The following is a 72,089-nucleotide window of genomic DNA, read 5'->3' as shown; positions in this document are numbered from 1 at the left end:
AAAGAGAACCATGCTCTTCTTCATCAATAACAAACACGTATTGAATATTTACAACCCTTAAATCTGCCTTCCCATCCTCAAGAGGCTTGGAGTCTAATCCATTTCCTACATCCTCTCACAAAGAGGTATAATTATATTAGCAGTCTTTCAGCTTTCTTCATCTCTACTTTTTGTTGTATATATAAATATGAATGTTCTCTTGCATTTCTCTAGATCCAATATACTTTTGCTAACAATCCTAATATTTTGGGATTAGTGAACCAAATTTACAAGGTTAACTGAGATTCTTTGCACATTTACATGCTAAAAGGAAGCAGAATCAGTTTTACTTCAAGATTCTCATTAATTTATTACTTGTTCTTACTTAAAATGAGACAATAACTTGAAGAACTACCCTTTCTCATAGCATGGTCACAGCAGTGTGGCTCTATAGATTTTCATCTCCACAGTAGCAGTGCAGCTAGTAATAACACAAGGTGCCACAAGGACACCAATGCCATGTTTGTCACAGGGCCAAAGCTGGTCATGAAATCCATTACCTTGTCTCATGGCTGTCTTCACTAGTAATGACTGATGGAGGTCATTCTCATCAACCATCTCATAATGCCAGAAATTCAAGAGCCTCCTTCAGCAAGACACTAGGAATAAGAGCAGCCTCATAGTTGGTTTCGTTATTTGATGTTGTGTGAGAAACTCATGCCTGGAGCACTACTTGACAGCCACAGCCATTTGTGAGCAAATTCCTCCCCTTCAACTTCTCTGAACTGTTCAGCTTATAGAGCCTCATTAGTCCCTCTCCACCAAAACAGCTCCTTCTCTCTGCTGAAACTCAAAGAATAATGAGTGCCCACAGTTTGCTACACTGGAAGTTTCAACTCAGGCACCAAGATATCATAGGTATCAGATACCAAAATATGCTGTCAAACAGAAATGTTGATTTTCAAAGTAGACAACATAAATTAATCTAATGAGAGAGATTCAATGAAAACTTAAAAGGATCAAGAAGAGTATTAGAGGCTATATAGATAGAGGATTGGTAAAGAAATTTTTTTGGAGAGAACTGTTCCCTTACTGCAATGCTCATGCTCAATTTATCCTTCCAACAGCGACAACAGGCAAACTAGCTCCACTCTTCATCTCAAACCAAGAGAGAGGCTGCACTTTATTCATATTAGCCAAAAACTGGAAAAGTCTAGGTACCCACAAATAGAAGAATGGATAAATAAACTGTGCCACAGTCATAAAAAAGAATAATACTCATCAATAAAAAGGAAGTACTGATACATATAACAACATAAATGAGTCTCAGGAACACGCTAAGTAAAAGAATCCATACACAGGTGAATACAAACTGGGTGATTTCATTTCTCACAGGTCTCAGAACACTAAATCTGATATGGTGGGAAAACAAAACAACGGTTGCTTCTGGTGGGTGAGGGGTGTGGAGATTAATGTTGAAAAGGTACGAAGGACTTCCTGGGATAATGTCTATTTCTTGATAGGACTTTGGATTACACAGGTGTATACATTTCTCAAAACTCAATAAAAGTTTACTTGATGCTTACATTTCATTGTACGTAAATTTTACATGTAAAAACAGACATATATTGAACTCTAGTTAATGATATGCATGGTGAGGGTCACACAGAAGTATACAGATGTGTGTGTGCAGTTTATTTTGAAATGTATCAAAAATAAGATGAAGTAAGAGATGAGTAAGTGGATATATACATAATAAAATGAGCAAAGTAAAATGTAATCGTAGTTGGTAAGTATATAGATGTTCACTGGACATATTTTCAACTTCACTGAATATTGGAAAATTGTCATGATAAACTAGTGAGAAAAATAAAATAGCGGCTTCAACAGGACTCCTTGTCGGACTGGATGTCAGTCTCCTGGAATTAGACAAGCACGATAGATTAGTGTCTGTCTCTGGTCTGCAAAATCAAAGAGCAAGAGAGACAGGCTGGCCAGATGCTTTGGCGGTAGATAAAGGGTTGCTGTCCTGTTTAGTTTGCTCTCCTGTCCTCTCATCCAAGTTGCAAGGACAAAGGATGTACACATGAGTGTTCCCTATGGACCAGATGTGGGTTCTACAGGAAAGAAATCAGTTTGGAGCCACTGTGACTCCTGCCCAAGAGGCTCATATGGAGGGCAAAAGCTAGAGGAACAGAAGGCATCATTTACAATGGGAGGTTTAGAGTCACAGGGGCCCAACAAGAGAGCCTCTGAAAAACTAACACAAGTGTTCATGACAGAAAGTATGCACCTACTCAGCCCAGAGAACACGGTCATCTTATCCTAGTACTGGTCAAGGTAGAACATCTGCCACTTTTTCACTGATTTCTGATCCACTGATTTCTAATCCAACAGTCAGTAACAGTATCTCACTCAGGGAAGGTGGTGAGCAAGCAATAAGCCATCCACCTTTTTCTTGTACATACCCAGCCTTACCCTGACATACCCAAGGAAGCTGGCATGGATGGAAGGGAGGAAGGGGAGATAAGACCTACCTCAGAATAAAGTCAGAAGAATTATGTTATATGTTGGACTGGACATTTTAACTTCTTAATCAAAATGCTGTCTTTCAACTTAAAGAGGCTGTAGAACTATCAGTTGTCCAGGAGGGACCAGGAAAACTATGGATCATGATGGTGGGAGGGAAAGAGTCCCACACTAAATAAATTTTAAATGTACAAGAAGTGTACTGGATACCTTTCATGTCCCACCCAGATCCCCTTCAGCAGGTCACTGCACACACTCTGCTGTGAGTGTCGGCTCTTCATGGCTCACAACAATCTCCTGCTCTGGAGAACCACCTTCAGGAGAACAGAAGCCATCTCACCCAGATTACATCACGGTGCACCACCACCCTCAAATAGACAGTGGCCAATGACAGATTCAGGAGGACAAAAGGTGGGATGTCAAAAGGGGCTTAATTCCGTGGTACAATCAGTGCACCACAGATTCCCATGGACAAGGCTACAGGCAAACTTCAGTCAAAACCATATCCTTACTGAGTTTTATTCCCCTGCCCTACCTGGCTTCCTTCACTCCCCTTCTAGCAATACCATCTCAGTGTGTCACTTGCAGAGGAATCTATAAGGCAGGCTCTGCTTTTAGAGACCCCTAACTAAGAGAGTGGGGGACAAAAATAATAAAATTGTACCCATTCTAAAATACCTTGATATGAATGCAAAGACAAACTCTTGTCTCTTGGCTGATCTTGTAGTGTCTCATTGCCCTGCCTGTTATTGCTTCCCCAGCTCTCCCCAATTCATCAGATGACTGCATACCAGCTTTTCCCAGGGTCCAGGAAAGAACCAGTCTTTCTGCATTGTCTCCACACACCCAAGTGCCCTCAGACTATTTGCGTTTAAAAACAAAATCAATTTTTCATTTTTCTCTTCATCTTTCTCTTTGTTTTTTTTTTTTTTTTTTTAGGGGAAAAATCTCTATATCCTTCATGTACAGGAATCTTAGGTAAATGCAAAGGGTTAAATGTGGGTTTCAGACCTCTTTGATGTAATAATATGATCTCCTGCTGGTGGACAGACTCTGGTCAAGGCAGGTAGTGTAGTGGAGCCAGGACAGACAGATGGGTCAGGTGCTGCTTCCAAAACATTTCTCAGATGAGCCTGGGAAAAAAAAGCATTCATTACATTAAATAAAAACAAGAAACCATATTGAGGGGAATACAGCCACTTAGGAATCAAGCCATTTGAAACTGTGACAGTTGATGAGTACATTGACCAACAAAGCAGAAGGCCAGTTCCATGGAAGTTACAAAACAGAGCTAAAGTATTGTTTAATTACAGTTGACTTGGATGAGTTTTTTTTTTTTTAACTACACTTTGAACATTTGAGGTTAAAAGCCAAATGTTATAAAAGCAGCTGTGGTAAATGTCACAGTCCTTTACCTCAGGAATCTATTTATGTCCCCTGGAATGGGGTTGAAATCCTGGAAACCACAGTCACATCTTTCTGGTGATAAATTTGCCTTGGAAATTGTCAGGTTGGACTTAATACATAAAGGGAACATAAGGTTGGGAGGAAACAGAAGGTGCAGCTGGCAGGGGTGGGAGGTCATGAGATAATATAGTTATGACACAGGGTTAGAAGAATGCAAAAGGAGAGCTGGGAGATCAATACTCAGCACTCAAGAGAGGAAATGTACTCAGGATCCATCTTTGTTCGCACTGCAAACCTTAATATGTTACACATCATCAAGACACGAAACTAAATCCTAAACCCAACCGAGAAATGTCACTTATTTATAGTAATTTCTAGGATAATCTTTGACATACTCCCAGTTAGAAATTCAAGGATCAAATTTCCGTATATGGTTTCCATAATTGCTGCCAGTACCTCCCAAAGTTTCTGAGCCCCAGTTTCCACAAGTATCTGAAAGAAATTTTATTCTTCAGTTTACCATGTTGTTTGGGGGGATTTTTTTTTCAAAGTATGGTCCTCATACTTCAGTATCTGAATTCCACTGGTGAGCATATTAAAAATGCATCTTCCTGGCTCAACCAAGATCTAATGCCTCAGAGTTCTGCACCTGGAGCCTGGGAAATGCATTCATAAAAAGATCTCCAGGGGCATCTGAGGGACACTGAGTTCATGAACTATTGAGATGAAGAAGTCAAGACTGGAGGCTTCCCCTATATTTGACCCCAAAGTCAAGAAAGCAAGAGAAGGGACTCTAATCTCCCTAGCCTATCTTCTGTCTTTAGCTCCCAGTGATGCTGTCTTATAAGATATCCAGTGTTTCTGGAACAGCCCACCAAGTGTTGATCTCTTTCTCTCTAGATGCCAACTCATAATAATGACACTTATGTTCTCTGGAGGCAGCTAGAGTTTTGTACATTTTCTAAGAAGGAAAACTTCTCTTTGGGACATTATTAAAAATCTCCCAATTAGAATTTCACTTAGAAATATTATTTCATGGTAACCCACTTCTGGAAACTCTTTTACCTCTCTTCCATTGCTCTCTGAGTCAAGGCCTGGACAAACTAAGTCCTAATTGCATAATTCTATAGTGAGAATTTATTAAGCACCTACCATGTGCCAAAAATGGTATTAAGTGCTATCAAGACAAAAATGGGACAAATAACCCTCACTGTCTGGGACTTAGGGTCTAACAGGAAGAAAAGGCAAGTAAACTGGTCATTACAGCACAGTGTGATCACCATTGACAGATTGTTAAGGGATCCCAGAAAAATGGTATCTAAATCAACCCAGAAGTTTTAAGGAAAGTTTCTTGGAAAAGGCCCTGTCTGAATAATGTAGAAGCATGAAAGAGAATTTACCTCTTAGGCATGTAGGAGGGCAGACAGCCAGAGGACTTATCAACATATTTACCCCATATGAACAGGGACATTTATGCAAATAAGACGTCAGGAGCAACCCACAGTTCTCCAGGTAGCATACCAAAAACAAAACAAAACAAAACAAAACAACCAACTCAAAAAAGCTCCAGTGTTCCAGTTACTGTGCTGTATAACAGATCACCCCCAAAACATACTGGCTTAAAATAATGATAATGATTTTATTGTTTCATGATATCTGTGGGTCAAGAAAGGCTTGTCTTCGCTCCCCAATGTCTGTCTGGGGTCTCAGTCAGAAGACTGGAAGGCTGTGGCTGGAATCACGTGAAGGGTCATTCATTCACATGTAGCCGTTGCTGCTCGGTGTCAGCTGGGGACATTGCTTCCACTCCATGCAGACCTCACTATGTGGTCACTCTGTATGGGATGGTTTGGGCTTCCTCACAGCATGGCAGCTGGGTTCCAAGGGCAAGCATCCCACCAGGAAAGAACCAAGCAGATGCTATATTCTTTGTATCACCTAGCTTTGACAGTCACAGAGCATCACTTCTGGCATACATGATTTGTCAGAGCAGTCGTAAGCTCCCTGCCCAGATACAAGGGAAACACAGTTTCCCTTTTTGGCATGAGGAATGTTAGTCATATTATAATAATAATATGTGGCATGGGATATATGTATATATGTATATATATGTACATATATACTTGTATATCCATCTTTGAAAAATATGTCATATCTAGATTACTAATATAAAGAGAATTTTGGAATATCCAGCTCAAATGTGCCATTCAACATATAAAAATAATGGAATGGAAAATATTAGCAAACATATCTAGGTGTCAAAGTATATTATGTATGAAACTCATGGCTAAGTCAACTGTCTTGTCTCCAGATCTTGAAACACACGTGCTGTATCTATATATACAAATGCTATCTTTCATGACCCCATCAAATAATATCTTTCAGAGATTTGAGTTTTTAAAAACTCTAAAGAATAATGTGCCCAGCATGTTCTAAAATGTGTTGCAATAAAACAAAGCAACGATAACCCAGGGTCCAATTTTATAGGTCTATGACCAGGAAAATATTGTCCTCTCAAGGCCTAGATGCTCAGCCTTCCCATCTCTTCTCTGATGAACGTGTTGACAAATTGCCCCCTTCTGCAATCCACAGACTCATTAATTGAACTGATCTGAACTTTATCACAAAAGGTTCTTGGATAGTTTTACAATAGGAGACCAAAAGCCATAATCACACAAGTAGCCACAGTTCACATTGTGCTCTGCACCGGACATGATGATTCATACGTAGCCCGCCTGTACTCTTTTACACCCAAACAGAAACTTGCAAGAAAAGAACATCACAGGTTTGGCTGTCAGTGCACTGTTCCCCTCCATTCACCCTGAAAGTTTAAATTTAATGCCTGCCTGACAGCCTTTTGTCTGCCATGCCATTTTTACACTGACACACACTTTATACCTGATTTGGTGAGGGAGGGAAGACAGACACCACTGAAATAATGGGGAGGTCCCATGGCTTACCCTTTAAGGTTGCCAGGTTCCTATTGCACCTGAGTAATCACTGATGTGACCTGTGAAGTGTGACCCAGCACTGAATGGTCATGGACTGCATGTTAAACTTTAGCACTAATCCTAAAGTGTGGGTTAGGGGATTTAAAGCCAGAAGTTTCTAATCTAAAGGGCATGAAAGCATCATATTGATCTACCAGACAATGTTAAGAAACAATTATATGGCCCACAGACGTTTGTAACCAGTGAAGGATTAAGAAGGGAAAGAACTTCTCCAAAGTCCAACCTCTTTAAATCTTTGAAATTTCCCAGGGTAGCTGAGACAATAACCCTCACTCTCAATAGTTAAAATAGTTATAACAAAACACAAGTGTTGTTTAGACATAAAGCTAATATATTTTGGCAGTTCTATGGTTGGTGTTTTTTTAAGAAGTATAACCACTTGGAGCATTAACACATTAGAAACTGGACCCCAAAGAGACAGATTTAGGCATAGAGAAAGATTTTAAGGTAAATTGTGGCTTTTACAGAGGCCAAATACCAAAAACATCTACTCCTTTTATCTCTAGTGAATATTTTAGGCACTTTTAAACATTAAAGAGATTATGAATAAACAGCTACAGATTGGCCCAAGGAAAGACGCACAGTATTATCATTTATAAAACTCTTTGACCTTGGGCGCCTGGGTGGCTCAGTTGGTTAAGCGACTGCCTTCGGCTCAGGTCATGATCCTGGAGTCCCTGGATCGAGTCCCGCATCGGGCTCCCTGCTCGGCAGGGAGCCTGCTTCTCCCTCTGACCCTCCCCCCTCTCATGTGCTCTCTCTCATTCTCTCTCAAATAAATAAATAAAATCTTTAAAAAAAAAAAACAAAAAAACTCTTTGACCTTTACATGTACTAATTTGAAGCTAGCTCCAGAAGTCATCTCGCTGATGGTTAAAATGATTGCTATGGGACAGAATGAACATTCTTCACGTGCAAGGAGTTTACCAGCCCATGGGGTAGTGAATAGGTGTCTCCTACAGTTCCACTGCCAAAACCCAGCCTACTCAGTGAGATTCAGTAATGAAAACAGTGCTAGTCTATATCTAGTCCCAGCTTGAATGATCCAGCTAAATGCTCAAATATTTAAAGTTGTAGTCTCCCTTGTTGGTCTCCAAGATGGTACCTGGGTATATAAGAAGTATGGCTTATATGGCCTTGTGGCAGTATAAGGGGAGGAAAATGAAGTCCTCAAATTTCCAGTGTCTCTGAAGACTCTATGCTATAAAGAGACATCTAATATTTATACAATAGAATCTCCATTAATCTGCGTATTAGCATAGAAAGATATCTGGAATTACATTCACCTAATATTAATTATTGCTCTTTAAGGATAGTGAAATTTGGAATGGATATTTTTGCTCTTGTCTTACTTTTCAACATTCCTTGTTCTTTTCCTAATTAATATTTATCATTTACAAAATAAAAAGACAAAATATGAAGAAGGGCACATTCATAAAGATAATCAAAATAGTGATTAAGGAAAGGTTGAAGGCAATTAATAATGAGGGAATAAATAGTTAAATCAATTATGGTAATATCCAATCAATGGATATTATGCAGCCATTAAAAATTATCATTATTAATTTCTTTTTTTAAGGATGTTTTATTTATTTATTTGAGAGAGAGAGTGAGAGAGAGCATGAGCAGTATGGAGCAGCAGAGGGAGAGGGAAAAGCAGACTCCCCACTGAGCAGGGAGCCTGATGCAAGACTTGATCCCAGGACCCTGGGATCATGACCTGAACCAAAGGCAGTGTCTTAACTGACTGAGCCACCCAGGGGCCCCAAAAATGATCATTATGAATTTCTATGTAACAGCATGGAAGATGTTTATATTACAATGTTAAGCAAAACAATGTGAGTAGAAATTATGGGTAAAGTTTATTTATAGAAGCATGAAAGAATAAATATTGTTTTTATGCCCCATTGTTTAATATCTTTTTTTAAAGATTTTATTTATTTATTTGAGAGAGAGAGACAGAGGCAGAGGGAGAAGCAGGCTCCCTGCTGAGCCTGATGTGGAGCTCGATCCCAGGACCCTGAGATCATGACCTGAGCGGAAGGCAGATGCTTAACCGATTGAGCCACCCAGGTGCCCCACCCATTGTTTAATATCTTAATTATTACTTTTCCTCCCCCAAAGTTTTAATTAAATAGGAACATCTTAAAGATTTCAAAGTCATGAATCCCAAAAGGTGTAAAATCGAGTGTCCTGTGAGGTAAGAATGAATTATTCGAAAACATATTATCTCTCACCAGAGCAGTTCAAATTACATGATGGCTACAGTCACCCCTTTAACAAATACAGATGTAGTTAAGTTGATTCATTTCTAGAAGCTACAAGGAATGTGGGAGCTAATTTGCAAATGAGGAAGAAAAAAGAAAAATGGGAGAAAGTCAGGAGAACTGCAAACACTTTCTTTTGTACAGTGGGTAAAATCTTCCAGGATAGCAGTATAGATAAGTCTTGGTTCCTCTGTGGACTTGCATTCATCTGGAACTTGTATTCACTGAAATAAATGATTATAACAGTAATATGAAATTAAGTGCCAAGTGGAAGAAACTTATGCAAAATTCCCAGGTGCCTTAGGCGGAGGAAATAGAGAAGGGTTTTATCCTGCAGATTTAGTGTGTGCCAGCTGAGTTTATACGGTTGGGGATAGAAAGAAGGCAACATCCTAGGTGTGAGGACCCTCCTATTCACAGGATGAATAGAAGAGTAAGGAATATGGCCTGGGGCAGAAAGAGAAAAAAAATTGGACAAATGAGTAAAAAGTAAAAGAAAAGACATGAGAGATGACATGAGTGATGACAGTGTGAGGCTAGAAAAGCTTAGGACAAGAGGAAGGCATCATCTAGGTTCAGTCAGGGTGAGAGGTAAACTGAAGACAAAATTAAAAGAAAAACAACTTCATTACCTGCTTCTATAAATTTGGTTTAGAGCTATTAAATGTAACTTCTGTCATCCTCATTTAGAGTTATTACATCAATTTTCTATTTCTATCAAGGTTCATAGAGGGGACCACTTACAGGTGTTGTAAACCCCAATACCTATAACAGTCCCAACCGGCCCCTCTCCTCACAGGCATCTAGTAACTTGCCTGTACAAGTGATGTTGTTGTAACCATGGCCAGGATCTGGTCATCTTCCTGGTACTCTTGCCCTGCAGGCAAACAGTCTGAAGGAGTGATGGCTTTTTCTTTATTCATTATAATTCATTCGACAAACATACATTGAAGTCTTACCATGTCTAGGCACTATTCTAGTACAGTAGGTACCGTGAAGAACAAGACAAACAGGTTCCTATTCTCATGGTGCTCATATGCTAGCAGGAAAGAGAAACAATGAACAAGCAAACAAATAAATTTGACAAGGGCTATTTTCATAATGCTCAAAAAAAGGAACCTTGGAAGAGTTCACCTTAAAGCTCATTTGTGAAGGATATACTCGACCATAGTTATCACACTATTTTGAATGGCTATATCTTGAGGGGGTTCATGTATGCGAGTCTGAGTACATGCATGTGTGTGTATTCAGTTATTATAATAGATTCATTACTTTGCTATGAGTTGTGACACCATCATACCATCTCATACAAAACCTACTCCAGCTTTTCTGATTAGCAATATATCAGGCATGGGAGAGACACAGTGTGAGATGCCGGGGAAGCAGGATAGATCTCTGTCCTCCATACACTTAGGGTCTAACGGTGGAAACAGGCAAATATATATGTAATGAAAGTAGAAGAAAAAAATGTAAATCCTAAAAGAGAGATGAAGTTCAACTGTTATAAAAGCATCCAGGCCCACAGTGGTCAAATGACTTGACCAAAGTCACACAGCTTCTCAGGGAGAGAGCTAGATGCCCAGCTACTACTTTTCCCACAGAACCTCAGAAAGTGTCAAACTGACAGAGAATCAGCATCTTTCAACAACCCCAAATAGGATTATTCCCTCCTACAGGGTTTCCTCCCTGACTATAGATCCAAGTTTAACAGAGTCAGTAGCTAGAACTGCAAATTGAAAGTTAATAGGACTGGATTCTGCTGGGAAATATGGTAAATCCTTCGCTTCTGTCTCTATTTCTCCTCTGTACAATGAGGCCAACAAGATAGAAGTCAATCCTCCATCCTGTGGGGAGGAAAGAGGAAGAAAGCTAACAGTTTCTGACCTCTTCTTTTACACAAGGCCCTGCGTTAGACCCCATATTACATGTGTCATTGAATCCTCACGACATCCTGGTGAGGCAGAAATTACCCCCATTTTGTAGATAACTACATGAGTTAAAAGAGGTTAAGAACCTTGCCCAAGGTCACACAGCTGTGCTAGAGCCAGGATTCAAAAGCAATCTGTCTGCTCCTAACCTCTGTGCCAAGCAGCCACCCACTAGAATAATTTGAGCTCCTTATTAAAAAGATACTATATGGGTCCAAAACATTATCAGCCATGTGAAAAGCCCTGCTATAATTGTGAATAAAAAGCCTTCATTGGAATTTTAATTTTAGGACTTAAACACTAAGATAATATGTTTTATAAATATACAATTTAAAATAATTTCTCAAGTAAATTGTATTTTTAAGAGGTTTCCTGTAATTATATCCACAAAAAGAATACAGACAGAATTATATACCCTCTAAGGTGAAGGAAGAGCATAAAGAGAAAATTGCTCTACATGAAGGAGAAGCCAGTGTGTTAAATAGTCATACACACCAATGATACTGTGCACAAGCCAAGATACTTCTCTCGCTCCTCTCCACCTCCTGCCACCCTCCTGCTGTCCTATATCAGTGCTAATCCACCTAGCTCTTCTCACTTCCTTTTACAACCTAGCTATCCCTATTTTTTTTTTCTTCTACACTCCTGCTTAAGGGCCTAGAGTATCAGAGGATAAAGAACCCTTGAAGGCTGATGTGACCTGAATAAACATGAGCAATTACAAGCTGTGTAACTATGAGTGGATGATTTCAACCCTCTGAGACTCAGTTTCCTCGGTTGTAGGCAGAGAAGAGGATCTCTACCTCTCTGTTGTCAGATGATGGAGACAGGGAGTGGGATACTTCTGTGGCATCTATAGCTCAGGGGATGTTTCCCCCTTTCCAAACCAAAATTCTGAAGGAAGAACCAAGAATCCTGGGTATGTCATACCCACTTTCTGTTGCCCATCCTGCTCATTCTCAGCCTTCTGTAGAGGGGAAAGAAGGTGGCAAGTTTTTGTAGGAGGAACACTTGTTTGAGGCCCTTAAAATTGGCAAAGGCAAGTCTGGAAAACTGTCTACCTGAGCAAACTTCAGCTTGTTTAATATGGTTAGTGGGCTTTGGGCACAGAAGCCAACTAGTCCTAGCTCCAACACTTGGTAGCTGTGTGACCTTGGACTGAGTGGCTTACTCTGCTTGGATGTCAATCTGTAACTTGGACATAAAACCACTACTGACCTAGCCTCCCTCCTAGGGAAGGTGTGATCTCTGGTGGCATCAGGGATATGAAGGCATAGCCGATGCATCAGCTATAATTTTAAAATGATTGGAACTGCTTGGAAAAAAAATCAGGAGAGTAGAACATGGATCTGTTTCCCCTCCTGGAAAGCAAATTACTTGTGCCCCTGAAGGCAAAAAGTAAGTCAGAATTCAATTTCTTAATAAAACAGATGACTTCTAACCCTTTTGTCACATATCTGTTAGTATTGGTTCTCCAAAGACAGTCTGAAATTCACTTCATAATCCATACTCTCTATTTTTCTTTTATATGACTCTGATCAATGCAGCTAATGTAATTTCAAAATCCATACAACAAATAAAAATTACACTCCAATCATATCTTACCATATACAAGACCCTTAAAGTCAGAGAGTATCTTATTCATCTTTTCATCCCCAGTATTTAGCACCGTACAAAAACAGAAGCTCAATAAATAACTGCTGATGAGTGACTAAATGAAAATCCATATATATATATACGCATGCATGCATATGTGTGTGTGTGTGTGTGTGTGGTGTGTGTGTGTAGTGGATGTATGATATGCTGCCAAATGTATATCCTGAGCAATTTTTCAGAATAATTAGACATTTGAAGTCTATCCAAGACCGAACGTTCATTTCTCATAGAACTTGTGTGAGCATTTGTTACAAACATAAAAAATATTTTATCAGAATCGAGAATTTTATTAGGTACATTTGATACACTTATAGAGAAGGAAACAGTCATATTGCTTACTCCAGCATGCTTCAGCTTTTCATGCCTGAGTTTCCCTCCCTGCAAATAGTGTCAAAATATACAGACCTTGGCAGAGGAGCTAATACCACTACAGCCACTCTCTGTGGGGTATTATAATAATACCAACTATCCAGCAGGTCAGCTTAGAACTCAAGTCCCTAACAAGTACAAGCACTTCACGCTTGAAACTTTAATACTCTTATGAAGATGAAATGAATAATGTCAATGCCAGGCCAGAAAGGCCATAGTATACAGCTTTTATAATGCTCAAACCCAGCCTCTGTTTCATGGAATGCTGCCTCAGAGTCTGTATATGAATAGAGATGTAGCCCTCACTGTGCCCATCTGGAGTACAAAAGCCCTTTGTCTATGTAGTGGAGGATGCTAGTTATATAGATCTGGCTACCTCTGCATTGGAAAATCACCGTAGCAAGTTTCTTTTGTTGGGTTTTTTTTCCAGTAGCACACCTGGCTACTACATCCCTGGATTTAAAGGAGGTGTCCAGCTTCATCAAGAGTTTTGCATACTTAAATGAGACCTACATTGCTCAGTAGGAGTGGGGGCTATTTGGTGACACCCACCAGTTCAGCCCACTTGCAGTCTGGCAACCTGCATGGCTCGAGTACTTTGGACCTTACAAGGTCAGGACCATGAGCTAGAAAACAAATCCCAGCTGCTTAAATTTTTAACTTCACTTTTTTACTTTTATTTTTAACCTACCAATGCGTGGATAAAATTGTGTTATACTCAATTCCATCTCCTAGTTTCTGTTTCCTTCTCCTATTTCTCTACCAAAAAAAGTAAATTGAATAGCTCATTATGTCACAGAAGGAAGATACCAGTTCCTAACTCTCACTTATGAACCGTAATATGTGAGTCGGATGCCCTATTTTTAAGGGAATGTGGGCAGGGAAGAATCAAGAGAATGCATATCCTATAGTCCCAGAGGAGGTAGCCTTCTGGTTATGTAAATATAACAGGATCCCAAATCCTTTTGTGCAACACTCATGTTTGCAAAGAGAATCTAGCTACTTTATGTGTTTTTATAATTAATTTAATCTTCCTAAGGTCATTGCTTTATGGTAATGATAGAGGTGTAAGGATGGGGTTTGGGAGGAAAGGTCCTTTATCCCAACAGAAACAATTAATTAGAAACACTTCATGTAAATTTGTAATTGAGTTTTTCTTCATAAGAACTTCTACCAGCAATTATTTTTCTATTAAGATATTAAGATTCTACCTCTGCAAATCTAACCTCCTTTTACTTACTCTTTTAAAACCTTCATTTATTTCATTTCATGAAAATTGCTTCTTGCCGTTGGATATAGACCATGACAGTATTATATTGATTGTAATTGCAATGCTTTCTCTTCTCCTTACTGCAGACAGGCTACTACTAAAACCAACAAAACATAGCTTATTCATCTTAGTAGATTTGAGGTAGGCAAATAAAAGACACACGAACATCTTAAAACAACCAACTTCGCTTACTACAATAATAATTTAATTTTTTCAAATGATTAAAGATTTAGAAGTAGATGGGGCACCTGGGTGGCTCAGTTGGTTAAGCGTCTGCCTTCTGCTCAGGTGGTGATCCCAGGGTCCTGGGATCGAGCCCCACATTGGGCTCCCTGCTCTGGGGAAAGCCTGCTTCTCCCTCTCCCACTCCCCCTGCTTGTGTTCCCTCTCTCTGTAAAATAAATAAATAAAATCTTTAAAAAAAAAAAAAAGATTTAGAAGTAGATGCTCTTTTTCAGGCTGCCCTATCAGTGTAGAGATGGGTAATATTAGCCCTCTCCTAACTGCTGATGCTCCCACACTGACCTAAGCTAAATACTCCCTCACTTTTAGTCTCAGTCTCTTCCTCAGAATTACTCTTTCCAACTCTTATTCCCTCACAGTCCTGCTTGCTCTCAGATAAGCTGATCAGCTAATCCATATCATGTTAATATACTATTCCAACAACAACAAAAATAGGTGACTTGTAACAGCCTTACTTGGGCTTCTACTCTGGCTGAGATGGAGTATCAGGAACTGGATTTATTCTCCTGCCTGAAATAATTAAAAAAAAAAAAACATAAAATACATGGAACTAGTTTTCAAGACAGTGGTCATCAGGCAACAAAATACAATTACCCCTAAAAGATGGAAAAGAAGTGAAGTGTGTCCTATAACAGCCCCAGCTTGCTGCCTGCAGTAATTTTCTAGGCCATGGTACAGGGATGGAGACTCCAGGTAGAACACACCAGTTTCCCTGGGTCTAGGGAGACCGAGGTAGCTAGAGTTATAGGACAGACATCAGAGAAGAAAAAATGACACATAGAGAGGACTGTGGAGCTCTGCAAATGGTTCCTCCTCATCTTTAGCTGAATACTAAATCAGCATATGCATGTGAGAAAACTATCCCAAGTTAGGGAAAGAATAACCCAAAGGGATTAAAAGTAAATGTGCCTAGTACTCAGTGCCAGGAACAGTGCCTGATCCCTTCATCCAGCTCCTTTAGCCAGACTAGAAAACCTCATAACTGACTGGGCATTTTGTAGAGTATTCAGAAGGGTTTTGCCTTACTAATGGGGGAAATTAATCCCATGCTAAATACAGTCTGTTCCCACCTAACAAACCTTAAAAGCAAGACCCAATAAGATCAAACTGTTTAAAAGTAACTTAACCATGTTCCAAAACAAAACTCAAGAATATTTATAGGAATAGAAAAATATCTGGCACTCGACAAGGTAAAATTCAGTGTCTAGTATACGATCAAACCTTACCAGACGTGCAAAAATCAGATAAATGTGACACCTAGTGAAAAGGAATGTCAGTCAATCCAAAATGACTCAGAAATGACACAGATGATAGAATTAGTAGGCAAGGACACTAAAACAGTTATTATAACGGTATGCCACATATTCAGGGAGCTAGATTATGTGGTAGAAGAATTTGCAGAAGAGATTCCAAAGACAAAAAAAATTATTCAAATCAAAATTCTAGAGATGAAACTGTGAGCGATGAAAGATAAGGTGGATGGGATCAATAGAAGATTGCACATTACAGAAGAAAAAATTAGTAAACTTGGAGACAGAGGAATAGAAACTATCCAAAATAATAATAATAAAAATGAATGAAAAAAGAGAAAGAACAGAGCATCATTGAGCTGTGGGAAACTTTCAAAAGGCCTAATATATCTAAGTGGAGTTTCAGAAGGAGTGGAAGGGGTGGAGACAGAAAAAATATTTGGCCCAAAATTTTCCAAATTCAATGAAAATGATAAACCCACAAATTCAAGCTCAAAAATTTCCAAGCACAAGTAATATGAAGAAACCTACACCAAAGCACATTGTAATCAAATGGCTGGAAAATTGTTTTAGAAATTTGCCTCCCCGCTAAGGAAATTGCTTTCTTATAGCCCATTTCACTGCACCTGGAGGTAGAAAGGTGTCCTTCTTATTCCTCATCATCACTCCTGGACCATTCTTTCTCATACTTCCCTTAAAATATTCTCACCTTTGAATTTTATGTTATCACAGTAAATTACCCTCTACCCTTCATTATTTGTCATCTACTGCAGTAGGTTACTCCCTGTCCTTAATATTTTTAGCTCTTGGTTCACTGTCCCTCTCCCCAAGATTGCTATTGTACCATTTCTTGGCAATGTCAATACATAAATAAATGATCTTTCTAACACTTTGCTCAGTTCCTTGACCACCTCTCTATTATAAATTATGTCCCTCACTGCTCCAGTGGTCTTGCCTAGAACTTATCATTACAATAAATCACTCCTTTCATATCTCTATTTTATGCATTCTATTCCTGGCCTTGCTTCATATTTCACCAAGAATAGATCTTCTACAGATTTCCCACAAATACATCTAACTACCTACCAGCATCAGAACCATCTACTCTTCATTCACTAAAATAAGTGAGCCATTCATACATACATATCCAAGTCCATCTCTCTCTTCATGGACTTAATCGATTTGTTCTCCCCTCTCTTTTCTATACCATTGATGGTTCCCTCTCTAGTGGATCATTCCCTTCAACTTGTAAACATGCTGTTATTGCACCTACTTGAATAAACAAACAATAACAACTCACCCCCCACCAAACACACACCTCATTTAAAAAAAAGCCATTTTCCATAATTGAAGTAACTTCTTATTCTGTTAATTGGTCATTAAAGGGAAAGAATTAAGCTTTTAGGAAAAAGTATAATTCATTCTCAGTTGATGAAAAAAGCTCGTCTTTAAAAAAAAAAATTCCAGCTAAAAATGTAGGGGAAAATGATAAATTTGAAAATCATCATCTAAAGTTCTCCAGTTAAAAAATTGATTTAGGTACTAAATGAAATATAGAAACAGAATTTCCACACAGTACCAAAATATCACTGCACAGATTGTTTGCTAATTGCAAAAGGGAAACCATGCCTTTATAAGTATAAATATCTATTGGATACAACCCTAACCAAATAATACAGAAAAATAGAAATTTCGAATCACTAGACAACCCCATATTAGTGTCTCCTAATGAAATGCAAAATGAAGTGCACAACATCACCCATGAAATATTACTGACAAAAGTATTTAACCTAATCTAATCAAGCCTTTGAACTTGTATGCAGGAAATTTTATGTACTTCATGGATGTTATGTACTCCATACTGCATTTCATTAAAAGGGATAGACAGATACACACATATACATATAGATTTTATTTATTTATTTGAGAGAGAGTGAGAATGAGCATGAGCAAGAGGTCAGGGGGTGGGGTGGAGGAGAGGCAGAGGGAGAAGCAGATTCCCCACTGAGCAAGGAGCCCAATGCAGGGCTCAATCCCAGGAACCTGAGATCATGACCTGAGCTGAAGGCAGACATTTAACTGACTGAGCCACCGAGGCACACTACATATATATATTCTTAGAAAAAAACCAAAAAACAAAAACTACTTTTTCTGAACCCCACCTTCCAGTTTGTTCACTGATTTTTTTGTAGCAAAACTTGAAATATCATATATAATTTCTGGTGTCAATTCCTCCCCTCTAATTCTCCCTTGAACTACTTATAGTCAGACTTTCACACCCCAACATGCCCCCAGTTTCACACCCAAACTATTCTTAACATAGTCACCAATGTCCTCCACATTGCTAAAACCAATGATCAATTCTCAGTCCACACCACACTTGATATAGTACTGATGTCTGACCACATCTCCCTGCCACCAATGATCACAGGTCTTTATGTCTATGGCTTCCTTCTAGCCTATCCACAAACACCAGCTTTTCTTCACCATATTCTAACAGAACACTTCTTCCTTGAAATGCACCATGGGTCGGTAGAGAATTTTAATGTTAAAAGACCCTCAATCACACATTCATTCTACAAACATTAGCTGGTCACTTTAGCTCAAATCCTTAGTGGGTACAGATGGATGAGACAAGGTCCTTCCCATCAAGTTAAGTGGGGAGAAACAAACACAGAAGATAATTACAACACAAAGTGGTGGATATGGAGAGATTTCAAGGTATCATAAGAACACAGAGGAGTACTTCAATTTGGCTAAGGAGGATCAGGTACGACTTTCCAAAAGCGATTATGTCTGAGGAGTTTAAATTTTTTCACCATTAAAATGAGTGACCTTAGATGTGCTGCAGAAAATCCCTGACATCAATTTGCCCATCTGTAAATCTGGGATGTTAAAACTTACCTCACATGTTTGTTTTGAGTGTCAATAAAAATGAAAAATGCTTGTTAAAGTGTCGTGGGAGTGTTACCTTAGTTTTATTAGTTATATGATCCTTCTCTGGCCTCTTGCCCACAGCCATCCACACAGAAGCAAGTACTTTGGAAAGTATAGTATCTGTTCAGACAGCTTCAAGCATCTGAAGAAATGAACTTATTAGCTCAGTACCTAAAATTCAATATCTTGAAAAACTTAAGTGCTTCTTATTTTTGTTCTAGCCTTATGCATCTTTCTGATATTTTGTTGAGGGCAATGTTATCACGTTCATCTACACAACCCTAGTCAATATGCATTGATTTGTGTTCTAATATTCATGAAACAATGGCTCGGTTTAAAAGCAATCTTCTGTTTTTGGGGTCTATTGTATGCCACAAATGAACAGCTAATAGACCTATAGTTACTGACGGCTATATCAGAGAGACCGCTAATGCACCAGCCCGACAGACTGTAAGGAAACTTGGAAAAATATATAATTCACATAAAATTCTCTTAGCAATTAATTTTCTCCCTAACATGTTTCTGGAACCCAGTGTGTAGACTGATAAACTGGGTAATATTGGGAGAGGGAAAGGAACTCATTGATAAGATTCCTGTGCTTTATCATCAAACACAGCACTGACCTCTGGTTTCCCCCCATAAAGTGCCAGATATCTTCTATTGCTTTTTAAGATAATTAGTAGGGGAAAATCTCTTAGGAAAAAAAAAAAAAGCACTATGAATTGGGTATTGTGGTGGTTTTAAAAACAATCACAAATTTTTTGATACTGCTCCATCTCTATTACCTCCTCTTAAATATGGGCAGACCTGTGACAGCTTTGATCAAAGAGCGTAGAAGTGACATTTTGTGATTTCCAAGGTTACCTCACAAAAGGCCATGCAGCTCTACCTGGGTCTTAGAACTCTCACTCTCCTGATGCTGCCTTCTGGGATGCTTCCATTCAGAACCCAGCCACCTCACTAGGAGAAGTGCAATCCACATGGAGAGGCCACGTGTACGTGCTCCTGTCAACAGCTCCAGCTGAGCCCAGCCCTTACGTCATCCTGGCCCACATATCAGACATGTGAGTGAGAAGTTTCCAAATAATTCCAGCCCCCATTCATTTGAGCCATTGCTCAGCCATGTGAGTCTTCCCAGCTGAGGGCCCAGACTTTATGCAGCACAGACAAACCATCCCCATTATGTATTCTGAATTTCTGACTCACAATCATTATTTTACACTACTACATTTTGGGAGACTTTGTTTTGCTACACTAAATAACTGGAAATGGTGGGTCATAAATGCCATCAATGGTAACAATTAAAATATCTAGCATTAAGATAACCAAAAGAGATGAATGTGCTTTTTTCACACTGGAAATATACAGCGTTCATCTGAACAGATAAAAAGGTTTCTCAACATGGAAAGCTGGACTCAATACTTAGAAAAATTTTCAATGAGATGCTGGGACAATTCATAGTGGGTTTTTGTTTTGTTTTTTTATTGTTGTTGTTGTTTCTCGGTAAAATAGTTTTTTCCTCTGTCAAAATGCAAACCGACACAGTGCAGGGGTGAGGGGAGGCCACACAGTATAGCCTGTCTTTTGTAGAAGAGAGGATGAGATTTTAAAAGCCTCACCCCACTCTTGCCCAGCTAAGAAAAAAATCCTAATACCCATTATAAATATCTCTTGTAATATTAAAACAAAAATATTAAAAAAAAATATCTCCAGGGCCCATCTGGCTCTGCTTCTGCACAGAAAGGGTTAACCTTCGATATTTGATCTCAAGGTCACAGGGTGGGGTGGTAAGGAGAGGCAGATTGGGAAAGGGAGGTGGGGGTGCTAAAAAACAGAGGGACAAACCAATATATCTAACGCCCTCCAGAACATCCAGAAGCAAGTTGGGGGAGGATACCTGTTAGAGACTAAGAAACCAGTGCTGTACCCCAAGATTGTCTCACTCCTATCCCCCAGTCCCTGACACTCTTAATCTGTCCTTTCAGGCACCACTATGAGGTCCCAATATCAGGATCCATCCTTTCAACTCACTACCCAGCTTTTAAGGTCCTCTCTAACAGGGATCAGCCCCCTCCCCAAATAAGCATGAAAAAAGCTGGAGGTCCTTCCCGGGAGGAGGGTATTTCAGGGGTAAGCCACTTTTGGGATCCCCTTTCAATCCCTGATCAGACAGTAAATGTGGTGCTGCCTCGTCCTTGGAAAGCCTTGTCCTTGGAAACCTGGTCTGCATTCAAGGCCTTGAGCTTGGACTGGATTTCCCTTGGGCCAGAACTGTGACTAGAGACCTGTTTGTGAATTTGGGTCTTCCCTGTTTTCAGCTTGATGTAGCGGGCAATCAGTTCATTCCAACCATACATCTTGCTTTCATCAGACAGGATCATTTTCTTCCAGCCACATGGCGTGTAGATGGCCAGGGCCCTCGGGAAGCTCTGCTTGATGTCCAGACTCCACACAACTTCTGCATCTGAGCCCCCATCTCCCCCAACCCCCTTGCTCTCAACAGTGCCTTCCTCACTTCCTGTCCAGCCACTGCCATTGACCAGAAGGCCCCAGCCCAGGGTTCCCCCATCTGGGCCTCCTGGCCTGGGCTGGGGAGTCACAGATGGGAGAGGCGCTGCACAACTCATAGTTTTTTGGTTTTTTTTTTAAAGATTTTATTTATTTATTTGACACAGAGAAAGAGACAGCGAGAGAGGGAACACAAGCAAGGGGAGAGGGAGAGGGAGAAACAGGCCTCCCACTGAGCAGGGAGCCCGATGTGGGGCTCGATCCCAGGACCCTGAGATCATGACCTGAGCCGAAGGCAGATGCTTAACGACTGAGCCACCCAGGTGCCCCCCAACTCATAGTGTTTTAACTGTATTTGCTAACTTACCAGTCAAGTCAGAAAGACAAAAAATAGATATGGATATAGATGATATAGATGATATAGATATAGATATCATTGTTTTTATTGTCCTGTCTCATCAGTCTCATTCTCTAGATATGGGAGAAATAAATTGGAAAGCAAAACTGCAGGTGAGTGGGCTTCTTTCTGTTAACTATATCAACCCTAATGTTACAAAATTATTTAATAGAAATAATATCATGGGCTTTTCTCAATGTTGTAGAGCAGATGCAAACTCTACGTTTTGACATTTCAGATCTTAATCCATGTTAAAAGATAAAGACTTCAAAAATTAAAAAACTAAATAATATTTATAACTGCCAAAATCTGTCTTTTTTAATGTACAAAATATCTTTTAATTGTTAAGAGTTCTTCATAACCCCAATGTAACTCAATATTTTTTTCTAAAAGATGTTTCATTACTAATTAACCTTCAAAAAAGCAGAAGGTATCCCCTTTTGCACCAAAGGTTGTAATTTTCCATAGCTTTGACTTTCGTTTAATACACCGTTAAGAACATATTTTTGCTGAATTTTAAAAATGCTACCATTCTGGGAGGTAAAGAACTAAGTGCTAAGTGAAATGTGAAACCATAGTCTTCCTTGGAAGTGTATTTCTCTGAGAAAAAATTAAAATGTACCAAATATATCTCTACAAAGAAAGGAAGGACATTCTTACTGATGCCTACTCCAGGAATAACCTCCCTGGGGAGAATTTTGAAAGGATTTGAGCATTTTAAACGTCCTGAACTAAATTAGTTAATTAAAAATATGGGTGAGCAAAGTCCACTGAGGTTAAAGGCAGAAGAATAGTCAGCAATCACTTATCACGGTGCCCTGTTTCAAGGATTTCAAGATACCTGATTAACAGTGGCAATTCTCATTTAGATTCGTTATCTGATGGAGCAGAGTTGTTATTGATCTAACAGTTGACCTCACTGCAGGCTAGGTTGTGACAATAATAATCTCTCCATACAGTGGGCCTGCAGTCATTGACAGCTTGAGTAATGATTAGATAAAACACATGATTAAATAGCTAATTCCTAAAAACTCTCATTCCATTTCTATTGATGTCTCAGCTTTTCCACATGCTTCATATCTTACCTTTCTATCCTTCCTTCTTTATTTCATCCTCTCTCTTCTAAAATGATTTATGAGTTTTGGAAAAGGAAGTTTTAGTAGAGTTAAAATTGTTAGGCAGGAAAACTTTTCCTGTACCCTCTTAGATTCAGTGACTGGGCACTTGCAAAGTTAACTGACAAAAGACCCATCAACAGGAGAAAAAGAATACAAATATATTCGTATTTTGCACACCTAGGAGTTCACAGGAAAAAAGTGAAACTCAGGCAGTTAGACGATAGGATTTGTATACCATTTTAACAAAGGAAAGGGGGTTAGGTTTTGAGGAACAATAAATTGTAGGAAAGTGACTAAGAAATGTCTGAGGAAAACTAATGGAATAGAAGGGTTATCTTAGTAAGGTTTGTTTGTGCAGACTCATCTCGATGGGACTGTTGTAAAGAGTTGTTCTCTTCTTCCTGGTACAGGGGAGGGAGACACCTTCACAGAGTAATTTATGCCCTGCTTTTAGGCAGATCAGCAGAAGGCAAAAAAACCTCTTCCTGATCTCTTGATTCTCAGTTGCCTTCAGTTCAAAATAATCCTTATGCTAAAGTGGCATCTTTGGGCGTAACATATTCTGGGCCCCTTCAAAATTCTTTTATTTCAATATATCTTAATGATAGTGACTAAGAATGTCTCGTATGTCCACTATATAAAGTGGTAGTTTTACACAAGGGGACAAAACCTGACCAAATACTAGATTTAAAATACTATAATTTTCATAAAGAATGGAATACAGACATAAAAATCAATGCTTTCAGAATTTTTTCTACTAAAAATTCATGAAATGTCTGAAAGCAACGGGCTTGAGCTACATCAACACAATGCTCAAACATCTGGAGAAGAAGTGGAAAATGCAAGCAATTATCCAGATACCTCGTCTACACAAAATTCAGCTATCCAGATGTTTGTTTTCCCCCAACCAAACATAGATGATTGACAGAAATCCTTTCACTTCTATTTTTGTATATGAACATCCCTCATCTACTCTTACTTTAACAACGGACCACACCTCCTGTAGAGGGGCTCTAATCTGTTTCCTCGACCCAGCTTCTTTTCTTCTTTCAAATGTGTACGTATTTTTTGAAAGCACAAATGAAAGAAAAAAACAGTGAATTGCCTGTATCTTCTTATTTTAGAGTAAAGTAACTGTAGAACAATGGCTGGGTGGTTCAAATTTTCTTTGCAGCATCTAGCACACCAGGTGCAGTCAATAAACATTAAGCCATCAAATAAATCAGAATTCCAAAATGCAGTCTGCATTGAAGAATACATTATAGTCAGCTGCTTTTGCAGCAGGGTGAATTTCAGAAAAAGATCCAATTGATTGGCTTTTCTCAAATGTTAATGTGCATACAAATCCCTGGGGATGTTGTTAAAATGCAGATTGTGATTCAATAGGTCTGGGGTGGGGCCCAAGACAATGCATTTCTATGGAACACCCAGGTTATACGGAAGTTGCGGGTACACAGCTGAGTAGCAAGCAGACTGATTACTGGCCAGGGGAAAAGACCAAATCTGCCCCTTCATCCATTCTAAAGAATATCTATTTTACACAATATTCCAAATAAAGGAATTTTTTTTTTTTTGAGAGAGAGATAGAGCAGGAGGGCTGGGACGAGGCAGAGGGAGAAGGAGAGAGAGAATCTTAAGCAAGCTCCAAGCCCATTGTGGAGCCAAAGTGGGGCTCAGTCTCAAGACCCTGAGATCATGACCTCAAAATCAAGAGTGGGACGCTTAACTGACTGAGCCACCCAGGCACCACTATCAAAGGAATTTTTTAAAAAAATAAAACCACTTTTTTTAGTCTAAATATTTTTAAACAATTATAAACCATCAAGATGTAAAAAAAAAAAGAAACTTTTAAAACAGAATCTGTAATCTAAATTTAAAAGGGCTGGGATGCCTGGGTGGCTCAGTCAGTTAAGTGTCTGCCTTCTGCTAAGGTCATGATCCCAGGGTCCTGGAATCAAGTCCCCCATCAGGCTCCTTGCTCAGCGGGGAGCCTGCTTCTCCCTCTGCCTGCAGCTCCCCCTGCTTGCTTGCTCTCTCTCTCTCTTTCTCTCATTCTCTGACAAATAAATAAATAAAATATTTAAAAATAAATAAATAAATTTAAAAGGGCTATTTACCTAGAGGGAAAAATGGTTTGCAAACTACTAGTGAGATCAGAATCAACAGGAGGAAAGAGCAGAAAAAAAGAAAAAACCTGGTTTAAAGCTAGATGTACAAACACAAACCAGTAGTTACTTTAGTACAGGTCTTAAAACAAAAAAGTTGGTCTTTTAATCCTACTTGTAACAAAAAAAAATAAATTATAAATAAGTTACATCTTCGAGTATAGAATAATAAACATCATGAATGCATCCATGATTTCAATAGACTAATAGATTGGATTGTCTGTTGTGAGAAAATCTTTATGATTCAGAGTTATATAATGTGTTTTCTTAAATTGTTTCCTTTACCATTCTACCTAATCATCAAGTAGCGTTTGAAACAGAAAAAAAAGTCATTAATTCAGTCAACATTTAACTCACTTTGGAAAACACTACTAGGCGCTCTCTGGGATTGTAGTGCTGATCCGACATGGATTCTAGAGTGAATCTTGTAGTCTAATAGGAAGAAAATACACATACACAAATAACTAGAATATGAATTCAAAGTGTAATTGCCATGATAAATATGCAAATAATGGGTTTCAGAAATTCAGAAGAAGCATAAGCAGAACTGTGGTTGGACAATAACTCTTTCCCAGAGTTTCCTGAAATGAAATACCTGCAGAGAGCACTTGATTTTCTGAAAAGATTCCCAGATCCCATTATTTAATGATCATGAGAACTCTCATTTTGTATATCCTCTTCCAGTTCAGACTAAAATGGATCCTCATTTGATGAAAACACCAAGACAACATTCAAACAGCACTAACAATTCCCCAAATGAATACCTGCAGTACTCAATCCCAGCTTTCCAAATGTGTCTGCAACCACTAGTGTGCTAGTAAATGTTTAACAATCAGCTCGGGGTTCGGGAGGTGGGGGAAGAGAAGCTACAATTTGTAGCATTTACTGATTTCTGTGGTGTACATATTCTCACCATAACTGATTTTAGGCTACTACGGTGAGGTCACTGAAACCCACACACAGTCAGCCACACACATACCTGCTGCCATTTAGTGGTGAAGAAGGATGCAGGCTGGATGCAAATCCTAGTTCTGCTGTGCAAACTTTGTAAATTACTCAACCTGTCTGGGCTTCACTTTTTCTTTTGTAAAGAGGGACTACTAATAAAATCTGATTGTTGTAAGGCATAAATAAATTAATATGTGAAAAAATTAACATGTGAATGTTTACCACTCAGTGCTGACTATTGTTGTGAACCTTAACAATTCTATTGAAAACTAATCTCTGGGCAAGTCTCTAATCACAGTCTTTACTCACAAGGTCCTTCCATAAAGTAGTATTTCCAACATCTTTTTACAAATAATCCTACCAGTCATCTCCTCCTGGACACTGTTAAGACTCTGAATCTTAAAATAAGAGGTCTGCATAGTCATGAAAATACTCGTTCTCTGGACCACTATATGAATATTCTGAAAGATTTAGCAAATATATTCATTCAGTATTGAGTCTAAGAAACCTTCTCTTAAACAAGTTTTGACGAGGATATGGAGAAAAAGAAAGGAACCCTCTTGCACTCTCAGTGGGAATGCAAACTGGTGCAGCCACTGTGGAAAACAGTATGGAGGTTCCTCAAAAAGTTAAAAATAGAACTACCCTATGATCCAATAATCCCACTACTGGGTATTTACCCCAAAAATACAAAAACACTAATCACAGGGATACATGCAGCTCTGTACTTATTGCAGCATTATTTACAATAGCCAAGTTATGGAAACAGCCAAGAGTCCTTCAGTAGATGAATGGATAAAGAAGAAGTGGAATATATATATATATACATATATATATATAAATACACACAGACACATACACACACATATACATATATATACACATTATATATACATATATATAATGGAATATTATTCGGCCATAAAAAAGAAGTCTTGCCATTTGCAACATGCTAAGCAAAACAAGTCAGTCAGAGAAAGACAAATACCATGTGATTTTACTCATATGTGGAATTTAAGAAACAAAACAAATGAGCAAAGGAAAAAGAGAAGAGACAAACCAAGAAACAGGTTCTTAACTATAGGGAACAAACTGATGGGGGGTGTGGATTAAATGGGTGATGGGGATAAAGGAGTGCACTTGTGAGGAGCACCAGGTGATGTTTGGAAGTGTTGAATCACTAAATTGTACACCTGAAACTAATATAACACTATTTGTTAACTAAGTGGAATTAAGAATAATAATTTATGGGCATGTGGGCAAAGCTTAGTGCAGCCATGGCACTGGCCTTGCTGCAGCAGGACTAGGAGCTGCAGGGGGCAGCCAAGTCCCCAGGAACCAGGTGAGGCCAAGCCCAGCAGGGCTCTGGTGAAGCGCACCAGGAAAGCGAATGCAACCCAAGCCCAGAAACCATGGAACTCAGCCAAGGGAAATGTGCCCGAGCTGGTACTTGCTGAGTTCCTGATGTGAGAGCGTCAAGTCTACCTCGGAGTAAACCTCAAGTTTATGACCAGTATAAGAAGCATGGTGGCTGAGTTGGTCACTCAGCAGATTGTGTGCCAGAACTGGGGCCACAAGGCCTGTGACCAGCCTATGGCGAGATGAAGAAGAAGGCGGCAGCTGAGGGCACCATGTTCACTGAGTAAGACTTCCAGAAGTTCCAGCAGGAATACTTCGGCAGCTAGGCTCCTGGGAGGCCACAGTGGGAAAGGCATTCAGACCCAGTCTCCCCCTCTGACCTCACAGCCTCTGCTTGCCTAGCACAAGGAAGCCCTTGGGCTTGGGGAGTGAGGAAGGGGGGCGGTAGGCGGTGCTGGAATGGAGCTGGTGAGCTGGAAGTCCTGGGGAGAATATGCAGTCAGACCAGAGCCGTATAGGCTTGGGAGGAGCCATCTACCTGCCTGAAAACTGACTGTTTTGTTTGCTTTGGCCGTAGTAGAACTGCAGGGCTGTTTGCTCTAGAGAGGTTACTAGGCCCTTGGGGCCACACCTCTAGGAGTAGGAGGAGGGGTGCTGGGTGGGCTTCCGGGTTCTAATAAATGTGGACCCAAGAGCAAGAAGATAATATTAATAATAATAATTTTTAAAAAGAAAGAAAGAAACCTTCACTTGACATAATGCTAACAGATTATACCACTTGTTTAGGATTTGGACTTTTTTTTTCTGTTTATCTTGCTCTCTAATTACATGGCATCATCATAAAATATTAAAACTAGAATGTGACCTTGAATTGCAGTTCTTTGTCTGTTATTTTAATTCCCACTGCCATTCACCTCATTTATGGCTCAGACCATAAACTACTTTGGGGCCAACTTAGGTTTTCTATCCATCACTATTTCTCCATTGCCCTTCCAGGACTTGGCACATAATAGTTGATAAGTATTTATTGAATTAAGATGATTTAATACTCTTTCCCAAAATAAGTTCCATTAACTTATTCCCAGAAGAAGCAAAATAAGGATTACAAAGCCAAAATCCTGGAAACTATACCCCCTCTCTTCTCAAGAATCATAAGACATGTTAGCATATTAAAGAATCTGCAAAGTTTTGCAGTTAAGACACCTGTTTAAAATTATTTAACCTAGGGGCACCTGGGTGGCTCAGTCATTAAGCATCTGCCTTCTGCTCAGGTCATGATGCCAGGGTCCTGGGATCGAGCCCCACATCAGGCTCCCTGCTCCATGGGGAGTCTGCTTCTCCCTCTCCCACTCCCCCTGCTTATATTCCCTCTCTCGCTGTGTCTCTCTCTGTCAAATAAATAAATAAAATCTTTAAAAAAAATTATTTAACCTAAAATTTTCTATTCAAGGAACTCCTTTTGATAGGGTAATTATAGTGTTATTATCCATAACTGGACATCTTTGAGAGTGCAATGGGGCACTTTTAATTATTATACCAGACACAGGAATAAACTGGGCCTATATAAAATAAATCGGACATATAGCCATTGTACCTATGGACAGAAACGTGGAAATTCCCACAACTACTGTTATGTGTATATATGGATCAAAGTTTAGAATACAACAATTGACCTAAATCCCTTATTTTACTGATGAGAAACATGAGGTCACAGAGAAGTTCAATTACTTCCCATTGGCAAATCTCTTGGAATTCAGTTAAAAGGCAGAGCTGTGAATAAAATCCAACTGTTGGAATGACATTTCCAAATCAGTTTCTGATTTGTTCAATCCTGAATTTGAAAGTTAATTTGGCTGTATTTTCACAAAGAAGAAAAGAAACACTAGATTTATATGCTTCTCTCAGAATATCAGTTTGTCATGTAGGAAGCACCTATTTTATGTAGGTTCAAATGTAAATCAGATGTCAGCTGGAGACCCTTGTCTCTTTGGAGATCTAGGAATAATTTTCTTGAGCTCTCAACAACTCCATGACCTAACAGAAGGCCAAAGTTCTGCTCCAGCTTCTGGAACTTTCCATGGGCCTATTGCTCATGGCCAGCTCTGCCTTCTGGGCTCATGGTTTCTCTATGATATACTACATTAACATAGTCATAAAACAAGGTTCACTTGCCCCAAAACAGATACACCTTCACAAATTCTTAAAAGATTTTGAAAAATTTTATAAGAGGAAAAAGGAAGGATTTACTTCACAGCAAAGCAAATAAGAGTCACAATTAAGCTATAGCATTTTGGTTTTTTTAAGCCCTAGATGCTTAAAATAATGCTACATAAGCTATAGCATTTAAAAAATATTTGTATTAAAGAGGGCACATACTGAATGGAGCACTGGGTGTTATACGCAAACAATGAATCATGGAACACTACATCAGAAACTAATGATGCAGGACTGTCGCCCACCGTTGCCAAAATGTCTACAAGTGCACCTGCAGGTTCAAGTGCTGCCTCTGGCAGCAACCAAAGACTTCAGCAGACACAAAATCAAGTAGATGAGGTGGTGGACATCATGAAAGTCAATGTGGACAATGTGTTGGAAAGAGATCAGAAGCTCTCAGAGTTAGACGATCGTGCAGACGCGCTGAAGGCAGGAGCGTCCCAGTTTGAAACAATTGCTGCCAAGTTGAAGAGAAAATATTGGTGGAAGAATTGCAAGATGTGGGTGATAGGGATTGTCGTTGTGGTCATCATCATCATCATTGTGTGGAATGTTTCCCCGTGAAGAACCAGTGCAGCCCCAGCCTGCCATTCAAGAAAGCTCTTCAAGACATTTGACTTAGAACCTGCTATATTCTCAAGCTCGCCTACTGTTCTGTCTAAACTGATTATTTTCTGTTTGTTACCATAAAGTTTAATTTCTAGGCAACGTGCCTTTGTAATGTCATAAGCACTCCAAACTTGAAGTGCAGCCACCTGGCCCACACCTGGCCTGGCGCCTTCACAAATTGCCACGAGGCTGACGAAGAGGATCTCTTAACTTCCCGAGTGTCATCACCTCGAAGTAATGTCTGATGCATTGGTGTTAATTCCAGTTAAGGGAATTTGTTCCAAGTTAGCTATCCTTGCCGTCTGACATCTTCAGAACCATATTCTAAACCTTTAGGTAATCAGATTTCCAGTTTGTGCCTTCCAGAAAGAACACTACTGCCTAACGCAGATCTGTAACCATAACAGGTTGTGTCTTATTTTGCTATTTTTTGGATTCCCTAGAACTCTCTACTGTTTATAAGCAAAAAAACAAAACAAAACAAAACAAAACAAAAAACGAAACTAATGATGTAATGTATGGTGATTAACATAACATAATAAAAAAATAAAAAATAAAATAAAAAATAAAAAATATTTGTGGGCTCTCCATGCTATGAATTTTCACTGGCCCTCATCTTCATATCATCTTCTGGTTATTCACCCTTACTCCTCCTCCCTTCTCTTTCTTCTTTCTATCCTCTCTCTTCTTCTCTACTGGGTATTTGACCACAAATTTTTTCCCTTATGCTCATAAAAAAAAATTACTTTTCCTTTGCCCTACCATACCTTGGTATCACCTAATATCCTAATCTGTGATATGAATCGAGTGTGGGAGTGTACTGGGGGTCCTCTGTCCCAATCATTTCTTCCAATGAAGATAGAGCATGCTTTACAAGGAAACCAGGTAAAAATAATATTCTGTGTCTCATTAAGCAATTATATAGCTCAATCTGAAGATAATTGCATTTACTCAGAAAGAAATGATGGTAACCTGGACTAGGGTGGTAGCAGTGAAAACAGAAAGAAATGGACAAATACAAGAGACCGTTCAGAGTAGGAAGCCACAGGTATTGGTGGTTGATTGAAGAGATGAGGATGAAGAGGAACAATCAAGTATAATTGTCGTCTTTAGTTATCTGGCATGCACAGCTGGAGAGTAGGGGGTCCCATTTACAAAGACAGTGGGCCTGAGGAGGGAGCAGGCTCAGAGGGGAATATAATGAGGTTGGTTTTGGAGATGTTGGATATGAAGTGCCCATGAGACAACCTCTGGGAGATGCCTCCTAGACAGGGAAATGTGTGTGTGTTTGGCACTCAGGACAGTGACAGTAAGGGCACAGGCTTTAGATTCAGAAATAACTGGCTCCAAGTTCTAGCTCTCTCGTTTAACAGGTGTGTGCCTTAAGCAAACTACTAGAATTCTCCATGCTTCTATCTCTTCATCTGTACAGTAAGACTTACTATTACACTTCTATGTTGAGAAAATATCTCAGGACACCACAGATAACATGTATGAAACTCTTAGCACAGCTCAATAAAAATAAGTAATTCAAAAGATACTTATTCAGCAAGTGGCGTGAGGGACTCACTGTGGTGTGTCATCGGCCCTGCCTGGCCCCTTGAGTGCCTACCCTCCTGGCCAGCCATGGGGAGAGGGGGGATTCAGGCACCAGCCGAGCTCCTGCTCGGTTCCCTGGCCAGTCCGGGGTATCCGGGCACCGCTTCAATGGTGGCTTCACCGGACCCACGGACCAGGTTGCAGCCCGAGCCCCAAGTGGATGGTATCATGAGGCACCTGCCGTACTTCTGCCGCGGTTGTGTGGGGCTTCAGCCACAGCTCCAAACAGCTGGGCATCCCCACAGCCAACTTTCCAGAACAAGTAGTTGATAATCTTCCAGCTGATGTATCCACTGGCATTTATTATGGTTGGGCCAGTGTTGGAAATGGAAATGTTCATAAGATGGTGGTGAGCATAGGATGGAACCCATATTACAAGAATACAAAAAAGTCTATGGAAACTCATAGAATGCATATCTTCAAAGAGGACCTCTTTTTTTTTAAGATTTTATTTATTTATTTGACAGAAAGAGAGATAGCGAGAGCAGGAACACAAGCAGGGGGAGTGGGAAAGGGAGAAGCAGGCTTCCCGCCGAGCAGGGAGCCCGATGTGGGGCTCGATCCCAGGACCCTGGGACCATGACCTGAGCCACCCACTTAACGACTGAGCAGCTCGGGCTGTGACCCGGTCCGCGGGTCCGGTGAAGCCACCATTGAAGCGGTGCCCGGATCCCCGGACCGGCAGGGGAACACGAGCAGGAGATCGGCAGGTGCCTCAAAGAGGACTTCTATGGGGAGATCCTCAATGTGGCCATTGTTAGCTACCTCAGACCAGAAAAGAACTTCGATTCTTCGAAAGAGAATAAATAAGAATCCCTTATTTCAGCAATTCAAGCTGATATTGAGGAAGCTAAGAAACGACTAGATTTACCAGAACATTTGAAATTCAAAGAAGACAATTTCTTCCAGGTTCCTAAAAACAAAATAATGAATGGCTACTGATTAAAAAAAAAATCGTCTTATTCTTATTTATTCATTCACTGTTTTCTAATATTTTACTGCTCATAACTCCTCAGTCATTATATATTGAAAATCAGACATTTTTGTACAGTTATGAATTGGTTTAAACAGTACAGTGTCTTTACCATATTATGTTTCAACTGTTCAAATTAAACCCATCATGCTATACTACTAAAGTGATTCACTTTAAAAATCAAGATTCTTTTTTTATGTAATATGTTGATTAAAATGTACCACTAGAAAAAAAAAAATTATTCAGCAATTCCTATGTACCAGACACTGCTCTAAGCATCTTATATATATTTACTAATTTAATCTTCACAACAATCCTGTATCATAGACAATATTATTCTCTCCACTTTAAAGATGAGGGAACAAATGCAGAAATGGTAAGTAGCTTGTAATACTTATAAAGCAGGATGTGATGGATCTGAACCTAAGCAGTCTGGCTTCAGAGCATGCACACTTAACCACTGCACTGGACTTAATATTAGCTAAAATTATTATAATTATAGCCTTGGAAGTCCCCAGAAAATTATGTGGGACCATGTGAGTAACTAAATAATGATATTAATAATAGCTAATTTTTATTGAGTGCTTATTTTTTGTAAGGCAATATGCTGAATATTTTACATGGATATCTCAACAGTTTAATTTTCTCAACAGTCCTATGATGTAGGTACTATTATTCCTCTCATTTTGAAGATGAAGAAACAGACATGGAGAATATTAGTGGTCCTGACCAATGTCACAGAGATAAGTAATGGGGTCAGATTCAAAACCAGACAATCTGACTGTCACATTCTAAAAAGAAACATTAGAGAGGCAAAAAAGAGAATGTAAAGATGAGAAGAAGGTATAAGACAGAGTTATGAGGAACAAATAGTTCCATCATCCTGTTAAGAAATCTTTTAAAATGTAAGCAATCACCTTTCACTGCCTTTGCCAAAGAGGGCTGGCAAACACTCCCTCCTCCACCGGTTTGCAGCACATTGCCTGTACCTGACTTAAAGCACCTGCTCATGGTGCCACCGTGACACGTTCACTTGTCTTATAGGGACGGAACCCTACCATTGCAGGAACCCTCGCTCATCCCCTTGAGCAGCCAGTGCCTTCAACAGCCCTCCTATAAACATCTGCTGAATTAGAAAGCAGGGGAGAGAGCCAGAGAGGAAGGGGAAGGAGAAGGAGCAAGGAGGCAGCAGCAAGAGAAAGCTTCTTGCCCTGTCTCCTAGCCTGAGCAGGAAAAAACTAGTTGTAGAATAGGATGAGAAGTAAAATTCCTTTCCAGATTTTTCTGCCACCTGGTAGGTTTTAGAAATCAGGATGGTCTTTGTAGAGGAGGTGACAAGGAAGCCAAGTTTGGAAGGGAGAAAAAGAGCTTCCCTTAGACATGAGAATGGTGAGGAAAGAAAGAAGACATTTCAAGGCACATTTGGGAGCCACTCTCTATTTCTTGATAAATGCAATGATAAGGTGAAAGAACTCAACAGGGCCCATGATAAAGAACCTTATGTGCCATTCAAAGGAATTTAGGCTTTAGCCTGGACAGTAAAGGATCTCACACTCATAAGCCCCTAAGAGCCAGGACAGACTGAGGGGACCTCCATGTCAGATTGGACAGCACTTGCCCTATCTATAGAAACATCTTCCACTAAGCTTCAGCCTTCTGGTGCCATGCTGGAATATAGACCCACAGTGGCCAGATATCCAACCCCCCAAAAGGAACCAGAAATCTACATTTTTGTGCAAAATAACCTGTTTTAAATACTGACAAAGGAAAATCACTGAATTTTTTTTAATTTTTTATTGTTATGTTAATCACCATACATTACATCATTAGTTTTAGATGTAGTGTTCCACGATTCATTGTTTGTGCATAATACCCAGTGCTCCATGCAGAACGTGCCCTCCTTAATACCCACCACCAGGCTAACCCAACCTCCCACCCCCCTCCCCTCTAGAACCCTCAGTTTGTTTTTCAGAGTCCATCGTCTCTCATGGTTTGTCTCCCCCTCCGATTGCCCCCCTTCATTCTTCCCCTCCTGCTATCTTCTTTTTTTTTTTTTTTAACATATATTGCATTATTTGTTTCCGAGGTACAGATCTGAGATTCAACAGTCTTACACAATTCACAGCGCTTACCAGAGCACATACCCTCCCCAGTGTCTATCACCCAGTCACCCCATTCCTCCCACCCCACCCCCCACTCCAGCAACCCTCAGTTTGTTTCCTGAGATTAAGAATTCCTCATATCAGTGAGGTCATATGATACATGTCACTGAATGTTTTTAAGCAGAGAAGTAATAGTATCACATTTTTATTTTAGAAAGATTACTTGTGCATCCATAAGGAGGATCGACTATAAAAACTTACTAGCTACATACTAGTAGTAACCAGTCCTAGCATACTGCAATTGGATTGGTAAGCCTCAAGAAGCTTAAGCCAGTGATGAAGTAGGAAAAAAGAGTTTATCACTATGAAATATTTACGCAGTAAAAAAAACTAGACTTTTCAACTGAATGGAAGTAGTGGATAGCAATGAGAGGAAGAAGTTGACTTTTTCTGCCTAAAATTGCATGATGTTGAATGGAAAAGCTGAGTCCACTCAGACATGTTAATTGAAATATTCCTATGAAATATCCAAAAGCAATGAATAACGCTATTTAAAATAAAATTATGAAATTCATGTAGCAACTTGAAAAAGTGATCATGCATTGCTAAATGAGGAAATGATGACAAATATCTATCTATGCCATGATTACAAAAATATCCAATGTCATACAAATTATATATGCATATAAATGCTTAATATAATTTTGAAAAATGAAAATTGTTTAATTTGTTGAAATGACAAGATTTTAGGAAATTTTTTCCCTTTCATTTGTTTTATTATGATCTTGTAAAACTTGTTTTGCAGTAAAAATAACAAAAACATGGCAAATAGTTTCTGAGCGAATTAAGGGAAGACAAGTTTGCCATAAACTAAAGAATTTAGGGAAGGCTTGCTGGAGGAGGTGAGGCTTGAACAAGGTCCTAAAGGAGTGGAAAGTAGTTATTGCCTGAAGGTGAATGTTTTCCTTGCTTCTCCATGGAAAATTGTACTACTTCCAAGAACAAAAATACAGTTCTACTATATATTGTGGCAAAGGATAAACAAAGCTGATTGCAACCTTGAAACTAATCTAATTTGCATCTAAATATCCACTCTGAATTTTCAAAAGATGAGCCCATTTTTTTTGTTTAAAAGATGATTTTAGGGGTGCCTGGTTGGCTCAGTTGGTTAAACATCTGCCTTCAGCTCAGGTCATGATCTCGGGGTCCTGGGATTGAGCCCCACGCCGGGAGCCTGCTTCTCCCTCTCCATTTGCCCCCACTGTACCCCCCCCACCCCGGCTCATGCACACGCTCTCTCAAATAAATAAAATCTTAAAAAAAAAAAAAGATGATTTTATAGAACGGAATTTTCAGGAACCTAGAAATCAGAAAACCTGAATGCAGAACAAATTCATCCATTAATTAGCTGTTGTCCCTCTTAAGTCACTTTTTCCATCTGGGCCTCCATTTTTCTTTTGTAAAATGGGATGGGTGAATTAGTTGATCATTAAGTTTCCATCCAAAATTAAAATTATATTTTTCTCTGTTAAGAATACAGTATTCAGATGCTTCACATAAAGCTTAGGCTTATGAAATTATTGACACACCCTGTTTTGTGTTTTCATTTTGTTGTTGACTAAAGGAGTGTATTTTTAAGATCATCCATGCCTTTCTAACAAATGAGTTTATCACTCAGAAGCAGCCAAGCAAAAGAATAGTGGAATGATCTGTTAAAAGCTCAGCTAAGGTGCCAGCTCAGGAACTATACACTGAAGATCTTTTTTTTTTTCTTTGGGTGGGCAGCAAAGCAAGATTTATTGAACGATAGTAAAGTGATAGTACTAAGCTCCTGAAGAGGGATGGGACCCAAGAGGGTAGCCCTACACTGAAGATTTGACACCGTGACCTCCAAGATGCAGTGTAGGTACTACTTGACCTATGTCTCCAATAACTTGAATACAAAAGTCCAAGAACAAAGAGGAATGCAAGCGTCCCCTCGTAACATCACACTCAATAGCCCACTTGGGGCATTTGTGCTTTCAGTGCTGCAACCTGAGGCTCTGTTGGGTTACAGGTTCCAATTCCCAGAAGAGGAACACTTACCATGGGATACAATGGGGGTTCCTCTGAGCTAGAAGCTGTACCTACCACTGGTATAGTTTGAACTCTCCGTGACATGGCAATCACAGAAAGGAGTTACTGTACTGGCTGAGGCGATGAATCTTGATTAACGTAAGAACTTAGGGTTGCTTCTACACAATGTCTAAGACCACAGATACTCACTAAGACATCTCAGTATTTCCATAGCCAGTACTAACCATCATTGACCAGTTGTAACAACCATTATCCAGTAACACAGGGCAACAAAGGGCTTAAAATCCTCAGAATGAAGTTCTACCCCACTAGGCAAGCATACCAGTGGGAGTACTTGCAGAGGGTGAGGAAATCTACAATGGATGGTGGAAGAGAGAAATGAGAGATCTCAATTACAGCCTCAGGACCAACTGCAGAAGCAGGGACTGGAGTAGCTTTTCACTGACCTTCCCGACTTATCTCTTCTAGGAAAATGCACCTTGAAAGTGACTCTGACTGGTTGAACTTGTACCTCAACTTTCCAGGAAGATGTCCTCTTGTTCTAACAACAACAACAAAAAATGTTGTTCCCATATTTTAGTTTGTGAACCAGATATAATTGGAGGGCATAAATGGATCTCAGTGGTGCAAGGGGCAGACTGTAAGACGTCTTTTTTGCAATTTACAGGTAGTATTGGCTTCACTTATCCTCCAGACAGTTGCCACCACAACCAACATACTCAGAATTTTTGCTACTTGAGGCCAACCAGGCACACTCGCATCCCTGTTGTCTCCTGCCTCTTTCTAACTCAGATTCAGATTCCGATGAAATGCCACACCAAAGAGGCTTTGTTTTGGCTTCTGAGAAGCTGCTGAGATGTGGGATGGTGCAAACCGGTAGTGCTGAGGAACAAAGTGTGGGGCAAATTTTGACCAGTAAGAGGCAAGAGATGGAAAAGAACCAGGCAGATAAATTCTCTTTCCTTTTCTCCTTCCAATGGAATGTTCTGAATCATAATTTCACCATGCAGCCTGGCCAAGTGGATTAACCTGCAAAGTGGCCTCTCTCCTTCAGCTTCTTACAAAGCAATAGTCTGCATGTTACCTTGCACTGTTTACCATCCTTCTCTGCTTTACTTCCCTTTTATCCCACTCCTGCAGCCCTGGACTTGTAGCTCTCAAATAAACTACTTAGCACTTAGTCCTTGCCTCAGATTCTATTTTCCAGAGATCCTAGGTTAAACAACTACATTATTTAGATTCCTTTGAAGTTAAATGTGACCATGTAACTGAATTCTAAACAATGGACTACAAGGAGAAATTATGTATCCCACTTCCAAACTTGACACATACAAATCTGTTCTTTTTCTATACAAACTAACTAGAAAAGAGAAAGCAAAAGAAAAACTGGGAACATTTGGAAGCCTTTACATGGCAGAGCCTCTGTTAGCCTGAGTCCCTGAATGATAGGGATTTGTTCATATTCCCACTACTATTACATGAACCAAATAATAATAATAATAATAATAATAATAATAATAAGCTTCTCTTATGTTTGAACCGCTATATATTTGAGGTCTATTGGTCATTGCAATCAGCATGTGCTACTTAACAGACTTAAACCGGCAAACCAGTAACTATTAAAGTTACTAAACCAGTAACTACAATTAGTAAAGATCAAGATTCTAAAAAAGGTATGATGCAAAGGCTGGGAGTCACACGTTCCTCTTTTTTTTTTTTTGGTGCCTGCTTGCCTGAAACCATATCTTATTTGTAAATTTGTGTAAATGAAGTAAAGCAACAGAGTCATGATTCATTTCTCCAAAATTTACAGTTACTAGGTCTTCTTTTTTTTTTTTTGAAGATTTATTTATTTATTTATTTGAGAGAGAGAGACAGAGAGAGAGAGAGAGTACATGAGAGGGGGGAGGGTCAGAGGGAGAAGCAGACTCCCCGCTGAGCAGGGAGCCCGATGTGGGACGCAATCCCGGGACTCCAGGATCATGACCTGAGCCGAAGGCAGTCGCTTAACCAACTGAGCCACCCAGGCGCCCCAGTTACTAGGTCTTCTTTAAAAGCCATTCCCACCCAGTCACCCTTCAACCCCTCTTTTCACACCTCCAGAAAAAAAGCCAAATGAACTAAACTGGCAGGTGCTCATCTGTGTAAACATCTTTGTGCAGGTTTTACTAATAAAGGCTACAATCCCAGGAATGCAAGAGAAACTAAGCTAGATGCAATCACTGAAACTAACAGACTTCTTCATTTCTACCTTACATGTTACCCACAAATGAGAGCAATTTTTCTCTAAAAAGGAGAAAAGTCCCTGTGTGAGGAACACTTTATTTTTGATATTATAGTAAATGGTGCCCTCTAATCTTAAAACTCAGGAGGACACTGTGGCACATGACCATTACTCCCATTTGCAATCGCTGCTTAATCTCAATCTTAATCTTAATACAAACAACTCAAAAATCTCCACCCACTTCATTCTCTTTCTCCCTCTTGGTACCCACGTCGTCGCTCCCTAAAGGTAAGCCCATGGTAGAGTGGAAATAGTAAAGTTCCTGCCTTTCTCTCCCAGCCCTGTATTCAGTAAGAAAGAACAGATGCTGAGGCAGTCATGTGCTAATAACCGATGGCAGCAGCATCCCAGAGAAGCTGTGAAAGAGAGATACAATCCAAACCAAAGACCGGGAAGATGAGTCAGGAGTACAGGATGAAGTCAACATCTGTGGCTTCTGCTGGAGGGAAAGGAATGGTTCATAGATCTTGCTAGACATCAGCCCCACTAACAGGACATCTTAAATGGAGGAAAAACTGCACATTATCTTTATTTGTCCATTCAATGTATACTCACCGGGAAGTTACTAGGCTTAGAACTCACTATACACCAGGCACAATCAACACTGCAGCGTACAAGATAATTAGATATCTGCTCTGATGGAGCTTGTGGACTAGTCTAGAAACTCCATACTCCATTTTCAATAAGTTAAAAGTACCAAGGGATTCATTCCCACCAGCTTTCCTAAGAAAAAATAAATTGCAAAAGTGATGATTATTATTATCCTAAACATCAGTTATAAAACTTCTAAAAGTGTCCTCGCATGGCTTAAGATATAAATCTCAAGACACTGGCTTCTGAACTAAAAATCAAAACAGAAGTTCTGATAAATTAAAATTCCCTACCATCTATCCAGGTTCTTTCCTCTCCTAAAATCTTTAAATAGACTACCTGATTTTTTTAAATGAACCCTTTTGACATATCAGGGAGAGGTGAGACTTGAAATAGTGCTAGATTAGTTTACAGAGTGGATACATCTTTTGTTAATTAAAGTTTACAGAGTGGATACATCTTTGTCCAGGTATGAGCTGGACAAAGGCAAAAGCCAGGAAACTTCATTCATCACAGATGGTATTTTGCAAATGGGAAACTCTGCTGGCACAAGGAGATGGCTACAGTGGTTGGTTCTTCTCTCAGAAAGATAATGGCTCTGGCATAAGGGGGAACTGTATGCACAGCTGATAGAGGAGTGGGAGGGGCTGAAAGGAAGGGAGCCAGTCCCTTGCACATATTAAAAGCAACCCTGGATATGATAATGGCTTGGGGGCTATATTATTTTTAATATCCTTATCAGTTAGAGATGCATAATGATATACTGATGTCTAAAGCAATATGTGTCTAGAATTTGCTTTAAAATATGTCATTAAAGGACCACAAAATGTTGGTATTTGTTAAAACTACGTCATGGGTACATGGGTAAAATCTCTCTATTTTGTATGTTTGAAAATTTTCATTATAAAATATTTTTTAGAAGAGCTACCCCCCGGGTCAGAAAGTTGTATACAGCTGAGGTACCAAGCTGTGAGCTTCTAACTGTAGCAGCTGCTACAGCACCAATAAATAGAAAATTCATGAACCTTTATTGCTGATCGTCACTGAGGCATTGCTGCATAGAGTGGGAAGGTTCCTCAGATTTGGGGGAGGAGAGTCCTGATGCAGTAAAATATAGGATCACATTCGCTCTTTTTTGTGGCTTCTGGGAAGCGGTAGGCTGCTTCAGGATGGAGCTGAACATCTCTTTCCCAGCTACTGGTTGCCAGAAACTCATTGAAGTGGACGATGAATGCCAACTTTGTAGCTTTTATGAGAAGCGTAAGGCCACAGAAGCTGCTGCTGCTGCCGTGGGTGAAGAATGGAAGGGTTACGTGGTCCGAATCAGTGGCAGCGATGACAAACAAGGCTTCCCCACGAAGCAGGCTGTCCTGACCCATGGCCGTGTCCGCCTGCTGCTGAGTGAGGGGCATTCCTGCTACAGACCAAGGAGGGCTGGAGAGAGAAGGCGCAAATCTGCTTGGGGTTACATTGTGAATGCCAATCTCAGTGTTGTCAACCTGGTCATCGTAAAAAAAAGGGGGGAGTTGGAAAGAACATTCCTGGACTTACTGATACTACTGTGCCTCATCTCCTGGGGTTCCAAAAGAGCTAGCAGAATCCACAAGCTTTTCAGTCTCTCTAAAGAAGATGATGTCTGCCCATATGTTGTGAGAAAGCCCCCAAATGAAGAAGGTAAGTAACCTAGAACCAAAGCACCCAAGACTCAGCATCTTGTGCCCTCCAACACAAACAATGGTGTATTGCTCTGAAGAAACGGTGTACTAAGAAAAATAAGGAAGAGGCTGCAAAATAGGCTAAACTTCTGGCCAAGACAATGAAGGAGACCAAAGAAAAACGCCAGGGGGGCGCCTGGGTGGCTCAGTCATTAAGCGCCATGCCTTTGGCTCAGGTCATGATCTCAGGGTCCTGGGATCGAGCCCCGCATCAGGCTCCCTGCTCTGCGGGAAGCCTGCTTCTCCCTCTCCCATTCCCCCTGCTTGTCTTCCCTCTCTCGCTGTGTCTCTCTCTGTCAAATAAATAAATAAAATCTTTAAAAAAAAGAAAAAGAAAAACACCAGGAACAGATTGCTGAGAGACAGAGGCTATCTTCCCTGAGAGCTTGTACCTCTAAGTCTGAGGCCAAACATGAGATTTTCTAAAGATTAACAAATAAATAAGATCAGATTAAAAAAAAAAAAGATAGGATCACAGTCTTTGTTCTCTGCACAAACTTATCCCAGATGCCACTCATCTCCCTCTCAATATAGCTGACAGAATATCAGAACCATAGAACCCTTTGCTCTTCAGCATATCTGCAGCTTGCTGACCACAACAGGCACTTTCTTGTGGACCAATTCATGTTTATCTAATTCTATTTCCATGTTTTTCATACCTATCCAAACACTTGTCCATGGCCACCTCTACTATGGTATATTTCTCATTCATCTTACTTAACCAAACAATAATTACTTTTCCATAATACCGTGAATATCTCCCTATTCAGTAATAATGACACTCCCACCAGCTATTATTTATTTTCTCCTAAAAAATGAACCCACGTCTGCATTGACCCAAACCCTTCTCTCCAACCAGTGTTCCCTCACTTCTCAACCTCCCAGTGGACCTACCCCAGTGCTGGGCTGACTCTGGGCAAACAGCCCTTGGTCTCACTTATTGAGCTACTAACTAAATACTGGGATTTAAGCATGAACATGTCATTCAGTGATTCAATAGACAATTGTTAAGCATCTATTATGAGCCATGTGTTACATCTACAAAAATAAATAAATTAGATAGCAACCTTGAAGATGGTCAAAATCTACCATGGAGATAAGTGCAAAAACAATTGCAATAGGTTGTAAATAAAATGCAGTTAGATATGTATGCTAGGTAGAGTGGCAACATTAATGAATATACTCACTTGGAACTTCTTGGGTTAAGAGGTGGGGCTATGAGGAGGGTGCTTCCAAAGATAAAAAAAAAAAAATCCTGATTTTTGCCTCTGAAAAGTAGAGTAGCAGTTTGTCAAGCATGTATAAGAAAGCTCAGATATAAATTATAAAAACTCTGTGAAGCTAGAATTAATAAAGGGACATCATAAGAGATAAGGTTGGAGGAATAGAATACAAAGGTTCTTAATGCTATAAACCTGGAGATATATTCCACAGAAAATATAAAGTCACCAAAAGCTTTTAAGCAGGGCTGTCAAACAATAATACTTGCATTTTAGAAAAATTCCCCTGTAGTAGAGCACGGGATGACTCTGAAGGATTGGGGTGAGGCAACAAGAGCAATTCCAGGCCAATAATAACTGTCCAGAGGAGAGACAACATGCCCCTGAATAAAGGTGATGGCAGGGCAGGTAGACTAAACTGGCCTATAAATGTATTTACCAGTCTTATTTTTTTTACCAGCCATATTTAAACCTTTATTTCTCCCCCCAAAAGAGTATATTTCCTCTACTAAGTTATCCTGGGAGACTATTAGGGAAAATATGAGAGCAGATGACAAATAACTAGGAAATCTGCAAGAGTATGTGCTCTGCTGTGTCCTATTATTCATTCCCAACAGACTTTCTCCCTTTCTCTCCCTCCCCACAAAGCCCTCAGCAAGTTCAAGTTCCTCCCAGCCATTTCTTGCCTTCTTTCTTCCTAATTTATTTATTTATATATTTTTTTAGATTTTATTTTTGAGTCATCTCTACACCCAATGTGGGGCTCAAACTCACAACCCCAAGATCTAGAGTCACATGCTCTACCAACTGAGCCAGCCAGGCGCCCTCTTCCTTTTTGAGCTTTGACCTTTACTACTCTTTAGCTGTTGATTTTATACTGCAAAGGGTCCTAGTTCTAGAACGTTGACTAAGTGGACCAAAGGCATCTGCCTGAGTGGACAAGAATGTGACAATGATACACAGTTACTGTGATACACTCAAGTCAAGACTGATTTTGACAAGAATGAAAGTTTTCTACCTGCTGCCCTATCTTATGGGATTTTTAGGGATCGGAGAAATAGCCATTGTCTTTCTTAAAAATCCTGAATGTCCATGTGAGATTGAATGCCATTTAGATAAATGAGCCATTTATAGTGATGGTTCATATAACAGAATTATTCAGTTGGTTGCTCTGGAATTTGTTCATTTTATTTTTAAAGTTCAGTGGAAGTTAGTTTTGTCCAAGTACTCTGCAAACTTTGTTGAGAAATTAAGTTCCAGGTGGTAAGATCCTAGATAAGTATCAACAGGCAAGGCAAAAGTGTCAGGAACATTACATGTTTAAGTGTTCATTGATTAGTAACATGGGTATACTTTATTCTAAGACCAACATTGATGTGAAGGACAGTTCATTCTTCAAGAGAAACAAGCCAGGTAATTCTTCAAAGGAGACAATTACAGAACCATAACTTACATGTTATTTGGTGACATGCTAAGCAGGATTCCTGCCACCACTGCTGTGCGGTCAACATCTGTTTTGGCTACTTCATCCTTTTTTTTCAGGAGTCTTGGCCACTTCTGCTCCTCTTCCTGCCTCTGTTCCCCAAACTCCAAGAGCTAAGATACTGTTTGCAGCTCTCCTAAGCAACCCACTTCAGCACTTTCCTCCTGGTCAGCACCTTTTTATCTCCTCCTCTAAAGTTGCTCTTTACTCCTCCTCCAATTCCCTCCAATCGAGACCACTAACTATCTCATCTTCTCAGTTAGGTGTTAGAGGAAACACAATCATAATGCCCGAGTAAGCCAATTCACACTGAAGTATAAGGTGGTAGGCGCCTTAACTTGCCTAGCAGTTTTTAGAAGAACCCGTTATTCCAAATGAATCTCTGATTGGTGGGATGCAGGAGGGAATTATTTTTGAGGTGTGGGGAGTTGGAGAGATTTTCCTCATTGATTCATACTCACCAGAGCCCCTACATCCAATTTTTCTTCCTCATAGAGATTTCTAAAGATGATGCATACTATAGCCCCAGTTCACCAGGTTATAAATAAAGAACCTCAGCATGAAACCTGGCTTGGCTTTACATTTCTTATGATCTAGTTGAGTTTCTTTTCTAGAATCATGTGCACACTTTTGAAGTTTTTCTAGATAGGCTTCTATGGCTTCTAGTATAGATAAAAACACTGATTATCTATTGCACTGTTATCTTTGTCAAATAGCAAAATACCTACCTTGAAAGTTAATATTAGATAAGAATAGTGGTAAAACAGTGACTGCAATGACACTGTGAAGAGAGTAAATTAATATGGAAATCAAATAAAGGAGTGAGGCGCATCTTTATGACATTACATTTTAACATCAGTTTATTATATGTAGACAAACCTGCCCTTTAAAAATCCCAAACATTGCCCATAAAAGGGGAACAAGTAGGAAACACACACACACACATTCCTCACTAATGCCCTTACAGTCAGTTCTACACCCAGCTCAGATTCTGTTTCCTCATTGCACACCAAATGAAATCGTGGTTTGCATTTAGGGGCTACATTTTAAGAAAATGTGTTTTTTAATACTAAACACACTTAGGAGCGCCTGGATGGCTCAGTCATTTACACATTTGCCTTCAGCTCAGGTCAAGATCCCAGAGTCCTGGGATCGAGCCCAACATCAGGCTCCCTGCTCAGCGGGGAGTCTGCTTCTCCCTCTGCCTGCAGCTCCCCCTGCTGGTGCTCTCTCTGTCAAATAAATAAATAAGATCTTTAAAAAAATACGAAACACACTTGTCTTTGACCATATACAGTGGCATTCCCTCAAATTAATGCCTAGACAAAGAGAGTCCACTGATTATTTGGCTTTCTTTCAAAGAGTTCCAATTCTATCTTCACTGTATCTCCAAGCTAGGGAATCACAGCTAAGGTATAAATAAACTGAAGAGACTCTCCCTCATAAACACTATGACAGAACTCGGCTTCCTGACTAGATGTGCCGAGTCCCAAACCAGTGCTACATCCCCACTACAAAACCTAAAAAGCAAGCCTAAAATTCACAACAAGCCCCTAGAAAATCAAACCTTGGAAATAAGGCCAAGTTCCACTATTTTATCACTCAGCAAGTCCATAATGAGTTTCCTCTCTGTGCCAGGTATTAGCTAGGCTCAGGTGATACAAAGGTGAATGATTAAACGGGGTCCCTGCCTTCCTGGGTTGGGCTCACAGTTGAATGACATAAACAGGCAGTTACAGTGTAATGGCTGTTGTGACAGAGAAAGACCACAGGTCAGGGATGCACAGGGCAGGAGCATCTACCTCACCTAAGCACGTCAGGGCAGGGGAACATCAGAAAAGTTTCTTGGAGAAGTAAGCATCTAAGATGAGGGATTTTATTTTTATTTTTGGTTTTTATTTTTTCTTATTTTTGTATTTTCATGTGGTTTCCGGCTTCCAAAAATTTGCAGGAATGGCACAAAGGATTCTCATTTACCCTTCATCCGGATGTGCTAAATGTTATACCAGATACACTCTCTCTCATGTATATAATACATGTATAGACAAATATACATTTTTAAGCCATTTGAGAGTAACTTACAGAAATTATGCCCCCTTTACTCTTAAATACTCCAGTGTGTGTTTCCTAAAAGCAAGGACATTCTCCTCCATAGCCTACAATTAGCAAACTCAGGAAATTAATACTGATCTAATACTACTGTCTTATCTACAGACCTTATTCAAATTTCACCAATTGTCCTAACGTATACTTTATAGCAAAATAAATTCCTAGCTCACACACTGCATTCTGGTGTCACGTCTGTTTTGTATTGTACAGTCTGGAACAGTTTCTTTGTCTTTCCTGACCTTGTCATTTTTGAAGCACACAATCTAGTTATTGAGTAGAATGTCCCTCAATTTGGTTTTGTTTGATATTTTCTCATTATTAGATTTAGCATAAGCATTTTTGGCAGTTTATTTTGTGTTTCTGAGATGAGTGCTGAAGAATGAAGAGAAATCAGCCTGCATAACCTAGTGCTACATTTATCTATTTTTACATCAGACCTGGGAGGAAGGAAGGTGGAGAGCAAAGGGAAAGGCTCTACTATTATTAGCTAATATTGATCTGGCACGTAATAAGTGCCAGGCACTGTTCCAAATGCATTATGTAAGTTAGCTCAATCATCCCTCACATCTCCACAACAATTGTTCTTTTCCCATTTTTCAGACAAGACTGAGGTACATAGAGATGACAAAGCTACCAAGTGGAGCAGCCAGGTTTCAAATCCAGACATCCAGACTCTACTGCCTATACTGTCAGCAGAAAAGACTTAGTGAAAGCAAAAATCTTACAAAAAGAAAGGCTTGCCCTGAGTTCAGAACAAGTTGGCCTCCAGAACAGTGTGCAATACTTGGTCCAAGCAACTTCCATAGAGATCGTGGTTTATGGCTGCGGTGCTCCCGCCCCCTGCTGGCTGCAGTCACATATCGCATGCTTTTCACTGCTTTCTCCTCAATTGGATGGAGCACCTCTATGCAAAACAATGATCACTGAAATTTCTGCAGAACTGAATTATGTCTGACCTATGAACATGCATCAGGAAGAATTTGGCATTCCTTCCTTTTTCTCTCTGCCTCTCAGCCCCTCGCCACATTCTAAAGGTTGCTCAGCAGAATAAATCCTAAACCCTGTTCTCACCAACTTCCTTTATGAAACTTCCCCAGAGAATGTATTTTAAACCATGACAAATTTGGAATCCACTGAAGCAGTAAGGAAGCTAAAGTTAAATTAATCAGAATACAATCCCCAGACAAGACAATCATTGCAGCTGAGGAAACCTGTAGGGAGGGTGTTTGTCCTTGGAAAATATTTGAAAAAGATCCAGTGCAGCTGAAGCAAATCATCTCACAGTGGGCTCTGAAGAGCCACATAGGATCAAATCACTAGGCAAATAAGATGATGGAGAGGAAAAATTCCTCTGAATGAATCATAAGTAGCCTCTATTTTCAATCAAATTCCCCTTCTCTTCAGAGGTAAAAGCCTGTCCCTCTGAGCTTCAAAAACCCCTGGGGCTTTCACAAAATTCCATTGTTTTCTCCAGTAAGAGGAAGAAGTAGAAGTAAAAGCCAGAAGACAATGGAATGGCAGTCTCTAAAGGATGGCACACTGATTGATTCCATATATACCAGGACAAAAAAAAAAGAACATGTATTTAAATTCACAAACTATATTCTACTGGAAAATTTGCTCATTCTGCCTCGATGGCAAGTACAGATAAGTCAGTGGCCATTATTAAACCACTTCTAAGCTCCTTGATAGAATTTTGAGAATGCTGATGCAAGGAGGTCCTACGTAAGCATTAACTTGATAACTTCTAGACACCTGTCTATCTGTCAGGTTTGAAGGGACACAAATACATCTGCATACGGATATTACCAGTCAAGGCTAAAACCTTGGACCCCAGGTCAAATCAACTCAATTAGATAAATGCCTCCCAGGAAGTGATTAAGCTAAGCAAGCTTGTTACTTCAAGGTCTTCTTGTTTATTTTAATAAAGCATCCAGGGTTCCATTAAGGATTAATCAGAACTCCCTACTTTCAGTCTATCTGGAAATTTGTGCCTTATATTAGTTATCCTCTGTCACAATAGTGCTGTATAACCACCACTAAACATCAAGGACATCCAGCTTTGAGCATTTATTGCTCTGGTGTCTTGGGATTGTCAACCAGAATAGCCTTGCTTTGGTATCACCTGGGCTCTCTCATAAGTCTGGGGCTGATGTGACTGTGTCTCTCATCACCCAGCCAGCTAGGCCAATATTTTTCTCATGGCAGAAACACAGTGCCTTTTTGAAAATGTATTTATTTATTTTTAAAAATTTTATGTATTTATTTGACAGAGAGAGACAGCGAGAGAGGGAACACAAGCAGCGGGGAGCTGGAGAGGGAGGAGCAGTCTCCCCACTGAGCAGGCAGCCCGACATGGGGCTTGACCCCAGAAGGCAGACGCCTAATGACTGAGCCATCCAGGCGCCCCAACACAGTGCCTTTTTAGACCCAGGCTCAGATATAGGGCGCTGTCACTTCTGCTGCATTTCATTGGCCAAAGCAATTCACAGGACTGGTCCAGATTCAAGGAAAGTAGACTCTGCATTGGAAGAAATGCAGTCTCAGGGCAAAAGGTGTAGATACAGGAATGGGTTAAAGACTTGGAGCCATGACCAGAATCTACTACAGGCCCAGAAAATCAATAAATTCCACTGGGTAACTCCACATTCCCAGGGTACTCTTTCTTCACATATACTCTTCTCAGTGGATGAACTGCAAACAGTGCTCTCTAGATTGTCCTAGTAAGATTAAATAAAAAGTAAATTCCTAAACCTTGGGGATAACTTTTCTACCTGTGAGATCTGGAACACTCCAGCTAACTGAAGATAGTATATCAGAGCCTTTGGATCTGACATAAATTACCACTTAAGACCATCAATTTCTCATTGATACCTGGTCCCAACTTCATTCTAGAGCAATCTAGAACTTAAGAAAAAGCAGGAAAATGTCTCTGATTTTGTCTCCTACTATCTCACAATCTCTGGTCAAAAAAATATACATCTAATTTTTTTTTAATTTTAGAAATGTGTGATGAAATAAGATTTTAAAAATTAGGGTGTCATAGGTTAATTTCTTGATCAATTGCAATAGGAGTCTTTCTGGGTGAAAATCAAAATACACGTAATATCTGAAAATTTTTTTAGTTGTAAGAAGGAACTAAGAACTCTTTTTGTTCTGTTTTATCTCTTGGCTTCTGACTTTTGAATGGCCTTGATGGATTCTTATTTGAATATATTCATATAATGATTATTCAGTTCTCAAATGACTAGGTTTTTAACCAAGTCATTTTTCCTTCCTTCTCAGTTTCTTATTCATCTTTTTCCATTCCATAACTGTTCTGCTACCTGTCTAGAAGAATATATAAATGGAAAATAGATGACCCCTTTCTCCTCAGTTTACAGATTTATAAATGTAATTTAACAGGAGAATCTAATATTTTCACTAATTATCTTTCCTTTACTATGCTCCAAGTGATCTAGCAAATAACAAGGGCAAAAGCTTACTCTTGTTTTTTGTTTTTGTTTTTGTTTTTTTCTAGTTTAAGTCAAGATTAGAGTAACAACATGATGAACCATACTATGTTTCTCCTGGTATTTCCATCTTGCTGGATTGATGATATACCAGGCAGCCCAATTTTTCCCAAAGGATACGTGCACATTCAAAATATTAAACCCTTAACAGAGACAAATGAGGAAGCCATCTGGGATCCCTCCATTACTTCCCAGTTTCACAGAATCTCTTAATTTAGCCCTTTGACCAATGATCTGCTCATTTCACTGTCATACAAGTTCTTTTTTACTCCACCTGACAGTTTGCCTACCTTTTTGTATACTGTAACGTAAAAAACAATTGCAAGGAGTAAAACCGTCTCCCATAGCCTATCTCTGCTAATGCCAACCATATTGATTGCCTGACCTTTGCTAAGTCTACTGATTAGATGGTGTATAATGTTTGGGGATTAAAGATGCTGACTTACTTCTTCCCTAAGTCAAACTTAAACTCTGACTGCCCAGAATCGAATCCTGCACACTGTCTCAACCTGTCCCTGCTTCTCACCACTCTCTCTGACATTTGGACACCACTTATTGATTGAAATTTTAGCAGCTGTCATTCAAGGACAGCCAGCTTTAGCTGGACCAGCATTAGAATAGCAGACTCCCAAGGTCCTAAAAAGGACCCAGTCTGACACACATGTGTATAATCTTTCTGCAGAAATAAATGGATTCAATGAGGTTATCAGTTTAACTAATAATTCTCATCCAATTATGATTATCACAATTAACAAACAGTTTTAGTAACAGAGGCATTCAGACTTGAGGGATTTTCCTTTTCAGTAAAGAAAATAGGATAAGAATGATTTTGCTTTCTCATTTCCAAGTATTTGGGGTGTGAAATCCATGGACTAAAATCTACTTCTATTTAACAGATGAGTTGCTAGCTTAGTGATGCAAGAGCATCATTCAAGACCATAAACCTCCACTGTCACCACACACACACACAGATTAGATAATGCCCTGGTCAAAAAAAAAAAAAAGGTTTTTGCCAAATCTGACTACATACTTAAAAACTAGGCCTGGCTGCATATCAATTGGGGTTTATTTAACTTGAAATTAAAAGAAAAATTTTCCATCTTTCAAAAAGCATTTCTAAGCACTTTAAAAATGGCAAATATTTTAAAAGGTAAGTACATTGCTCACCTTTAACAGCATATTTGCAAGTCATTCATGACATCAAAGACAATCCTTTCATTTTCTATTAAGAAACAAGTCATTATTATTTGGCTTACTATCCACAACCAGACAGGACTATAAACACTTCCACTTAATAGAATAATCAATGAAGCTCCACTGTTGACTCATTATAAAATTCAGACTAGGACATATGCACCTTAACATCTTGTATGGCTTAGGTTTATTTATTTTTTTCTTTTTTTGTATGGTTTAGTTGAGTGCACAGCCACTATGAGACACTGGTCCCAATTCACTTTGAGCAGTTTTCCCTATTGACATGGAAAAGATGTTTAAAGTAAAATTGTATATTGTATATTTCCACCTTATACCTAAAATAGAGTTAAGGTCTCCGAGGTATTGGCCACTTTTAGTATACTATTAATATTGTGTTCTTAGAAAGCCGGTCTCCTTGTAAAATGAAATTAGAATGTAAAGAAGAGAATCAGCATTTTTTGCCATCAGAGAAGAATTTCTCCCATAAAACCAGTGACAAAGAACCAATTCACTTTGTCTCTCACCTTAATTGTGTGTATCTCTTTGCAACTAACTCCATGTTCAGTGACATGTTGGTAGCTTGAAATTAGTCACAGTAGGAGTATTTACGCCACAGAAACTGGCAAACTACTCATAGGTTTACAAGTTTAGTATTAGAGAAATGAAGGTGTTCGATATTTGTATTGTCCAATACAGTAGCTCCTAGCCACATGTGGAGGCTAAACAGTTGAAATATAGCTATTGTGACCAAGGAATTAAATTTTAAATTTTATTTCATTTTAATTTAAATTTAAATTAATTTAATTTCCATTTAAATTTAAACAATTTAAATTTAGTGGCTACCATTTGGGGCAGCTCAGTTCCACAGTGAAATAACGAGTGAGGGCATCTGCCAAGAGTCATAGAGACTGAGGTAGCTAAGTCTTGGGAAGAAATAGAGCACCTAAAAAGGGGTCACTTCAGGGCTTAGAAAAATGAAATGCAAAGCCCTTCCAAGTTCTATCATCACCTTTTGGATCTGCTATCCACACATTTATTCATTCATAAGCCTGGAGTAATCAGTTGTGGGAACGAGCAGATGAAAACCACCTCCTCATTAAGGTAACTCAGCAAAGAAATGACCCCAGTGCCCTAAAATAATGGTTCTCAAATTTTAGCATACATCAGAATCACCTGGAAGACTCCTTGAACCATAGATTTCTGGGCCCCACCCCCAGTTTCTGATCCAGTAGGTTTAGGTTGGGGACCAAGAATTTGCATTTCTAACAAATTCCCAGGTAATGCTGGTACTGATGGTCTGAAGACCACATTTTGAAAACCACTACTCTCAAGCTCATTTATGTCATTGCCAACCCCTGCTTCTTCAATCACAGCCCACACATGCTTTTCACTCAGGCCGAAATCCTATTAGCTGTGTTTTCTGGGACACTAAAGGAGATCTCATGACTCTTCATTGGTTAATTCTGTTCTTAAGGTCTGGAGTTAAAACTACAAGAGACCTGACAAGCTCTCCTACTTCACCTCTTCCAGGGTGCCTGGAGCTCTGTGGTTTCCACTATGCCAGATGCTACTTTTGAATGTGCAGTTTAAAGAGTCTCTGCTCGGGGCGCCTGGGTGGCTCAGTTGGTTAAGCAACTGCCTTCGGCTCAGGTCATGATCCTGGAGTCCTGGGATCGAGTCCCGCATCGGGCTCCCCGCTCAGCGGGGAGTCTGCTTCTCCCTCTGACCCTCCCCCCTCTCATGCTCTCTCTATCTCATTCTTTCTCTCAAATAAATAAATAAAATCTTTAAAAAAAAAAAAAGTCTCTGCTCGTAGCCCCAGCTGTTTATGAGAACTACAGACACCACCTAATCCCTCTCTCTCTCTCTCTCCAGCCCTCATAATATCTCCCAACAGAATACACTGAACACAAGCACAAAGAGCAAAAACAACCTCCAGTATACACTATATACCTACATTTTGCAAACTCTTTGACAATATAGATTCAGCAGGAACGAAATGATTTTATTTCCCAGGAGGAAGATGGTAAGAGGGGACTCCCCCAAATGGAAACACACCTATTTGAGTAGATTGAAGACCCAGAAATTTGAATTATAACAGTAAATGGCTTCTCAGTTTTAACTCTAGTTTAACAAAGAAACTAATAAGAAGCTTTGTGCTTTCTTCTGTTTGTGTTCCATCCTCCCTCCCCCAGAGAAGTAAGATGATGGTATTCAGGAGGCTATTTTAGAAACTGGTCCTGAGACAGCCTGGATAAAGAAAGGTTGATAAAGACAAGGTTTGCCATCAAGACAGAAATGATAGCTTAAAGCACAATGTAGGTGAAATAAAGAGAAATTACAAAATAGGAGAAATACAAAAGTGTCAAATTCTGAGGCCCCACCTCTTGCCTCGACTGCTCAGAATTTTATTTCTGATCAGGATGTTTCCTCACTTTCTACAACAGGATTCTGTTATGTCTAATCAGAACATTGTTAGAAATTATGAAACATTTTTAAAGTGGGAGCAGAGATACCAAACTATTCTTTCAGTGACATGTGGCTATTTTTATCTCCAGGCGAAACCACTTCTGTACTAGGGAAAAATTCCTCAGCTTTCCACTATAAACAAGAGATTAAATCTAAACTCAAAGCATAGTACTGAAGAAATAAAAACAGGTACTCCCTATTATTTCTCTTTGCATATAGACTATTTACACTACGAGTTACTTGCATACTTTTAAATCCATCTAAATTGGCCTTAAATGGTCTTCCTAGAAGCAGAAACAATTGATGTGTGTTCAAAATGCAAATTAATTTTAAGGTTAGCCTGAACAAAATATTTTGAGACTGTAAACCGAACTGTTCCCCTCACATACACACAACAAAAATTTCTAATATATACCTAAGTCAGCTTACAAACCCTGCTATCTCCCTGCACAGAAAATCAAGAGTTGACTTATTTGTCTAAGACTATTTTTCATATTCTACAGCCTCAAAAAAGGGTAAAAATTGTGATTATGACATGCCAACAAAATAACAATGATAAATGATTTCCCCCTTATATATACATATATATATGCTCTGTATCAAGAAGCTACTAATCTTTCTCTTTTTCATTCTCATACATTTTCTTACACCATCTACATGCGCCAGGTCCTGCAGTCACTTTTCTCCATTTTACACTTTCTTCACCTTTAAATGATGTATACCAAGAGGAAAGGTTGACATTCACATTAACTGATTTTAATTCTACACTGGGACTAAGATGTTCCTATTCAAGAAATATTATACACTCTGACCCCTAAGATAAGATATCCTTTAAAAAAGAAATCCAAATGGATGGTACATGTAATACAGAAGTTGTTTGGTACCAGAACTTGAAAAGATGTCTGTTTCTAGTACTTTCTTGAAATAGAGCAAATGTCTATTACTTGTATGCTAAATTTCCTAGCAACTGATAAGTTAATTATAAAAAGGAAACTAATCTTTGTTTTTCTAGCACCCCCTCTTCATCCAGTTAGCTTTTTTGTTTCAGAGCTTCTTATTAATGAGCACTACCTGTTAATATGTGCTTACCATATGCCAGACATTGTTAAGCATTTTGCACTTGTAAACTCTGTACTTTATATTAGCTCATTTAATTATCATCACAATCTATCATAAAAATCATTTCATAACTGTAAACACTGAGTTTCAAAAAAACTAAGAATTGTCCAGATTCGCACAGCTGGTAATGGCAAAGCTGGATCCAAAATTCTGAAGCTTCAGAGCTTATGCACTAAACTCCATGCACTGAAGCCTACCTTGAAAACTGTACTCCCAGCAAAAGAGCTCAAAAAGAACAAGATGGCAGAAGTTTTTCAAAGTCTAATGAGATCCAAATGTCAACTAAAGCTTCCCATTAGAACTATTCATTACAATTATCAGCTCTCGCTGGCTTACAAATAGGTTAAAGAGGAAATGAGCTGAAGTAGATTTTAATCACTTAAATGGCTTTTTTTCCTCCTTCAACAGGTGATTTGTTTCACCAAAAGCAAACCCTGCCAAGAGAATTAGATAAATAAGCAACCTGTAATTGAACGGTTCTTATCTAGTCTTCCTTGGAACTTATAAGAATTGGATTCGTGGTCTCTGTCCTTTTAGGTAAGGAAAAAGTTAATATTTCAACTAATGTCTTCTAGCAAAGAAAAGGAACTAACAGTGGTATTCTTCTTTTTTTTCAATCTTTACCATGTTTAGCTATTTGTAACTGAAGTAGTAATACCAAAAGCTTGTAGGCAGTTCAAATACATGGACCTTGACTCAGCAAGTTGTTTCATGATTTTAAAAAATCAAGGTGGCATAGTTCTTCAGGTATATACATGTTATTCACTTATTTACACATGGCCTATAGATATTTCATCAACCTAACTCTTGTTCAAAGATTACAAATGAAATAACGTTCTTCTTAAAGAAATTCAGATTATGGGTTTCTTTTGAATTTAGAAGAAAAGGCTAAAAAAAGAAGTGGGTGAGGGGATAAAATTTCCAGGAAGCTTATTTTAGATAAACCCTGAAATCTATAATTATCTATATTCATGAGTTCTGAAATGAAAATCCCTTACTGGTAGAGTATGAAAAGAAACCTACCAAAACCTATGCACAACTTGACTCCTGTTCATCTGCTTGTCCTTCTAAATTAACCAATAACTATTAAATGTTTCCTAGGGGCCAGACACCATGTTAGGCACTGGGGATAGTGTATAAAACAAACATGAAGGGACGCCTGGGTGGCTCAGTCGGTTAAGCATCTGCCTTCGGCTCAGGTCATGTTCCCAGGGTCCTGGAATCGAGCCCCATGTCATCCTCCCTGCTTCTCCTTCTCCCTCTGCCTGCCACTCCCCCTTCCTGTTCTCTCTCTCTCTCTCTCTGTGTGTGTCAAATAAATAAGTAAATAAATAAATAAATGAATAAAATCTAAAACAAACACGGTTCCTGCTCTTTAGGAAGCTTACAGAGCTGGTAGGGGAGTCAGGCATTAAGACTCCCCTAGTCTTAAAGATACACAAATAAAAATTGTGTTTTCCAGAGAAAATCCCTTGATTATCTGTCCAGAGTTCTCCAGCTTTTCCTAATTGGGGTCAATTCCATTCTCTCCTAAGAATTTTCACTTCCTTGGAAGGTCACAGAAAGCCAGTCAAGAATTGTACCTCTAACTGCTAGGGCTAGGGAAGAAGAAGAGCTTGCAAGGTGGAAGAGATTCTTAGAGCTCCCGGAGGATATTAGCGAGCATAATCCCAGCTCCTCCACCAAAGATGAGACTCGAGCCAAAGTCATGATCCAAAATCCCCTCTGCACACTTAATACAGCTCTGTGGGAAGAGCAGGAAGCTGCAGGGACCACAAAAAATCCCATTTTGGCAGTAGGAATCCTTCATTGTGAGTGACAGAAAACCCAAATTAGAGTTATTCAAACAATTAGGGGAATTTCCAAGTTCAAGTCACTGAAAAGTTCAGAGGTTGAGTGGCTTTATGTGGAATTCCATTAAGGCTTTGGTTTTGTTTTTCTGTGATTCTTTAGGCATTCCTCTTTGTATCCACTTGATCTTCAGGGTGGCTTTTCTTATGAACATAAGAGTACTGCTAGCAGAAAGTGGAGCTACAGTTTCTTTCTCAAACACATCCAGGGTATGAGATGATAGTTTTCAACAACAATTGAACAAAACCCCTAAACTTTACTCTAATTGGACATTCCTGAACAATCACTTTAGCCAAGGAAATATCATCCACAGACTGCCTTCCGCCCAGGTCAGTAATTCCCACCTTGACCACTCTTTGTAGCAAGGAAACACAAATAACTGTGAATGGCATTACCTATCCCACAGCCCAATACAGGAGATGTGGATTGTGATGGCCACAAGGTGGGATGAAATGGGAAATAGGAATGGATGCCAGAGAGACTAGAATAACTGTTTTGTATAGGTTTCTTTGTCTATCTTTAGTAATATGTTTCCTCCCAACAGGAGCATTGTCCAGCAAGCAAAGGCTAGACTAGTTGACGCACAACCCATAAAAGGAGTACAACAGTGTCTCCAGATTTGTTTCCCAGCTAATCAACAATAATGTAGAAACTCACATGCTGCTCTCATAAAGTTTTATCAGCTACAGTGAAAGAACCTGGATAACATCCCAGCTAATCTCTCAGCAGCGGCTGGGGAAAGAATCAAAAAATTACTTTTTCAATTGTCTGTCCAAGTATTGTCTGCACTTAATCTGCAGATATCCAACTGTTAACACTAAGGGACTTCACTCAAACAAAGCAACTGCCACAGCACCCTGGGCACACTACCCCATGTGACCACTCTCTCAAAATGTTAATTAAAAATTCCATACTCAGAGTAGGCTTTGTTAGGAAATGTCCTTAAGCCCAGCAGAGCAGCCTGATTTCTCTGCTAATTGCTCTGATTCCCAAATGCTAGGAGATGCCTTTTGGCGGAACCTATTCTCGGCAAACTGTAGGTTTTCCAAGTCTTCCTAAATGAATTTATCTGTTCAATTTGAGTTCCCCATAGGAAACAATGGCTTTAACCATTAGCATATTGGTTTCAATAGGCAACATGCTTTTGCTTCTCCATTTTATCTTTTAGCTTCTAAGCATAACATGGGGAGTAAAGCATATGCTCTGTGGTTCAAGTCTTGTGTGACAAGTCTCCACTAGCTATGTAACCTACATTATACCAACATCTCTATCTGTTAAAGGATAACATTGTTTTTTTTTAAAGGTACAATCATGACTCTCATACAAATGAATAAAAAATGAACATGTGTCAAAGATTTTATGTAATGCATTAATTAATGAGGAAACCAGTAAGATGTTACAACCAGTTCAAAGGATAATTCAAAGAACTACACAGACAGGAAGAAATGCTGAACTAAATTTATAGAAAGAGGCCAAGAGATCAGGGCAATAACCAGTTACATTTTGGTCACAATTCATTTGCATTTCTAGGAAGAAGAGTCATGATTATTATCAGTTTTCTGAATTTTACAAAGTTATAAATTAATGCAAAGCCAGTGAAAGACATAGACAACTCAGAAGAGTACACTAACAGAACATTTGGTAATTTTTTTAGGAGAGATGGGGGGTTAAACAATTTTAAAATCTTTCACAAATTTTTTCTGAAAATGTCTGCCAAGTAAAAACTCCACCAAGAGAACAAAAAGACAAGTGACAGACTGGGAAAAAAATGTTTTCAAGAGACATATCTGATAAAGAGCTGCTATCCAAAATACACAAAGAACCCTTAAAACTCAACAACAAAAAACAAACAACCCTATTTTAAAAATGGGCCAAACACCTCAACAGACGCTTCACCAACGAGGATATACAGATGGCAAACAAGCGTATGAAAAGATGTTCCACATCATACATTTGCAAAACAAAACAACAATGAGATAGATACCAGTACAAACATACTAAACTGGCCAAATTCCAAAACACTGACAACACCAAATACTGATGAGGATGTGGAGCAGCAGGAATTCTCATTCACAGCTGGTGGGAGTTAAAATGGTACGGTCACTTTGGAAAACAATTTGGCACTTTCTTACAAAACTAAACATACTCTTAACATATGATCTAGCAATCTTACTCCTTGGTATTTCCCCAAAGGAACTGAAAACTTCTGTGTTATGACTGTCATATCTGCAAGCATCTCCAAAGTCTGGCAGAAAGGGCTTTCCTTTTAGAGGGAGGAGTAAATAATGCTTAAAAAAAAAAAAAAAAGGTTGTGGGAAAATAGGATGAGTGGTTAGCCGATTGGGCAGTTAACCACGAAATAACCCTGAGGTCAGCCGATTTGGGGGAGGGTGTTTTAAGGAAGGAGAGGTTTTTCTACATTCCAATACTCAAGGAGGTACCAGAGTTCAGGAGCCTAGAAGAAGGAGAGAACTCTCACTAAAGTTTGGTCAAGTCAAGTGGTTGGGCATTTTCTTCAGTTTGGTCAATGGGGACAAATATTCTAGTTAATCATTCATGAGATAAAGAATGAGGATTTGAAGGATCTGCATATGGCCTGAGTAAACAAAGGATTCATCCTTTAGTCTCATCTAAGTCATATGGGGAAGGCTGGTTCTTTGCAGTAAACCATTTCCCAGAATACAAAATGGTAGAGAGATTTCTTAGCCTCACTCTTTTCCAGGAGCACAGGGCTCAGGTAAAGTTCAACATTGCCCGTCTGCCCTTTTGTTCAAGGTGAATGAATATCATTCATAGCTGAACAACACAAAAGCAATCATAAACCTCCTGAGTGGAGTGAAGCAGGGTCTAAGCAACTGCCTCCTAAAGGCTGTTATTTATTGTTCCTGCAAAAATGGATGAGCCATTTATTGCAAGGTGGTGGCAAAGGCCATTTGTTTTAGGATCCTCTTACAGGCATGTTAAAAGAGGGATGCCTAGAAAGGAAAAGAGCAATATTATTACAAAATGTTCTATTGGAGTAAAGAGCTGACCCCTGAAGGTTCTTGCCCAGTGGATTCCAAGAGATTGATACATGGAATTATTTCAATTTTGTAGCACTGCTCATTGAGTTTCTTGAAGTTAATATTTCAATGCTCTTGACAGTGGTGCCCACAGTCTTGGCTACTCACGTATAAGGGTGTTTATGACCTGAGTGTTTAGCCAGACTTCCTTAGTGGCCCTTCCTTAGTAGCCATCTTTAGTGGCTCATCCAGGGAGAAATCCAGCCTATGCATGGTCTGCTGGAGGGATGAGTCTTTCAAGGTGTATATCAAATTGTCAGGCTTCTTCAGATCTTGGGGGAAAGGCCAGGCTACTCAGCTGATAAGAATCTGGGCAGTCAGGTTTTTAGGTCTTGGTGATGTTACGTCAGAAGGGAGAGGGGAAAATGATAAACATCAGTTTATAGGGTTGTAGTCACATATTGAAGGAAACTAGAAGAACTAAAAATTTGGTAAGGGTTGACAATTTATGAAAAATGACAAGATATTAGTCCACTTTACAGGTAGGTAACAGTGAGAGAAGTTAATTAAATCTCTACTGAAGACAGAGTTTGTATCTATCTGCAACTTACAAAGAGCTACAAACTAGCTCAAAGATAAGGAACCATCAGAATCTGATAACCCAAAAAGGTATGCTATAGTTTTCTATTAAAACATAAAATGTCTCTGTATGTGTCCAAAAGGATTGATAACAACACAGGCATCATTGTGTGGTTTTTGGAGAACTAAGCAGCCCAAAATATAAAACACGCTAGACTCTCAATCTTCACACAATGCCAGGTCCAATAACACTGAACTGAGGTGAACACTTACTGTTGCCATTATTATGATTGCTATGGCAGCCAAAATATCTTTCTTACACCTGGCTTGTTTTTTTTTAAACATTTTTTATACAAAGATCTTTGCCGTTATCTTGCTATACAAGATAAACTCTATTAATAATTTAGTTCATTTCTTTTATCACTGCTTATTAGGGGAAAAAATGCACAAACCCAAATGTCTAATAATAGAATAAACAGCCAAATTGTGGACCATCCACCCAATGGTGTCATGAATGGTAGCCAATGACAGCCTAAAACTGGTGTCTATGGAGAGTTTTAGTGATGTAGAAATATATCAGAATACATTACCTTTAAAAGACAAAGCTGCAGAGCCAAATAAATTGGATGGATAGACGGATAGATGGATGGATGGATGGATGGATGGATGGATGGATGGATGGATGGATTGATAAGTTTATGTATGAAAAAGAACAGAAATAACACTTGTTATATCTTTAAGACATTCCGCATCCTCTCTCTGTTTACTCAGTAATATGTTTGAGCATCTCGCCATTTCCACAAACAGTCCTTGAGAACATATACCCTTAAAGTTATAGCCTAAGACATATTCCCTCTATGTTATTTTTCTATTAACCTCTGACTCTCTCATTAAGAATTATGTGGAAATGGATGGAACATTAAATTGGCAAGCTCATGCAGCAAGGCCTCAGATAAATTTTCATTTGAAACAAAGAAGAATCCAAACCATAAATGCCATGGTCAAAAGAGAACCAGATGAGAGAACTAAGAGAGAGAAAATTGGTTACTAGAAATATGAGGAAAACCTTCATATGAGAGTCTGGGGTTCAAAAATGAGCCAACTTAAAGGGTTTGAGGTCCTTCTCCCAACATAAAGGTGAACTAGAAAATCAGAGCGGTCCCTCTTCCATTCCTACTCTTTAAGCATTAACACTACTATAGTTCATTAATACCTATATTTTCTCATACCTCTTTGGTTTTGCATAGACTATTCTTCTCTTGGGACACCCTCCCACTCATCCATCTGGCAAACTTTTTCATCAAGTGTCAGTTCAATGCACCTTATACACAAAGCTTTCCCCAATTCCCCCAAGGAGCATTAGAGTTTCTTGCCATGATGTGCCTCTTCGGTTTTGTAAGGACCTTCAGTACAGACATTATTTTATCGTAACATAATCTTTTACATGCTGATCTTCCCTAGTATACAGTGAATTCCTTGAAGATAAGGTTTTCACTTCTTCATGCCCCATTCTTAGCATATTGTATATGCTAAATAATTATTCCATGAATAAATAAATGGACAAATGAACAAAACTTTGTGATGGAATAACATGGAATTTAATTGATTACTTAGGATCAAAAATAAAGTTTTTGGGGTCAGCAATTTGGGCTGTGTAATCCCCAAGAATTACTAATATTCCCATTTTTATAGATAAAGAAACTGAGGTCTAGATGATTAGGTAACTTACTCAAGAAAGTAAATTTCAGAAGAAGTACATATGGTCCTTATGTTTTGAAAAGATAAATGTAAATTAAAACTGTTTTTTGCCTATCAGACTGGCAAAAAACAAACAAGTTTTATAATAGACTTTTTTGGTATGGTGTAATAGGCACTTTCATATACTACTAGTACATAAATTGGAACCACCACAAATTTGGCACTACATACCAAAATTATAAATTTCTATAACCCTCAAACCAGAAAATTCACTTTTAGAAATTCATCTTACAGAAATACCTACACCTGTATGAAATGATATATGAACAAGAATATTCATTGCTGGATAGTTTGTAACAGTGAAAGGTTGGAAAAATCCTTTTCTGCCCACAGACTACATATGTTATGGTACATCTAGAACACTGATTTTCAAACTATGGTCCCCAGACAGCAACATCAGCATCTCCTGGGAATTTACCAGAAATGCAAATTATCAGATCCCACACCAGACTTCTTGAATAAGACTTGGGGATAGAACTCAGTATCTGTTGGTGGGAATGCAAGTTGGTACAGCCACTTTGGAAAACAGTGTGGAGGTGCCTCAGAAAATTAAAAATAGAGCTACCCTATGACCCAGCAATTGCACTACTGGGTATTTACCCCAAAGACACAGATGTAGTGAAAAGAAAGGCCATATGCACCCCAATGTTCATAGCGGCAATGTCCACAATAGCCAAACTGTGGAAAGAGCCAAGATGCCCTTCAACAGATGAATGGATAAAGAAGATGTGGTCCATATATACGATGGAATATTACTCAGACATCAGAAAGGATGAATACCCAACTTTCACATCAACATGGATGGGACTGGAGGAGATTATGCTAAGTGAAATAAGTCAAGCAGAGAAAGTCAATTATCATATGGTTTCACTTATTTGTGGAACATAAGGAATAGCATGGAGGACATTAGGAGAAGGAAGGGAAAAATGAAAGGGGGAAATCAGAGGGAGAGATGAACAATGAGAGACTATGGACTCTGAGAAACAAACTGAGGGTTTTAGAGGGGAGGGGGATGGGGGGATGGCTTAGCCCGGTGATGGGTATTAAGGAGGGCACATGCTGCATGGAGCACTGGGTGTTATATGAAAACAATGAATCATGGATCATTACATCAAAAACTAATGATGTATGGTGATTAACATAACATAATAAAATAAAATTAAAAAAAAGAAAAAGAACTCAGTAATCTGTATTTTAACAAGTCCTGCAGGTGATTCTGATGCATGTCAAAATTTGAAAAATACTAACAATGGAGTACCATGCCGCTGGAAGGGAGCTCTCTATATCCTACTAAAGGAAGATCACCAATAACCTTTGTTGGGTGATGAAAACAAACTATGAAAGGCTGTCTGTAATATGTTACCTTTTGTGTAAATGGGAGGAGGAAAGAAATCAAATTTTAATTGGCTTTTATGTACATTTTTTGAAACTCTGAAAATCTGGTTATGTCAGAAATTAAGAAGAGTGATTAACTATGGATGAGGGGCTTTGGCAGATAGAGGACAAGGAACAGGAGGGAAACATAACTATGAACTTTTTTATATTTTGTGATTTTTTTAACAATGTGCATATATTAACTCTAAGATAGACAGACAGAGACTTTTATTAAGCATGCACATCTCTAAAGCAGTGGCTAGAAAGGATTACTACTTTGAATTAGCAATTGGCTAATTGCTTCCTACTATGTCCTTCCCTCAAGACCCTGCAGAATTGTAAACAGTTCTTTTTTTCCTTAAGAGCTGCTGATGACTCATAATAAAATCTAGTAGCTAACACATAGACCCACATACACTCCGATGATGTGCACACACACAGAAACACTTACATAAAGGACTCGCTGCCTTAATTGCTTTGTTATCAATTAATTTTCCAACTGCTCTTCCAAGTTTAAGGACATTTCCTGCTTAAAAAGGAGGAATCATTTAGACAAATCTAAACTTAAGAGTCATTTAACAATACAAATATCAGGTCACACTGATGGACGATAAATAAGTTAGATAAAACAGTGCACCTACTCTGTTTTGTGACCCTATAACCTGAGCAAAGTCCAACAGTTTAGGTAGTTTCAAATGTGCGCTAGTTGTTGAGAACAAGAAGTGTTTTGTGGTGTTATACTAGATGTCTGTGTGTGAATATTGCTATTGTTAATTTGGTATGTGACCCTCAATAATTACTAAGGGATTCAGTTGTCCTTTCTATAAAGAAAAAAAATTAACATATTCCTCATCCATCTCATTGGAATGTGATAGGAATTAATTGAGGATAGTTTTAACTTAGTAATATTTTTAGTTCTTCAATTCCAGACATTATGCAAAAAGCAAATAGCCTTGTCATAAATGTCTTCCAGTTTTGTCCTATTTTCAATGTAGTGACACTCGGACAAAGTTAAATCCCAAGATCCCTTCCTGCTGCCAAACTCCAAAATGGAATCAACAGCAGTGACCTCACCTAAATCTCCAGAAGGACTGGAAAATTACAACTCCAGGTGGCTCTTGCTGGCATATGTCCTCGGGAGACCTTTATAGGCCCCTGTGCTGTGGAACACGAGGCCCACACTTGGCAAATTTACTGTGCTGTTTGCTTTGATCTGAATTTGCCTCCAATAAGTACCTTTGAAGTCCACATATTTCCTGAGACTACTGCCCTGCAGATGCCCAAAATGAGCCATGAGAACTATTAAACTGTGTCTTGACCTGCTGTGGAAGCTCAAATGAACCATCAGTAATAGGATATAAGAGAACCAAGAGAGACCATAGCCAGTGATGGGTACAATTGCTATCAGGGTACTTCTTATCTATTTCAGAGACAGGCTGTAAAGATCTTGGAAAATGTTTGCCAAGTGCTTTAAGTCCTAGAGAAAAAATATTAGTAGAATCCTTTGAGACAAAAATGAGAAAAGAGGGTTTTTTTTAAGGCAGAAAGAGCAAAGGGGATAATAGAAATTCAATTCAACAAATATTTGTTGAGCGCCTACCAAGTAGTAGGCCCTGGGCTCAGTACCAAGATGAGTGAGGCACTTACAGGACAGCACTCTGGAGAGGAATGGGAAGACAAGTTTAATAACAAAAAAGTAGATTAAAAGAAATTTCATGAGAGAGGTGTTCCTGCTCTATTATCTGTTTTTTCATTCATTTGTTTTAGTTCCCAGCAACTGGCACCATGCTTCACACAAAGGAGGTACTCAGTAATACCAAAGAGGCACTCAGTAAGACCAAATATGAATGAACAAATAATTGGATATATAATACTGGGGGGGGGGGGAGAAAAGTGTTTCTGTCCTCTTATCTCTCAATCTCCCTCCCTTTCTGTACATGCCCTGGCCTGTGACTTTCAAACTGTATTCATCACTTCAGTGGTGTCTTTTAGAAGCATCACTTGTAGGGTTTCAAGGTTTGTTAGTGTCAACTACTGCAACAGGCACAGCTGAAGCCTATACTGAAATAATACTGTTGTAGAAATAATACTGCTGTAGAAATAATACTGTTGAAGCCTATACTGAAATAATACTGCTGTAGACGGAATGTTTGTGTCCCCCCACCCCCACCCCACCAAAAATTCATAATTAAAACCTATGCCCCAATTTGATGGTATTAGGAAGTGCGGTCTTCGGGAGATGATGAGGTCATGAGGGTGAAGCCCTCATATGAATGGGATTAGTATCCTTATAAAAGAGACCCCAGAGAGCTCCCTCACTCTTCCATCACGTGAAGACACAGCCAGAAGATGGCCATCTATTAACTAAGGAGCAGATGCTCACCAGACACTTCATCTGCAGGCGCCTTGATCTTGGACTTCCCAGCCTCTGGAACCATGAGAAATTAATGTTTGTTGTTTAAACCACTAGTCTATGGTATTTTTGTTACAGCAGCCTAGACAGACTAGGACAAGTAGAGATTGCATGTTAGGAGTAAGGAGACCAGCTCATTCCATGTTGCCCATTCTTTCTCCTATTTAACAATGAAATTCCTGCTTTCTGATAAACTCATTCCCAAGAAAACTGGGGTGGCTGCTCACCATTATGAGGGACTTCCTTTGGATGTTTCCTCAAGTATTTTCCCTACAATTTAGCGCCAGAAAATTTTAAATGTTAGATTGTAACTTTCTGGACTGCCTGTTAGTGATTTCCCATCTACAAAAAAATTGAAGCTCTTTTCATCTCTCCCTTCCCTCCAAAATATTCACTCTTTTAAAAGTTATCTGACTCCTACTGTCCCACCTCCCAAGGCTCCCTAATTACCTGTATCAAAAACATTTTAGAGCTGAAATATAAATATAATTAATCTGGTCCTCTCTCTCCAGTGGCAGAAACCTGAATCCCAGAGAGGTAACTGGCCAAAGTCTGAGCTTTTTCTTGGCAGAACAAGGCAAGTGCTCCAGGCTTCCAATGTCCAGATTAGCACTATTTCTTTCAAATGTAACTTTTAGAAATTTTATTTTATGTTTAAAAAGCACAAACTTACAAATGTTTTCTTTCCCCTTTTACTAGACTTGATGATTCCTCATAAAATCTTTCACAATGTTTTTAAGATCAATTTATAATTTGATCAACAGTAGTCTGGGTTTAAGCACAGCATTTGGCTAATGAAAAGCCAAAATAACATCAGCTCTTCTATTCATGATTACAAAAGTCCTTTAAGCCCCCCAACAAAGTAGGAATGTTAAAAAGTACTTTTCTATTTCACTGATTACTGAACTTCTTCTTCCACTTGCCAGAGCCCATTACTGCCCACTGGGTTCCATGATTTAATAATGTGAAGAGTAACACACACAATGTTTATCAGTTTAACAATGTCATTTAAACTGTACAACAACCCTGTCAGGCAGTGTAGAGGATGAATTGCCCCCTGAAGGGTTTGGTTTGGGAAAAAAAGAAAGAAAAAAAAAAGAAAAGTTGCCCTCTGACAGTTGCACTGCAAAATCAATAAAATGCATAGTGATGGCAATAGACAAAGCTGATTTATAAAAGCCAACTGAATGCCAGACATGCGTTAAGGCAAGTTTGAAGATAGTTGCCAATGACTGAGTCATTCATAATGACAAGTCAGAGAAGCTAGTATCCCTGTTACAGAAAAGGATACATGAAGCTACCCTTTCCCTGGTGCTTTAAAATTCAAACCATGAGACCCCCTACTTTTATCTGAATCCTATTCCCACTTAACATTCTTACTTTGACTGAACTTCCAAAATAGGTTGCCTACAAAGACAATATGCCCTAACCAAAGAATACCACTGTCCATTCCTAGGTGATCTTCACCTTTCTCACTTAAATTAATAAATTTCCATGCTGGTTTATACATCAGTCTTCATTAATTTGGTTAATAAATCTTGCCTTGGAAGAAGACACCACTATCAGGATAGGACAAACCCTAGTCTCCATGGATTGTGGAGAATTCCTCCTGAGACCCCTTGGCTGCCAGCCAGTTCACTTCTCCCACTGGCACACTGCACTTGGTTCCATATCTTCCACACAGTAGACCCCGGTATTATCTCCATCTTCTATATGAGAAAACTAAAGCTTGGAGTTAAATGCTGGGAGTTAGTACAATTGTGGGCTGGAACTCAGGCCTCTGACTCCAATTCCAGTGTAGTTTCCATTTCTGATTTTGTGTTGGACACCTCTGGTGTTCCATAGCATATTGCCTTGGATACAGTGAATTTCAGCTGAAATCCACGTGAACTTAGACTACCCTCAGGGTGACAGTGCCCCAAGTCAAGACGTGTCATTCATCCTTCTGCTTTCTGCCAAAAGGCCTTTTCTGATGCCACAGAAGCTTGTTCAGCCCATTGCAAGTATAGTCCAGGCTATCTCAGGAACAGCCCTCAACCCAAGGGGAAATGAGAAAGGCTGGATAAATATCTCTGACTCCTATCCTATGGGAGGATGTCTTTGAGTGGTATGTTTTTCAGGAGGTCCCAGAAAAATCAAGTCGTTTCCTACAACAACCTTGATATCACCCCCTTATATTGAATTCTTCTCTTTCTAACTCTCACATTCCCTCACTCCTGCTTTCTGGGATCACTTCCCAGATAAAGCACCCAGTTCTTGTCTCAATCTTTACTTTGAGGGGAATCCAAACTGTGACAGGTACCTTCATCCACAGACTAAATCAAGATAGACCTTCTTTCACTGCTGCTCTGGGAATACCTGTAGAAAGCACATCCTCTGGGCTTCACAAGAGCCACAGAAATAAGTCTGGGACCGGGTTTTGTGGCCCATGTTCTGACCCAGTAAGTCAGTAAATCTGAACTCTAGATCAGAGAGATCCTTCTGGGTTCTATAAAGGGCCCAAGAAGCCAATGGCAGATATTACACTCTCCCTGAATCCAGAAGAACTCAACTGACTTTCCATATTGTGGGCTTTTGCAATTACCAATAGTCAAAATAGTCCAATTATCTACTGTTATATAATAAACTACACAAAACTTAGTGGCTTAAAATAATATCAACATTTATTTTGTTCACAGTGATACAGTTTAATAAATTCTGTCTTGACCCAGTTTTGAGGCCCTAGCTAGAGGCTGGTCAGTTCCCCTTCTTGAACAGCTGATTAAATCCATACTCCAAGCACCTCCTCATCTAGCTCTCACACTCTGAGTCACTCTGAGCCTGCCACAATGACCCCAGGGCCAGGTATCAGACAAGCAGGGACAGCCCTATGCCCCATAACCTGCTGGTATTATTCCAATCCTCAGCCTGCTTGTCCTGCCTTGTCCTTTCCTTCCCACAGTTCTCCCCTCCCTCTGACTTGTAATGAACTCTGGTGCTTCCCTGAGTAACTCTGCATCGCATGGCATGTTCTCTCCCACGGAACCCTGAGTTTAACAAAAATGTAAAACTCTTTCTGGTTTCTCTCTCTTGATCTGCCTCTGGTTTCACCTCACCATGCCTCACCAAAGGTAAAATAGCTAAAACACAAACAATCCTGCAATTTGGGCAGGGCTCAATGGGGACATCTCATCTCTGTTCCATGCAGCACCAGCTGGGGGGCTCAAAGGCTGGGTGATAGAACCATGTGAAGGCTTGCTTCCTCACTCACATGTCTGTTAGTTGATGCTGGCTTTCAGCTAGGACCTTAGCTGGAGATGTGCCCGGAATGTTTACATGTGGTCTTGCCATGTGACTACTAAATGTGGGAGAGTTAAATGCCTTAGATAAGACACTCAGTAGGTTTAATTCTGGATTTGAGCACAGACTGGGTGCTCACTCACTCCAAGGGTGAGTCTCCCAAGGGAGTGTCAAGTGAAAGCTGTATCATCCTTTCTAACCTAGCCTCACAAATCATTCAGCATCATTTCTACTGCATTGTGCCCATTAAAGTGAGTCATGAAGGCTGGCCTCTATTTGGATGAGAGAAGTGTCAAAGAATTTGTGGCCAGAATGTCTATCTTTTGCTGAACCTGCCATCATTGACCCTGCCATATCATCTTGTCTTAAAGATCTTGTCCTTGGATTCTCTAAGCTCCTAGAAACTTGTCCCTAGATTTTCTAAATCATGAGAGCTCTGAGACCTGTGAAAGTCTAAAAAGTATGCAGTTCTGCTTCCCATCAATCTACCTGGCAGATGGGCACCTAGATCAGGTTTAAATGCTTTAAATGGCAACAAGGTAAGTCAACGCTTCTCAAGCTGCCGATTTTCACTGTAAACAGCTCTTCTAGAATATTTTTCCTTACCAAAATCCACCTTTGCTTGAAAGTTCCAAGTCCTGCTTTCATTTGTAGGTGTAGGATTATACAAAATAAATCCCTGTTGCACATGATAGTCTTCAGATACTGGAAGACAAATTATCACATCTCCTTAAATCTTCTCTTTTTTAAGGTTAACATCTTCAGTTTCCTTAGCTATTTCTTATAGAATGGGGACTTATAAGATCTTTCCTCAACCCTGTATTTTACACTGAGGGCAATGATTTAAATTTATCCTAATTCAATCTCATGTTTAAAAGTCTCTGTTCAATTTTCCTAACTGTTCAGATCTTTTCAAATTTTAATTGTCTGATTCTCAAGTTTGTCTTATCTGAAAATTCTATATATATAATATATAACTATATATAATTTTATATATATACACACAGAGATATACATATCTTGTCAGTTCATTAATTAAAATGCTAAAGAAAATTTTAATGTACACCACCAAGTGAAAACAGATTTATTCATCAACTCTCAACTAGCTATGCTTGGATGCAAGCCTATTGAAAGATGGGTTGTTAGTATCTTTCAATATAAAATATACTATGGCTTATAATAGTATTCTGATCCTCCAGCTTTCTTATTCTATTTTTTTAAAAGGAAATAAAGTTTATGACTCTATTTGACAAATATTTAATAAATGCCCAAATACACTCATTGCTGTCCTAGGCACTTGCACACAGCAATGACAAAATAGACAAGGTTTTTGCTTTCTACAGAGGAAAAGAGATAAGCAAGTAGTCAAATAAATGAAAAAGATCATGGCAAAAAGTGATAAATGCCTGGGGCAGTGGGTAAATGAAGCTACTTTAGTGTGAGTAATCAGGGAAGGCCTCTTGGAAGGGATATCATGTTTAAGTAAGACCTTAATAAAACAATCAGCCCTGTGAGTATCTGGAATCATAATGATACAACAGAAAAAAATAGTCCATGCAAAGATGCTATGGCCATATTTGAGAAACAAATAAACGGACAACAATGTGGCTGTAGGTAATGTGTGAGGCAGAGAGTGGTACCAAGTAAGATTGGACAGGTAGGGAGAGGTTATCATTTAGGAACCCCAAGGCCATTATAAGGTGTTCAAGTTTTGTTCCACATGCGACTAGACGACCAGGTGCTGGAGTTAGAGAAGTCCCCAAGGCTGCCCTCACTTCTGACACCAATTAAAAGTTCAGGGGTCCCACCATCACTAGATGGACCCACTAACTCATTGAAAGCTGTTATACTCAGATGACAGTTTATTACAGTTTATTACAAATTGGCTGCACTAAAGTCTCTTGGCAATCATGAGTACCCAATACACAATGCGATATTGCCAATGAGAGAAACTCACCTGAGCCTTGATGTCCAGAATTTTTATTGGGGCTTTGTCACATAGACATGATTGGCTGCCCATATGGCTGACCTTTAGTCTCATGCCACTCTGAAGGTCGAGTTGATAACACACGGTCCTAAATCCCCACCATAAATCAAATTGTTAGACTATGGGAAGAGGCAAGGATGGGGAAGACAAATATTAAAAAGTTGGGGTGAAAAAACAGGCAGCCTAGGACCAAGTTGGCTTGCCTACACCAAGGCTAGCTCCCAATGATCACTGTATTCCAAAAGCACCTAAAGCACTCCTTTGTCAAACTACTTTAAAGTTTTATCAAAAACTGAAGGCAAGGGGTGCCTGGGTGGCTCAGTCAGTTAAGCGTCTGCCTTCGGCTCAGGTCATGATCCCAGGGTCCTGGGATTGAGCCCCACATCAGGCTCCCTGCTCAGCGGGGAGCCTGCTTCTCTCTCTCCCTCTGCTGCTCCCCCTGCTTGTGTTCCCTCTCTCGCTGTGTCTCTCTCTGTCAAATAAATAATAAAATCTTTAAAAAAGTGTTTTAAAAAAAGGAAATTGAAGGCAAAAATAGCTATCTTCAGAATCTCTGGTGTTTTTTGAAAAAATAAGATGTTCCCCTTTATAACTTTTTTTTTGGAAAGTGTACATGTTTTCCTGATCATGCAGTGATTTGGACAAAATTTCTATAATTGCAAAGTGAGTAATGAAACAATTTTTGAGTCCCTAATATATGTCAGACACTACTACCCATGTTTATTAAGATTATTTCAACTAGTTAAAGCAGAGATTTTTTTTGTAAATGTTCTGGGATATAATTCATCCAGGTCTGAGATCTTGACTACATCTAAAGGGTCAACTCTGAGGATAAAAATGTATCTTTCAGGCAGTAATTTCAGTATATACAGGCATTAATTATTTTCACTTACTCAATAAATATTTATCAGTTACCTACTATCTGACTGCAAGGTGCCCTGTATTCACCAATGAACATAGCAAGCAATGGTACCCAGCCAGCTGGAGTGGACTGCCCACTACTATATAATGCAATAAGAAATTCATAAATTTTATCACCAAACATGTTTGTTTGTTTGAGATTTGAACAAGGATTCAACTACTTAGTAGCTCTATAGCTATGAGCAAATTATTGAATTTCCCTGGACCATAATTTTTGAGTAGATTTGAATAAGGATTCAACTACTTAGTAGCTCTATAGCTATGAGCAAATTATTGAATTTCCCTGGACCATAATTTTTGACTCTGCCAAATGAG

The 72,089-nt window shown here is 39.3% G+C and overlaps 2 protein-coding genes and 2 pseudogenes across 2 annotated transcripts; all 4 read left to right on the top strand.

Annotated features, from left to right (window-relative positions):
• Positions 1–27,259: 27,259 nt before the first annotated feature.
• On the top strand, positions 27,260–27,667 carry LOC116635069 (annotated as a pseudogene).
• Positions 27,668–29,775: 2,108 nt separating this feature from the next.
• On the top strand, positions 29,776–30,220 carry LOC116635070 (vesicle-associated membrane protein 3-like). The gene has a single exon (XM_032408784.1). It carries the CDS (start codon positions 29,811–29,813, stop codon positions 30,117–30,119), a length of 309 nt encoding a protein of 102 aa, XP_032264675.1. The 5' UTR covers positions 29,776–29,810; the 3' UTR covers positions 30,120–30,220.
• A 1,645-nt stretch (positions 30,221–31,865) lies between these two features.
• On the top strand, positions 31,866–32,705 carry LOC116635072 (annotated as a pseudogene).
• An 8,253-nt stretch (positions 32,706–40,958) lies between these two features.
• Positions 40,959–47,023, top strand: LOC116635245 (40S ribosomal protein S6-like). Its single transcript, XM_032409175.1, has 2 exons — positions 40,959–41,463; positions 46,917–47,023. Exons 1-2 carry the CDS (start codon positions 40,959–40,961, stop codon positions 47,021–47,023), a joined length of 612 nt encoding a protein of 203 aa, XP_032265066.1.
• Positions 47,024–72,089: the final 25,066 nt, after the last annotated feature.

The sequence above is a fragment of the Phoca vitulina genome, unplaced genomic scaffold (genome assembly GCF_004348235.1).
Source record: "Phoca vitulina isolate PV1807 unplaced genomic scaffold, GSC_HSeal_1.0 scaffold10, whole genome shotgun sequence".
Classification (NCBI taxonomy): Eukaryota; Metazoa; Chordata; class Mammalia; order Carnivora; family Phocidae; genus Phoca; species Phoca vitulina.
This window is presented reverse-complemented; position numbering and strand designations above follow the sequence as displayed.

What these genes read in the sequence shown, in the direction of transcription:
- LOC116635070 (XM_032408784.1), top strand. Translation starts at nt 29,811, where the DNA reads ATGTCTACAAGTGCACCTGCAGGTTCAAGTGCTGCCTCTGGCAGCAAC.
- LOC116635245 (XM_032409175.1), top strand. Translation starts at nt 40,959, where the DNA reads ATGGAGCTGAACATCTCTTTCCCAGCTACTGGTTGCCAGAAACTCATT. An exon ending in AAAGCCCCCAAATGAAGAAG is followed by an intron (nt 41,464 to 46,916) that starts GTAAGTAACCTA and finishes CCCATTTTTCAG; the next exon opens with ACAAGACTGAGGTACATAGA.